The sequence below is a fragment of the Oncorhynchus mykiss genome, chromosome 7, assembly GCF_057628025.1.
Source record: "Oncorhynchus mykiss isolate SJ-2025 chromosome 7, ASM5762802v1, whole genome shotgun sequence".
Lineage (NCBI taxonomy): Eukaryota > Metazoa > Chordata > Actinopteri > Salmoniformes > Salmonidae > Oncorhynchus > Oncorhynchus mykiss.
This window is the reverse complement of record NC_143028.1, coordinates 75,635,449-75,707,537: the sequence shown is the minus strand read 5'-3', so window position 1 is coordinate 75,707,537 and position 72,089 is coordinate 75,635,449. Positions and strand designations below refer to the sequence as shown.

General features: G+C 42.6%; 2 protein-coding genes across 5 annotated transcripts in view; both read right to left on the bottom strand.

Annotated features, from left to right (window-relative positions):
- Nucleotides 1-20,976, bottom strand: part of cers5 (ceramide synthase 5) — a 52,523-nt gene extending 31,547 nt beyond the window's left edge. For 2 of the 3 annotated variants that reach the window (XR_016497448.1, XM_090241996.1), the window contains exon 1: nucleotides 20,431-20,976. Coding sequence is in view for 1 of the 3 variants with exons in the window: in XM_090241996.1 (XP_090098122.1) it covers nucleotides 20,431-20,603 (173 nt within the window). In the remaining 2 variants the exon portion in view is untranslated. The remainder of the gene's footprint in view (nucleotides 1-20,430) is intronic. The other variant, XM_090241997.1, reaches the window with a different exon arrangement.
- A 5,279-nt stretch (nucleotides 20,977-26,255) lies between these two features.
- On the bottom strand, nucleotides 26,256-60,044 carry LOC110528578 (SWI/SNF-related matrix-associated actin-dependent regulator of chromatin subfamily D member 1). 2 transcript variants are annotated; one of them, XR_016497447.1, is made up of 12 exons: nucleotides 59,542-60,042; nucleotides 48,306-48,472; nucleotides 47,911-48,076; nucleotides 47,211-47,333; nucleotides 46,972-47,088; nucleotides 46,681-46,782; nucleotides 44,903-45,064; nucleotides 44,140-44,237; nucleotides 42,298-42,433; nucleotides 35,456-35,664; nucleotides 31,861-31,962; nucleotides 26,256-27,990 (listed from the first exon to the last, which is right to left on the bottom strand). XR_016497447.1 is itself a non-coding variant. In XM_090241994.1 (12 exons), the coding sequence occupies exons 1-12, from the start codon at nucleotides 59,728-59,730 to the stop codon at nucleotides 27,937-27,939; spliced, it is 1,539 nt and encodes a 512-aa protein (XP_090098120.1). In that variant the 5' UTR covers nucleotides 59,731-60,044; the 3' UTR covers nucleotides 26,256-27,936. The 2 variants fall into 2 exon arrangements, 1 of the variants encoding a protein (XP_090098120.1); XM_090241994.1 differs by having other exon boundaries at nucleotides 35,542-35,664; nucleotides 59,542-60,044.
- Between the last annotated feature and the right edge of the window lie 12,045 nt (nucleotides 60,045-72,089).

Sequence of the window (72,089 nt, the reverse complement as noted above, 5' to 3'; positions counted from 1 at the left end):
TACCATCCTTACGGTGAAGCATGGTGGTGGCAGTATCATGCTGTGGGTATGTTTTTCAGCGGCAGGGACTGGGAGACTGGTTTCGGGAAGTCTCTGAATGTCCTTGAGTGGGCCAGCCAGTGTCCGTCTTGAACCCGATCGAACATCTCTGAAAATAGCTGTGCAGCGAAGCTCCCCCTTCCAACCTGACAAGAACTGGAAGAATGGGAGAAACTCTGCAAATACAGGTGTCAAGCTTGTAGCGTCATACCCAAGAAGACTTGAGGCTGTAATCGTTGCCAAAGGTACTTCAACAAAGTACTGAGTAAAGGGTCTGAATACTTATGTAAATGTGATATCAGGTTTTATTTTAGCAAACATTTCTAAAAACCTGTTTTTAATTTGTCATTATGGGGTATTGTGTGTAGATTGATGAGGGGAAAAAAACTATTTAATCAAATTTAGAATAAGGCTGTAAGGTAACAAAATGTTGAAAAAGTCAAGGGGTCTGAATACTTTCTGCACTGTATTCACAATACTGCATTCTGATTGGCTGGGCCTGGCTCCCAAGTGGGTAGGCCAATGTCCTCCCAGGCCCACCCATGGCTGCACCCCTGCCCAGTCATGTGAAATCCATAGATTAGGGCCTAATGAATTTATTTAAATTCTGCTTTCCTTATGTGAACTGTAACTCAGTCAAATTGTGAAATTGTTGCATTTTTTATTTATATTTTTGTTCAATATATATACACACAATGCAAACAATCACACTTACAGATGGACTCATTATAAACCTATCTATCAGTGAAGGAAGCCTTATCAGAATACACAATTTAAAAATCTTATAATTTCAATTCTCACACCGCTTTCATTCTCATTTCTATTCTTATATTCACACAATGCAATGTCTCCCAATGTCTCCCAATGTCTCCCAATGTCTCCCAATCTCTCCCAATGTATCCCAATGTCTCCCAATCTCTCCCAATCTCTCCCAATGTTTCCCAATGTATTCCAATGTCTCCCAATCTCTCCCAATGTCTCCCAATCTCTCCCAATGTCTCCCAATCTCTCCCAATGTCTCCCAATCTCTCCCAATGTCTCCCAATCTCTCCCAATGTCTCCCAATCTCTCCCAATGTATTCCAATGTCTTGTTTGATAAACATTTTTAAAAGATGTTATATCCATCATGTCAATATTTTGACAATATTTGTCCAACACCAGCCAAAAGACAAAGAGAGTAGAGATTAAATACACAGAAACTCATTAAAAAGAACAAGACTGTCACAACCCGATGGTCACTCTGACAGAGTACCAGAGTTCCTCTGTGGAGATGTGATAAACTTCCAGAAGGTCAACCATCTCTGCAGCACTCCACCAATCAGACCTTTATGGTAGAGTAGCCAGACGGAAGCCACTCAGTGAAAGGCACATGACTGCCTGCTTAGAGTTTGCCAAAAGGCACCTTAATGACACTCAGACCATGAGAAACAAGAATCTCTGTTCTGATGAAACCAAGACTGAACTCTTTGGCCTGAATCCCAAGCGTCACGTCTGGAGGAAACCAGGCACCGCTCATCACCTGGCCAATACCAGCCCAACGGTGAAGCATGGTGGTGGCAGTATCACGCTGTGGGTACGTTTGTCAGCGGCAGGAACTGGGAGACAAGTCAGGATTGAGGGAAAGATGAACGGACCAAAGTACAGAGAGATCATTGATGAAAACCTGCTCCATTTGTATTCTCACACTGCTTTCATTCTCATCTGTATTCTCATACTGCTTTCATTCTCATCTGTATTCTCATACTGCTTTCATTCTCATTTGTATTCTCACACTGCTTTCATTCTCATCTGTATTCTCATACTGCTTTCATTCTCATTTGTATTCTCACACTGCTTTCATTCTCATTTGTATTCTCATACTGCTTTCATTCTCATTTGTATTCTCACACTGCTTTCATTCTCATCTGTATTCTCATACTGCTTTCATTCTCATCTGTATTCTCACACTGCTTTCATTCTCATCTGTATTCTCACACTGCTTTCATTCTCATTTGTATTCTCATACTGCTTTCATTCTCATCTGTATTCTCATACTGCTTTCATTCTCATTTGTATTCTCACACTGCTTTCATTCTCATCTGTATTCTTATATTCACACAATGCAATGTCTCCCAATGTTTCCCAACGTCTCCCAATGTCTTACATGACTTGTTTGATAAAGATTTTTCAAAGATTTTATGTCCATCGATCAATATTTGTCCAACACCAGCCAAAGGACAAAAACAGTAGGACTGCCACAACAGGGCAAGAGGCCAGATTACTAAAGAGAGTAGAGATGAAATACATAGAATGTTTGGCACAGCATTTGTCTGTCAGTGAGAATGCTGCATACAGTAGAGTACAGAAGAGTGGAATGTAAAAGTGAAATATGATAACAAACTGTTAGTGTTCATTCAGTGTGTCCAAAGATAATAGTGAGCATAGGCCTAGAGCAGCCCGGTCACTAGAAATAGACGTTGATTTCGGGACGTTTGAAAAGGTAAAGGTAAAATAAACATTCATCCTTAATACGTCACATTTCGAAGGGAAACTATGAGATCTTGTTGTCTAGAGAGCGTTTAAAAAATAGTGACCACACCCTCGAAGTAAAAGTGATGCGTCTTCATAAACCATTGATTTGTTTGTAAGCTATTCCTTGTCCTTTGTCCTTATAGCTGGACTGTTTATAGTAGAAAATCATAACAAAGAAACAGACAGACTAAAAGGTCAGACAGACACAGTTGACAAAAACAGAAGCCTACAACATAAACAGAACAGACAGACAACACACAACCCCTTTGTCCCAGCCATTCCAGCATTGGTTAGCATACTGTGTAGGTAAACCAGAAGTTTACATAAAAAAGTTAGCCTAAGGCCTCCTGAGTGGCACAGTGGTCTAAGGCACTGCATTGCCACTAGAGATCCTGGTTCAAGTCCAGGCTCTGTCGCAGCCGGCCGCGACCGGGAGACCCATGGGGCGGTGCACAATTGGCCCAGCGCTCTCCGGATTAGGGGAGGGTTTGGCCGACAGGGATGTCCTTGTCCCATCGCTGTGGCGGGTCGGGCGCAGTGCACACTGACACGGTCGCCAGGAGTACGGTGTTTCCTCCGACACATTGGTGCGGTTGGCTTCCGGGTTAAGTGGGCATTGTGTCAAGAAGCGGTGCGACTTGGCTGGGTTGTGTTTCGGAGAACGCACAGCTCTCAACCTTTGCCTCTCCCGAGTCCATTCGGGAGTGGTGGGACAAGACTGTAACTACCAATTGGATACCAAGAAATTAGGGCGAAAAGGGGTAACAAATAAAATACAAAATAGAAAGGTTAGCCTAACTGTGGGTAAGCCAGAATCCCACAACAGAGGTTAACTGTGGGTAAGCCAGAATCCCACAACAGAGGTTAACTGTGGGTAAGCCAGAATCCCACAACAGAGGTTAACTGTGGGTAAGCCAGAATCCCACAACAGAGGTTAACTGTGGGTAAGCCAGAATCCCACAACAGAGGTTAACTGTGGGTAAGCCAGAATCCCACAACAGAGGTTAACTGTGGGTAAGCAAGAATCCCACAACAGAGGTTAACTGTGGGTAAGCCAGAATCTCACAGAGTAGAGCAAGCTGCCAAAACCTGGTAGAGAATTCCATTGTCGCAGTGGAGGGTGTTAGCCTGGACCCAGACCTGTAAATTCACAGTGACCAAGAAGTTGGCTAGACCACATACAGATCTGGGATCAGGCTAAAGGAAGGGATACTCTGCAGTGGAATACGACACTATTCTCCCATTGGGGCAGTCATTCTGCCAGCCAGAGTCCTGTGGTTAATTAGAATGTGAGAAAAATATCAGATCTTGTTTCTGAAACTACTCCGACCAGTTACTGAAGAAAGAAAAAGACAAGCCCCTATACTCTTCACCCTGTCCCTCCTCCTCTTCCTCCTGTCATTCCGGTTCACAAGTATTAAAAATATGAGCAAAAAGAATTTGTCCACCCCACACTGCACTGGGGTGAAAAAGAAGTCAGAGGGGAAAACACAGCCCCACGTCTCAGTGTTAAAACACAGCCCCACGTCTCAGTGTTAAAACACAGCCCCACGTCTCAGTGTTAAAACACAGCCCCACGTCTCAGTGTTAAAACACAGACCCACATCTCAGTGTTAAAACACAGCCCCACGCCTCAGTGTTAAAACACAGCCCCACGTCTCAGTGTTAAAACACAGCCCCACGTCTCAGTGTTAAAACACAGCCCCACGTCTCAGTGTTAAAACACAGCCCCACGTCTCAGTGTTAAAACACAGCCCCACGCCTCAGTGTTAAAACACAGCCCCACGCCTCAGTGTTAAAACACAGCCCCACGTCTCAGTGTTAAAACACAGCCCCACGTCTCAGTGTTAAAACACAGCCCCACGTCTCAGTGTTAAAACACAGCCCCACGCCTCAGTGTTAAAACACAGCCCCACGCCTCAGTGTTAAAACACAGCCCCACGTCTCAGTGTTAAAACACAGCCCCACGTCTCAGTGTTAAAACACAGCCCCACGCCTCAGTGTTAAAACACAGCCCCACGCCTCAGTGTTAAAACACAGCCCCACGTCTCAGTGTTAAAACACAGCCCCACGTCTCAGTGTTAAAACACAGCCCCACGCCTCAGTGTTAAAACACAGCCCCACGCCTCAGTGTTAAAACACAGCCCCACGTCTCAGTGTTAAAACACAGCCCCACGTCTCAGTGTTAAAACACAGCCCCACGTCTCAGTGTTAAAACACAGCCCCACGTCTCAGTGTTAAAACACAGCCCCACGCCTCAGTGTTAAAACACAGCCCCACGCCTCAGTGTTAAAACACAGCCCCACGTCTCAGTGTTAAAACACAGCGCCACGTCTCAGTGTTAAAACACAGCCCCACGTCTCAGTGTTAAAACACAGACCCACGTCTCAGTGTTAAAACACAGCCCCACGCCTCAGTGTTAAAACACAGCCCCACGTCTCAGTGTTAAAACACAGCCCCACGTCTCAGTGTTAAAACACAGCCCCACGTCTCAGTGTTAAAACACAGCCCCACGTCTCAGTGTTAAAACACAGCCCCACGCCTCAGTGTTAAAACACAGCCCCACGCCTCAGTGTTAAAACACAGCCCCACGTCTCAGTGTTAAAACACAGCCCCACGTCTCAGTGTTAAAACACAGCCCCACGCCTCAGTGTTAAAACACAGCCCCACGCCTCAGTGTTAAAACACAGCCCCACGCCTCAGTGTTAAAACACAGCCCCACGTCTCAGTGTTAAAACACAGCCCCACGCCTCAGTGTTAAAACACAGCCCCACGTCTCAGTGTTAAAACACAGCCCCACGCCTCAGTGTTAAAACACAGCCCCACGCCTCAGTGTTAAAACACAGCCCCACGCCTCAGTGTTAAAACACAGCCCCACGCCTCAGTGTTAAAACACAGCCCCACGTCTCAGTGTTAAAACACAGCCCCACGTCTCAGTGTTAAAACACAGCCCCACGCCTCAGTGTTAAAAGACAGCCCCACGCCTCAGTGTTAAAAGACAGCCCCACGTCTCAGTGTTAAAACACAGCCCCACGCCTCAGTGTTAAAACACAGCCCCACGTCTCAGTGTTAAAACACAGCCCCACGCCTCAGTGTTAAAACACAGCCCCACGCCTCAGTGTTAAAACACAGCCCCACGCCTCAGTGTTAAAACACAGCCCCACGCCTCAGTGTTAAAACACAGCCACACGCCTCAGTGTTAAAACACAAATATTAGTCCATGAGGGCAGGTACGATACCTACCATCCAGATCAGGGGTCACTAGGCACTATTCGGTGAGATGAAACGTTCAAAATGGCAACACATAGACATTTTATGAAAAGAGCTGGCATGATTCCCTAAACTAACCTGACAGACATCACCTGATCATATCTGTCCTACACTATACCTTTCTATCTGAACAATCTGTAACGTGGCAAGAACATGAACAGACCCAAGGGCTTTCCTGTTTCATCAAAATGTTCTTTATTAGTTTAGTGTTTACACCATAGGGTAAACTAGTTTCATTATCAGTGTTTACACCATAGGGTAAACTAGTTTCATTATCAGTGTTTACACCATAATGTAAACTAGTTTCATTATCAGTGTTTACACCATAATGTAAACTAGTTTCATTATCAGTGTTTACACCATAATGGAAACTAGTTTCATTATCAGTGTTTACACCATAATGTAAACTAGTTTCATTATCAGTGTTTACACCATAGGGTAAACTAGTTTCATTATCAGTGTTTACACCATAGGGTAAACTAGTTTCATTATCAGTGTTTACACCATAGGGTAAACTAATTTCATTATCAGTGTTTACACCATAGGGTAAACTAGTTTAGTTATCAGTGTTTACACCATAGGGTAAACTAGTTTCATTATCAGTGTTTACACCATAGGGTAAACTAGTTTCATTATCAGTGTTTACATCATAAGGTAAACTAGTTTCATTATCAGTGTTTACACCATAGGGTAAACTAGTTTCATTATCAGTGTTTACACCATAGGGTAAACTAGTTTCATTATCAGTGTTTACACCATAGGGTAAACTAGTTTCATTATCAGTGTTTACACCATAATGTAAACTAGTTTCATTATCAGTGTTTACACCATAATGTAAACTAGTTTCATTATCAGTGTTTACACCATAATGTAAACTAGTTTCATTATCAGTGTTTACACCATAGGGTAAACTAGTTTCATTATCAGTGTTTACACCATAGGGTAAACTAGTTTCATTATCAGTGTTTACACCATAATGTAAACTAGTTTCATTATCAGTGTTTACACCATAATGTAAACTAGTTTCATTATCAGTGTTTACACCATAATGTAAACTAGTTTCATTATCAGTGTTTACACCATAATGTAAACTAGTTTCATTATCAGTGTTTACACCATAGGGTAAACTAGTTTCATTATCAGTGTTTACATCATAAGGTAAACTAGTTTCATTATCAGTGTTTACACCATAGGGTAAACTAGTTTCATTATCAGTGTTTACACCATAATGTAAACTAGTTTCATTATCAGTGTTTACACCATAGGGTAAACTAGTTTCATTATCAGTGTTTACACCATAGGGTAAACTAGTTTCATTATCAGTGTTTACACCATAGGGTAAACTAATTTCATTATCAGTGTTTACACCATAGGGTAAACTAATTTCGTTATCAGTGTTTACACCATAGGGTAAACTAGTTTCATGATCAGTGTTTACACCATAGGGTAAACTAGTTTCATTATCAGTGTTTACATCATAAGGTAAACTAGTTTCATTATCAGTGTTTACACCATAGGGTAAACTAGTTTCATTATCAGTGTTTACACCATAGGGTAAACTAGTTTCATTATCAGTGTTTACACCATAATGTAAACTAGTTTCATTATCAGTGTTTACACCATAATGTAAACTAGTTTCATTATCAGTGTTTACACCATAATGTAAACTAGTTTAGTTATCAGTGTTTACACCATAGGGTAAACTAGTTTAATTAACAGTGTTTACACCATAGGGTAAACTAGTTTCATTATTAGTGTTTACACCATAGGGTAAACTAGTTTAATTATCAGTGTTTACACCATAATGTAAACTAGTTTCATTATCAGTGTTTACACCATAGGGTAAACTAGTTTAATTAACAGTGTTTACACCATAGGGTAAACTAGTTTCATTATCAGTGTTTACACCATAGGGTAAACTAGTTTAATTAACAGTGTTTACACCATAGGGTAAACTAGTTTCATTATCAGTGTTTACACCATAGGCCAGGCTATGGTTTCAAATCTCAGTTTGCTTTACAGTCTAGTGTTAAGTTTACGCCCTCTGTCCTTCATAAATCCCCTGTACGAATATAGCGTGAACAATGATTTGGACACAAAAGTTTAATGTAGCTTACATCCTTATGTATTATGTGCATTGAAGACTCAGGGATGATAGATTATTATAGAGATGTTAAAAATGTTAGTATGTAGCTTACTCTGACTGACGGAGCCATCAACAGAGATCTGTTATCTAGCTCGATGAATTTTGGCCTACTTCCTCCATCGTTGAGTGAAGAGTCAGACAGCAAACATTTAGGAGCTGACAGTGGGTGTTTTTTCTGTTTGCAGTCCTGTGAATCTGGTACCCAACAGCTTTATTAGATATTGCTTAGTGTAGACTTGGTCAACTTTATTTATGCAGGTTGTATATCCTTGATAGGCTACCTGTAATCTCGGTTGAAAAGTGGACAGTCTGAGGGTTACTCCTACTACAAATGGTCTTCTGAGGGTTACTCCTACTACAAATGGTCTTCTGAACAGGAAAGGATGATCAGACCAGAGGCACAGCCCCTTCTGCTGTTGTCTGTGCCCAACCATGTTTGTACCATGTTTTGTGATGCTACCATGTTGTGTTGCTACCATGTTGTTGTCATGTTGTGTTGCTACCATGCTGTGTTGTCATGTGTTGCTGCAATGCTATGTTGTCGTCTTAGGTCTCTCTTTATGTAGTGTTGTGTTGTCTCTCTTGTCGTGATGTGAGAACACTTTTTGCCAGTTCTGTTTGGTCCAGCGACGATGGGGTTGTGCCCATAGGCGACGTTGTTGCTGGTGATGTCTGGTGAGGACCTGCCTTACAACAGGCCTACAAGACCTCAGTCCAGCCTCTCTCAGCCTATTGCGGACAGTCTGAGCACTGAAGGAGGGATTGTGGGTTCCTGGTGTAACTTGGGCAGTTGTTGTTGCCATCCTGTACCTGCCCCGCAGGTGTGATGTTCAGATGTACCGATCCTGTTCAGGTGTTGTTACACGTGGTCTGCCACTGCGAGGACAATCAGCTGTCTGTCCTGTCTCCCTGTAGCGCTGTCTTAGGTGTCTTACAGTACGGACATTGCAATGTATTGCCCTGGCCACATCTGCAATCCTCATGCCTCCTTGCAGCATGTCTAAGGCACGTTCACGCAGATGAGCAGGGACCCTGGCCATCTTTCTTTTGGTGTTTTTCAGAGTCAGTAGAAAGGCCTCTTTAGTGTCCTAAGTTTTCATAACTGTGACCTTAATTGCCTACCGTCTGTAATAGAGGTCGACCGATTAATCGGAATGGCCGTTTAATTAGGGCCGATTTCAAGTTTTCATAACAATCGGAAATCTGTATTTTTGGGCGCCGATTTAAAAAATAAAATAAAAACTTTATTGAACTAGGCAAGTCAGTTAAGAACATATTCTTATTTTCAATGACGGCCTAGGAACGGTGGGTTAACTGCCTCGTTCAGGGGCAGAACGACAGATTTTCACCTTGTCAGCTCGGGGGATCCAATCTTGCAACCTTACAGTTAACTAGTCCGACGCAATAACGACCTGCCTCTCTCTCGTTGCACTCCACAAGGAGACTGCCTGTTACGTGAATGCAGTAAGCCAAGGTAAGTCGCTAGCTAGCATTAAACTTATCTTATAAAAAACAATCAATCATAATCATTAGTTAACTACACATGGTTGATGATATTACTAGATATTATCTAGCGTGTCCTGCGTTGCATATAATCTGACTGAGCATACAAGTATCTAAGTATCTGACTGAGCGGTGGTAGGCAGAAGCAGGTGCGTAAACATTCAAACAGCACTTTCGTGCGTTTTGCCAGCAGCTCTTCGTTGTGCGTCAAGCATTGCGCTATTTATGACTTCAAGCCTATCAACTCCTGAGATGAGGCTGGTGTAACCGAAGTGAAATGGCTAGCTAGTTAGCGAGCTAATAGCGTTTCAAACGTCACTCGCTCTGAGCCTTCTAGTAGTTGTTCCCCTTGCTCTTCATGGGTACTGCTGCTTCGATTGTGGCTGTTGTCATAGTGTTTCTGGTTCGAGCCCAGGGAGGAGCGAGGAGAGGTACGGAAGCTATACTGTTACACTGGCAATACTAAATACTGCCTATAAGAACATCCAATAGTCAAAGGTTAATGAAATACAAATGGTATAGAGGGAAATAGTCCTATAATTCCTATAATAACTATAACCTACCTTCTTACCTGGGAATATTGAAGACTCATGTTAAAAGGAACCACCAGCTTTCATATGTTCTCATGTTCTTTGTAAGGAACTGAAACGTTAGCTTTCTTACATAGCACATATTGCACTTTTACTTTCTTCTCCAACACTTTGTTTTTGCATTATTTAAACCAAATTGAACATGTTTCATTATTTACTTGAGCCTAAATTGATTTTATTGATGTATTATATTAAGTTAAAATAAGTGTTCATTCAGTACTGTTGTAATTGTCATTATTACAAATAAATAAATACAAATCGTCCGATTAATCGTTATCGGCATTTTTGGTCCTCCAATAATCAGTATCGGTGTTGAAAAATCATAATCGGTCGACCGCTAGTCTGTAAGCTGTTAGTGTCTTAACGACAGTTCCACAGGTGCATGTTCATTAATTGTTTATGGGTCATTGAACAAGCATGGGAAATAGTGAACAATGAAGATCTGTGAGGTTATTTGAATATTTACGAATGACCTTTGAAAGACAGGGTCCTAAAAAAGGGACATTTCTTTTTTTGCTGAGTTTATAAATATAGGACAAAACACACATCACGACAAGAGCCAACACAACACTACATAAAGAGATACCTAAGACAACAACATAGCAAGGCAGCAACACATGACAACACAGCATTGTAGCAACACAACATAACAACAACATGGTAGCAACACTACATGGTAACAGCACAAAACATGGTACAAACATCATTGGGCACAGACAACAGCACAAAGGGCAAGAAGGTAGAGACAACAATACATCACACAAAGCAGCCACAACTGTCAGTAAGAGTGTCCATGATTGAGTCTTTGAATGAAGAGATTGAGATACAACTGTCCAGTTTGAGTGTTTGTTGCAGCTCTTTCCAGTCGCTAGCTGCAGTGAACTGAAAAGAGGAGCGAACCAGAGATGTGTATGCTTTGGGGACCTTTAACAGAATGTGACTGGCAGAACGGGTGTTGTATGTGGAGGATGAAGGCTGCAGTAGATATCTCAGATAGGAGGGAGTATAATCCTTCTACAGATATAACCATCCTACAGATGTCATAGTTGGTACTCGTAACAGTCTATTCTCTTCTTGGCTGTGTTTATGTGCAAAGTGAATGTGGTGATTAGCTACCCAACACACGGCACCGGAGTGCCAATTCTGGGATTAAAAGGCTCCTGAACAGCTTCTACCCCCAATCCATTAGACTGCTGAACAGTTAATCAAATGGCTACTCTGACTATTTGCATTGACCCCTTTTTTACACTGCTGCTACTCACTGTTTATTATCTGTGCATAGTCAATTTACCCCTACCTACATGTACATATTACCTCGACTAACCTGCACACATTGAATCGGTACCGGTACCCCCTGTATATAGCCTCGTTATTTTATTGTGTTCATTTTTAAATAGATTTTTTATTCACTTTTTTTTAAACAATTCTGCATCGTTGGTTAAGGGCTTGTAAGTAAATATTTCATGGTAAGGTTGTATTCACAGCAAATAACATGTTTTTATTTGATTGATTGATTTATTCTCCTGAGAGGTGAGGAAGGATAGAGGTCACTTACATACAGAAACAAACCCTTTGCCCTTGACCTGCCCATCACCTTTGCACTGTGAAGATCTGGGGCGGTATCTAGCATCTGAGAGTAAATGTGATCTAGGATCAGGTCCCACCTGCCCATTTAATCAACCTGGACTCAGGGGTAGAGGTAACATAGTTCATGTAAATTTGGTCCCTATAATTTTTTAAATGTATCCATTATTTTACCAGGTAAATTGACTGAGAACACATTCTCATTTACAGCAATGACCTGGGGAATAGTTACAGGGCAGAGGAGGGGGATGAATGAGCCAATTGTAAACTGGGATTATTAGGTGACCGTGAATGGTTTGAGGGCCAGATTGGGAATTTAGCCAGGACACCGGGGTGTGCAGGGTGGTATGCTGCTGGCCTTAGTAAAATATGTTACATTTCATATGGTATGTATTCATTTGTGGATGCCAACATTAATTTTGTATGATATGTTACAAAATACAATTTGTATGATATGTCACAAATTGCAATTCATACAATATGTTACGATAACCTACTGTCTATTGTAACAAAACAGTTTCCCAGATTCACATTAACTATGTTACGTGTAGTCTATGAGACCAGACTGATACAATCTTCAAAATGTATGCCTATTTTAAAACATCATTCCTACTCTGAGACACTTTATGAAAAAGGGCACTAAAAGTATGACCAATGTGGTGAAATGCCCAAAATGTCCAGAGCCACTATGAAAAGCCTACAATTTAACTCTTCATCATCACAGGACTCTGTCTTTTGATTTCAACATAACTAAGCCCTAAAACTCTCAAAAGTGCAACCGTTTCCATGCTGTGTCATTTTCTATATTTTCTCAGTGACAAGGTTTCTGTTATAAATGTTTACTCTCTCCAGCAGTTTTATAGCTATAATTTACAGGCCTGATTTGAATTGCAGACAACCTGTGTATTGCGGGTGGGCTGTAGCCTTACTACAACTGAGGAATGATGTAATGTTAACTGTGTAATAACTGCCTAACAACACAGGCCATAGCCAGCCCTGAGAACTGTCAAGTTCTGGTGTACAGCCACTGAGTGTCTGCCAAAGCTACTACTTCAAAGAGTTGATGAACTTCCTTGATCTATTTCGATGGTGAGCATTGATTGATTTATTTATTTAACCTTTATTTGATCAGGGATTCATACTGAGAGCAAGATCTAAATGACAGAAAATACACACATCGATATAAATACAAAATGCAGAAAGAAAAACACGATTATATATTTTTTTTAAAACACATTCATCAGTAATAAGGTCCTCAGTCAGCTGTCTGAATTACACCTAGAGGCACCAGAACATCACATTCATCAGTAATAAGGTCCTCAATCAGCTGTCTGAATGACCCAAGAGGCACCAGAACATCACATTCATCAGTAATAAGGTCCTCAATCAGCTGTCTGAATGACCCTAGAGGCACCAGAACATCACATTCATCAGTAATACTACGGTCATCAACCAGCTGTCTGAATGACCCAAGAGGCACCAGAACATCACATTTCTATAGCTAACGAAAATATGGCAGCCATGTATGTTCTGAAAATAGTCTACAAATGCCCTTCATATCCATATGTATAATAATCGAATGCTAAATTGCAGGTTTTACAGAATATATTGTTTTCTGCATAGAGCGCCCCATCAGGTTATTGGCGTGCTCTTTTTTTAAACAATATTCTGATTTTGAATTGTTTATATTTTCTGGTTGTCTCTCCCGTTTTAAAGACTAAGGGATATGGACATTCTAAACAAAATGTCTTTCTGTCCATTTCTACACAGTACTGACACAATGCCTAGTGACAATGTCATCAATAATACATGAAGAATCAGTTGGAACAGAACAGGGGGTTTTTAGTTATTACAGCAGACCAGGAAGGAGGTACGTTTTATTACAACTGCCCAGGAAGGAGGTACGTTTTATTACAGCAGCCCAGGAAGGAGGTACGTTTTATTACAGCAGCCCAGGAAGGAGGTACGTTTTATTACAGCAGCCCAGGAAGGAGGTACGTTTTATTACGGCGGCCCAGGAAGGAGGTACTTTTATTACAGCAGCCCAGGAAGGAGGTATGTTTTATTACAACAGCCCAGGAAGGAGGTACGTTTTATTACAGCAGCCCAGGAAGGAGGTACTTTTATTACAGCAGCCCAGGAAGGAGGTACGTTTTATTACAGCAGCCCAGGAAGGAGGTACTTTTATTACAGCAGCCCAGGAAGGAGGTATGTTTTATTACAGCAGCCCAGGAAGGAGGTATGTTTTATTACGTTTTATTACAGCAGCCCAGGAAGGAGGTACGTTTTATTACAGAAGCCCAGGAAGGAGGTACGTTTTATTCCGTTTTATTACAGCAGCCCAGGAAGGAGGTACGTTTTATTACAGCAGCCCAGGAAGGAGGTACGTTTTATTACAGCAGCCCAGGAAGGAGGTACGTTTTATTACAGCAGCCCAGGAAGGAGGTACGTTTTATTACAGCAGCCCAGGAAGGAGGTCCGTTTTATTACAGCAGCCCAGGAAGGAGGTCCGTTTTATTACAACAGCCCAGGAAGGAGGTCCGTTTTATTACAGCAGCCCAGGAAGGAGGTATGTTTTATTACAGCAGCCCAGGAAGGAGGTTAGTTTTATTACAACAGCCCAGGAAGGAGGTTCGTTTTATTACAACAGCCCAGGAAGGAGGTTCGTTTTATTACAACAGCCCAGGAAGGAGGTTCGTTTTATTACAACAGCCCAGGAAGGAGGTTCATTTGACTGAGACATTTTCCTCTTCCTTTTCTTAGGATTCATTTCCAACAGAGATTAGTTAGATGCAATCATCCAAACAGCTCCTCATGTCTCCCTCCCTCCCTCCTCCGGCTGGTTCCAACATCTAAAGCATCCCAGCATCCTTCAGTCAGTTACATGTGTTCAGGGTGGTTCTGTAAACATCTGATGAACTCTTTGATGTGGTGTCCATGGGAATAGATTTGATTGACAGCATTGAACAAGGGGAACCTGGAGGAAGGATAGAGGGGATAACAGTTTTAGATCCACACTATAGGGCCTACCCGAACCCTAGGTTGAAGATACCCAGGTTATGGTTCCATGTGGAAGCTTTTTGAAAATGAACAGATTCACGGGACCACCTGTTGCTAAGTAGCGTAGCTAGTCCCATTATTTAGAACGCTTCCTCATTTATGCAAAGAGTTATGGGATATTAGAATCCTCTTGTCTTAACCTGTCATCTTCAACCTTGTCTGAACCGTACAGTCCTGGCTCATATATCGTCTTTCACATGGTTCTTTCAGGCACAGTTCCAGCAACTATGGCTTGGCTCGGTTCAGTAGTGTGAAAAGGTTATAAGATCGGTTTATACATGTCATTCAGATGTTCAATTAAGTACATGGTTACGAATGACTCATCAGCACCTCGCAACCCTTTCAATCTGCACACTCCACTCCCCATACCCCAGGAGTGGTGCCTGAGAGTCTAGGGGTACCATAATCCGGCCTCTCAAAATCTCTCTGACCTGTGGACCTATTTGCTTAGAGGCACGTTGTCAGGGGCCATGACACCTGACAGCTCTTCTCACTGTGCAGGTCAGTGTCTCCTCACTTGTGGACTTGTGGGATGGAGTGTTACTTGTGTGTTTACTATTTACTGTTGGTCGTAGTTACTAATAGTTCCTGGCCTATCTATCCTAGAAACATAACTCGTTCTCAGAAGATTCTGAAGTCAAACTCATCCACTATATATTCATATACTGTAACTGTAACTCACTTGTCCACAAGGCCCATAGGCGACGTTGTTGCTGGTGATGTCTGGTGAGGACCTGCCTTACAACAGGCCTACAAGACCTCAGTCCAGCCTCTCTCAGCCTATTGCGGACAGTCTGAGCACTGAAGGAGGGATTGTGGGTTCCTGGTGTAACTTGGGCAGTTGTTGTTGCCATCCTGTACCTGCCCCGCAGGTGTGATGTTCAGATGTACCGATCCTGTTCAGGTGTTGTTACACGTGGTCTGCCACTGCGAGGACAATCAGCTGTCTGTCCTGTCTCCCTGTAGCGCTGTCTTAGGTGTCTTACAGTACGGACATTGCAATGTATTGCCCTGGCCACATCTGCAATCCTCATGCCTCCTTGCAGCATGTCTAAGGCACGTTCACGCAGATGAGCAGGGACCCTGGCCATCTTTCTTTTGGTGTTTTTCAGAGTCAGTAGAAAGGCCTCTTTAGTGTCCTAAGTTTTCATAACTGTGACCTTAATTGCCTACCGTCTGTAATAGAGGTCGACCGATTAATCGGAATGGCCGTTTAATTAGGGCCGATTTCAAGTTTTCATAACAATCGGAAATCTGTATTTTTGGGCGCCGATTTAAAAAATAAAATAAAAACTTTATTGAACTAGGCAAGTCAGTTAAGAACATATTCTTATTTTCAATGACGGCCTAGGAACGGTGGGTTAACTGCCTCGTTCAGGGGCAGAACGACAGATTTTCACCTTGTCAGCTCGGGGGATCCAATCTTGCAACCTTACAGTTAACTAGTCCGACGCAATAACGACCTGCCTCTCTCTCGTTGCACTCCACAAGGAGACTGCCTGTTACGTGAATGCAGTAAGCCAAGGTAAGTCGCTAGCTAGCATTAAACTTATCTTATAAAAAACAATCAATCATAATCATTAGTTAACTACACATGGTTGATGATATTACTAGATATTATCTAGCGTGTCCTGCGTTGCATATAATCTGACTGAGCATACAAGTATCTAAGTATCTGACTGAGCGGTGGTAGGCAGAAGCAGGTGCGTAAACATTCAAACAGCACTTTCGTGCGTTTTGCCAGCAGCTCTTCGTTGTGCGTCAAGCATTGCGCTATTTATGACTTCAAGCCTATCAACTCCTGAGATGAGGCTGGTGTAACCGAAGTGAAATGGCTAGCTAGTTAGCGAGCTAATAGCGTTTCAAACGTCACTCGCTCTGAGCCTTCTAGTAGTTGTTCCCCTTGCTCTTCATGGGTACTGCTGCTTCGATTGTGGCTGTTGTCATAGTGTTTCTGGTTCGAGCCCAGGGAGGAGCGAGGAGAGGTACGGAAGCTATACTGTTACACTGGCAATACTAAATACTGCCTATAAGAACATCCAATAGTCAAAGGTTAATGAAATACAAATGGTATAGAGGGAAATAGTCCTATAATTCCTATAATAACTATAACCTACCTTCTTACCTGGGAATATTGAAGACTCATGTTAAAAGGAACCACCAGCTTTCATATGTTCTCATGTTCTTTGTAAGGAACTGAAACGTTAGCTTTCTTACATAGCACATATTGCACTTTTACTTTCTTCTCCAACACTTTGTTTTTGCATTATTTAAACCAAATTGAACATGTTTCATTATTTACTTGAGCCTAAATTGATTTTATTGATGTATTATATTAAGTTAAAATAAGTGTTCATTCAGTACTGTTGTAATTGTCATTATTACAAATAAATAAATACAAATCGTCCGATTAATCGTTATCGGCATTTTTGGTCCTCCAATAATCAGTATCGGTGTTGAAAAATCATAATCGGTCGACCGCTAGTCTGTAAGCTGTTAGTGTCTTAACGACAGTTCCACAGGTGCATGTTCATTAATTGTTTATGGGTCATTGAACAAGCATGGGAAATAGTGAACAATGAAGATCTGTGAGGTTATTTGAATATTTACGAATGACCTTTGAAAGACAGGGTCCTAAAAAAGGGACATTTCTTTTTTTGCTGAGTTTATAAATATAGGACAAAACACACATCACGACAAGAGCCAACACAACACTACATAAAGAGATACCTAAGACAACAACATAGCAAGGCAGCAACACATGACAACACAGCATTGTAGCAACACAACATAACAACAACATGGTAGCAACACTACATGGTAACAGCACAAAACATGGTACAAACATCATTGGGCACAGACAACAGCACAAAGGGCAAGAAGGTAGAGACAACAATACATCACACAAAGCAGCCACAACTGTCAGTAAGAGTGTCCATGATTGAGTCTTTGAATGAAGAGATTGAGATACAACTGTCCAGTTTGAGTGTTTGTTGCAGCTCTTTCCAGTCGCTAGCTGCAGTGAACTGAAAAGAGGAGCGAACCAGAGATGTGTATGCTTTGGGGACCTTTAACAGAATGTGACTGGCAGAACGGGTGTTGTATGTGGAGGATGAAGGCTGCAGTAGATATCTCAGATAGGAGGGAGTATAATCCTTCTACAGATATAACCATCCTACAGATGTCATAGTTGGTACTCGTAACAGTCTATTCTCTTCTTGGCTGTGTTTATGTGCAAAGTGAATGTGGTGATTAGCTACCCAACACACGGCACCGGAGTGCCAATTCTGGGATTAAAAGGCTCCTGAACAGCTTCTACCCCCAATCCATTAGACTGCTGAACAGTTAATCAAATGGCTACTCTGACTATTTGCATTGACCCCTTTTTTACACTGCTGCTACTCACTGTTTATTATCTGTGCATAGTCAATTTACCCCTACCTACATGTACATATTACCTCGACTAACCTGCACACATTGAATCGGTACCGGTACCCCCTGTATATAGCCTCGTTATTTTATTGTGTTCATTTTTAAATAGATTTTTTATTCACTTTTTTTTAAACAATTCTGCATCGTTGGTTAAGGGCTTGTAAGTAAATATTTCATGGTAAGGTTGTATTCACAGCAAATAACATGTTTTTATTTGATTGATTGATTTATTCTCCTGAGAGGTGAGGAAGGATAGAGGTCACTTACATACAGAAACAAACCCTTTGCCCTTGACCTGCCCATCACCTTTGCACTGTGAAGATCTGGGGCGGTATCTAGCATCTGAGAGTAAATGTGATCTAGGATCAGGTCCCACCTGCCCATTTAATCAACCTGGACTCAGGGGTAGAGGTAACATAGTTCATGTAAATTTGGTCCCTATAATTTTTTAAATGTATCCATTATTTTACCAGGTAAATTGACTGAGAACACATTCTCATTTACAGCAATGACCTGGGGAATAGTTACAGGGCAGAGGAGGGGGATGAATGAGCCAATTGTAAACTGGGATTATTAGGTGACCGTGAATGGTTTGAGGGCCAGATTGGGAATTTAGCCAGGACACCGGGGTGTGCAGGGTGGTATGCTGCTGGCCTTAGTAAAATATGTTACATTTCATATGGTATGTATTCATTTGTGGATGCCAACATTCATTTTGTATGATATGTTACAAAATACAATTTGTATGATATGTCACAAATTGCAATTCATACAATATGTTACGATAACCTACTGTCTATTGTAACAAAACAGTTTCCCAGATTCACATTAACTATGTTACGTGTAGTCTATGAGACCAGACTGATACAATCTTCAAAATGTATGCCTATTTTAAAACATCATTCCTACTCTGAGACACTTTATGAAAAAGGGCACTAAAAGTATGACCAATGTGGTGAAATGCCCAAAATGTCCAGAGCCACTATGAAAAGCCTACAATTTAACTCTTCATCATCACAGGACTCTGTCTTTTGATTTCAACATAACTAAGCCCTAAAACTCTCAAAAGTGCAACCGTTTCCATGCTGTGTCATTTTCTATATTTTCTCAGTGACAAGGTTTCTGTTATAAATGTTTACTCTCTCCAGCAGTTTTATAGCTATAATTTACAGGCCTGATTTGAATTGCAGACAACCTGTGTATTGCGGGTGGGCTGTAGCCTTACTACAACTGAGGAATGATGTAATGTTAACTGTGTAATAACTGCCTAACAACACAGGCCATAGCCAGCCCTGAGAACTGTCAAGTTCTGGTGTACAGCCACTGAGTGTCTGCCAAAGCTACTACTTCAAAGAGTTGATGAACTTCCTTGATCTATTTCGATGGTGAGCATTGATTGATTTATTTATTTAACCTTTATTTGATCAGGGATTCATACTGAGAGCAAGATCTAAATGACAGAAAATACACACATCGATATAAATACAAAATGCAGAAAGAAAAACACGATTATATATTTTTTTTAAAACACATTCATCAGTAATAAGGTCCTCAGTCAGCTGTCTGAATTACACCTAGAGGCACCAGAACATCACATTCATCAGTAATAAGGTCCTCAATCAGCTGTCTGAATGACCCTAGAGGCACCAGAACATCACATTCATCAGTAATACTACGGTCATCAACCAGCTGTCTGAATGACCCAAGAGGCACCAGAACATCACATTCATCAGTAATAAGGTCCTCAATCAGCTGTCTGAATTACCCCTAGAGGCACCAGAACATCACATTCATCAGTAATAAGGTCCTCAATCAGCTGTCTGAATGACCCTAGAGGCACCAGAACATCACATTCATCAGTAATAAGGTCCTCAATCAGCTGTCTGAATGACCCTAGAGGCACCAGAACATCACATTCATCAGTAATAAGGTCCTCAATCAGCTGTCTGAATGACCCTAGAGGCACCAATACATAAACTTTAATAACATTTTGAAGATTGTTCCATAAATAAGTTGGAAGAAACCTAGAATGAGTTGGCCTGCACCAGTGCTCTCACTAGGAAATGACAGGCAACCAGACAGACAACAGGTTAGCTTAGCTAGCTAGCTAGGGTGGGCAAACCTCCCAAATGACCTTAGGTTCTTAATCAATTCCAAGTACACTTCCTTTCAATTATTAAATATTCGAGTCGTATTTGTGGCTGCAAAGACTCTGGCATGGCCGGGCGAGTGTTATGTTCAAGAAAGAGTTGATGAATGTAATGATATGAGTTCAAAAAACAGACAGTACGTACCTCTCAAATAGTATTCTGACCGCAAAGATCCCCAAAGCCAGCGGTAAAGCAGAGAGCAAGTGACTGGCTTTAGGATACTCCACCCCGGGCGCTGGGTCTGCAAGGTCCGCCCAAGTCACATTATGTGGGAGCCAAAATCTCTCGTTCCAAAACCAGGCTGAAAGAGCAGCCATGGTCACCAAAAGTGGTTTCAATTAAATAAATATATCCGAAGGAAAAACTTGAGAAACGTTTCCACCGCCGTCCCTCCGTTTCGTGCCCCTGTGATGGAGTTCTTGGATTAAGGAAGTGAAATGGGCCACGGCCCCACCTCCCGCCCGCCCGCCCGCTATTCAGAGAGGTATCATTGATGGAATACTGTTACTTTGCCAGTCCGCAGCCACCTAGCTAGCTAGCGTTCTTTTCAAAATAAGAGATAATCAATAATAATCCGAGATTAAAATCGTGTGCCCAATAAAGGTGAATGTGTGATGTATGTAGAAAATGGTCCCCCAGACGTGACTTTAAAAGTTTGAACAAGAGAAGGTCACCACCAAGCGGCCATCCATAGTATTACATGGGAGACGTTCTGAAATGTCAGGGTTACCCCACATTTCAATTAAACGACAGCAAGAGACCCATACAGCGCCATCTCACACCACTTGTGAATTAATAGTCAGGGGAGCGTACCATGATCATCTAACGTAGTTATTCAATTAGCCCAAAAATAAATTCCCAACCATGTGGATTGACTTCAAATTAAATGTTTGCCGACAATTGTTCTCATCAGCAGCCTACGCTTTAGCCTAATGCACCATATCCGATTACCATATCCTAAGGACATTATCAACATACATATTTAACTTATTCATCGTCTGTTATCAACATTATATGGTTATAATAGGCATTTTATCTAAGAAAATTTCCGAACAAATTTGTAATTTTCATTCGCTATAGAAATACACGTAATCCTAAGAACGTAAATGCTGAGGATATGGCTTTTGCAAGCGCCAACATCCCTCTCCAAAAGAAATGACAATTCCCAAATGCACGTGCATTCATTAACATACGTAAAGAAGTCTGGTAAAAAAATATATATGTGAAAGCGTCTCCATAATAATGGAGGAATTCACTGACACACAAGACCAATATGTTCTTAATATTTTGTAGGAGAGCTAGGTGAAGAAGACGTTAAAAATTGTTCTGGCTGATACAGGCAGAGAACTATTCAACAGTGTTCCCGACAACCTACGCTTTGTGGAGATAGGAACATACTCCATATACTGCCGTCTTTACCCAGTTGGAGAAGTTGTTGGGGTTTTATTTCTATAGCTAACGAAAATATGGCAGCCATGTATGTTCTGAAAATAGTCTACAAATGCCCTTCATATCCATATGTATAATAATCGAATGCTAAATTGCAGGTTTTACAGAATATATTGTTTTCTGCATAGAGCGCCCCATCAGGTTATTGGCGTGCTCTTTTTTTAAACAATATTCTGATTTTGAATTGTTTATATTTTCTGGTTGTCTCTCCCGTTTTAAAGACTAAGGGATATGGACATTCTAAACAAAATGTCTTTCTGTCCATTTCTACACAGTACTGACACAATGCCTAGTGACAATGTCATCAATAATACATGAAGAATCAGTTGGAACAGAACAGGGGGTTTTTAGTTATTACAGCAGACCAGGAAGGAGGTACGTTTTATTACAACTGCCCAGGAAGGAGGTACGTTTTATTACAGCAGCCCAGGAAGGAGGTACGTTTTATTACAGCAGCCCAGGAAGGAGGTACGTTTTATTACAGCAGCCCAGGAAGGAGGTACGTTTTATTACGGCGGCCCAGGAAGGAGGTACTTTTATTACAGCAGCCCAGGAAGGAGGTATGTTTTATTACAACAGCCCAGGAAGGAGGTACGTTTTATTACAGCAGCCCAGGAAGGAGGTACTTTTATTACAGCAGCCCAGGAAGGAGGTACGTTTTATTACAGCAGCCCAGGAAGGAGGTACTTTTATTACAGCAGCCCAGGAAGGAGGTATGTTTTATTACAGCAGCCCAGGAAGGAGGTATGTTTTATTACGTTTTATTACAGCAGCCCAGGAAGGAGGTACGTTTTATTACAGAAGCCCAGGAAGGAGGTACGTTTTATTCCGTTTTATTACAGCAGCCCAGGAAGGAGGTACGTTTTATTACAGCAGCCCAGGAAGGAGGTACGTTTTATTACAGCAGCCCAGGAAGGAGGTACGTTTTATTACAGCAGCCCAGGAAGGAGGTACGTTTTATTACAGCAGCCCAGGAAGGAGGTCCGTTTTATTACAGCAGCCCAGGAAGGAGGTCCGTTTTATTACAACAGCCCAGGAAGGAGGTCCGTTTTATTACAGCAGCCCAGGAAGGAGGTATGTTTTATTACAGCAGCCCAGGAAGGAGGTTAGTTTTATTACAACAGCCCAGGAAGGAGGTTCGTTTTATTACAACAGCCCAGGAAGGAGGTTCGTTTTATTACAACAGCCCAGGAAGGAGGTTCGTTTTATTACAACAGCCCAGGAAGGAGGTTCATTTGACTGAGACATTTTCCTCTTCCTTTTCTTAGGATTCATTTCCAACAGAGATTAGTTAGATGCAATCATCCAAACAGCTCCTCATGTCTCCCTCCCTCCCTCCTCCGGCTGGTTCCAACATCTAAAGCATCCCAGCATCCTTCAGTCAGTTACATGTGTTCAGGGTGGTTCTGTAAACATCTGATGAACTCTTTGATGTGGTGTCCATGGGAATAGATTTGATTGACAGCATTGAACAAGGGGAACCTGGAGGAAGGATAGAGGGGATAACAGTTTTAGATCCACACTATAGGGCCTACCCGAACCCTAGGTTGAAGATACCCAGGTTATGGTTCCATGTGGAAGCTTTTTGAAAATGAACAGATTCACGGGACCACCTGTTGCTAAGTAGCGTAGCTAGTCCCATTATTTAGAACGCTTCCTCATTTATGCAAAGAGTTATGGGATATTAGAATCCTCTTGTCTTAACCTGTCATCTTCAACCTTGTCTGAACCGTACAGTCCTGGCTCATATATCGTCTTTCACATGGTTCTTTCAGGCACAGTTCCAGCAACTATGGCTTGGCTCGGTTCAGTAGTGTGAAAAGGTTATAAGATCGGTTTATACATGTCATTCAGATGTTCAATTAAGTACATGGTTACGAATGACTCATCAGCACCTCGCAACCCTTTCAATCTGCACACTCCACTCCCCATACCCCAGGAGTGGTGCCTGAGAGTCTAGGGGTACCATAATCCGGCCTCTCAAAATCTCTCTGACCTGTGGACCTATTTGCTTAGAGGCACGTTGTCAGGGGCCATGACACCTGACAGCTCTTCTCACTGTGCAGGTCAGTGTCTCCTCACTTGTGGACTTGTGGGATGGAGTGTTACTTGTGTGTTTACTATTTACTGTTGGTCGTAGTTACTAATAGTTCCTGGCCTATCTATCCTAGAAACATAACTCGTTCTCAGAAGATTCTGAAGTCAAACTCATCCACTATATATTCATATACTGTAACTGTAACTCACTTGTCCACAAGGCCCTTCTTCTTCAGAATGTGGTTGACTTCAGCTGCAGTGGCTGGACCCTGGAGCTTCTGACCATTCAACATCTCCTTCTCCAACTCCTCAATTGTCTACAAATTGTGTACATTAGTTTTTTTTATTGAGAAAAGACGAGAGCGAGAGAGCACCAAAGGGAGAGAGAGAGCAACAGAGCCAAGACCACACTACCGACAGAATGGCTCAATCAGAGGTATGGGTTACTGAGCAAAAGGAGCAGCCCCCCAGCTACACCCCTTCCAGCCCAGACACAGAGCTTCTACAGGACCAGATCGACCATTGCAGGTCCCAGCTGAAGACCTCTGTCCAGGTGCTGAGAGAGAGCCTTACCACAGCGCTTGAGGAGGTAAAGGCCACCATAAAGAGAGAGCTAGTGCAGGAAAAGGAAGAGATGGTAAAGGAGTTGTCTGTCATCAAGAGGGTGCTGCATCACAGAGAACAGACTGTAGAGACTCCTAGAGAGAAGCTGCAGCCCCTCACCACCCCTAACACCCACCCTGACCTATTGTTATAGTGTTCCATATTGTTATAGTGTTCTATATTGTTATAGTGTTCCATATAGTTATAGTATTCTATATTGTTAGTGTTCCATATTGTTATAGTGTTCTATATTGTTATAGTGTTCTATATTGTTATAGTGTTCTATATTGTTATAGTGTTCCATATTGTTATAGTGTTCCATATTGTTATAGTATTCTATATTGTTAGTGTTCCATATTGCTATAGTGTTCTATACTGTTATAGTGTTCTATACTGTTAAGAGTGTTCTATATTGTTATAGTGTTCTATATTGTTATCATGTTCTATATTGTTATCGTGTTCTATACTGTTATAGTGTTCTATATTGTTAGTGTTCTATATTGTTATCATGTTCTATACTGTTAGTGTTCTATACTGTTATAGTGTTCTATATTGTTATCATGTTCTATACTGTTAGTCTTCTGTACTGTTATAGTGTTCTATACTGTTATAGTGTTCTACATTGTTATAGTGTTCCATATTGTTAGTGTTCTATATTGTTAGTGTTCTATACTGCTATAGTGTTCTATACTGTTATAGTGTTCTATACTGCTATAGTGTTCTATACTGTTATAGTGTTCCATATTGTTAGTGTTCCATATTGTTATAGTGTACTATATTGTTAGTGTTCCATATTGTTAGTGTTCCATATTGTTATAGTGTTCTATACTGTTATAGTGTTCTATACTGCTATAGTGTTCTATACTGTTATAGTGTTCTATACTGCTATAGTGTTCTATACTGTTATAGTGTTCTATACTGTTATAGTGTTCTATACTGTTATAGTGTTCCATATTGTTAGTGTTCCATATTGTTATAGTGTTCTATATTGTTAGTGTTCCATATTGTTAGTGTTCCATATTGTTATAGTGTTCTATACTGGTATAGTGTAGTGTTCTATACTGTTATAGTGTTCCATATTGTTAGTGTTCCATATTGTTATAGTGTTCTATATTGTTAGTGTTCCATATTGTTAGTGTTCCATATTGTTATAGTGTTCTATACTGTTATAGTGTAGTGTTCTATACTGTTATAGTGTTCCTAACTTTGAAGTTGTTAACGTTCTTAGCTTAATCCTTTGAAAAATAGACACGTAAAAAGATTGTGCATCTTCAATATGTACCTATTGTTCCTCTTTAGTGCATTTAACCATATGCCACAATTAAAAGCCTTGGGTAGCGAGTTGATACAATTCCAAGTTTGGAAATGCCACACTTTCCTTATTTTATTTATTTTAAGAGGACTATCTGCAAACACATTAGCAATAGTTTGCCTTAGGAAGACATCTCAATAAATACAGGTACTCATCCTTTAACAGACTTCGCTGTTTGAACAAGTGAGGCTATGACCTAGTACGATTAGAATCATTTCAAGAGCAAAAGGTTCATTGAAGCAATACATATAGTTTGGCGACTTTAGGGGACCCAGAAAACCCATCCTTAACCTCTCACAAGAACAGCTGTCCAGAAAAAACTCCTGGCCCTATAAACATGATATGCTCACCTGTGGGCCAATGACCAGATCCGTCCCCTGGTTGTTATACCATCAAGTGCATCAACCCACTTCTCACAGCAATGAGTCAGGTGTGCGTGGTGTTCATAAGAATCCCAGAACAGTGATGCTGAACATTAGGCAGGTAACAACTTTCATGGAAAGACTGCCAGTTTGTGCATCAAATGGTAGAAAACCAGCTTTAAAATCATCCATTCATAACTGAGAAGTTATCATGAAGATATCCTTTATTATAGCATAGGATTAAAACATACAGGGAAAAATAAGTTTGGTCAATAAGAGAAAAATACAATTTTTAAGTCTGAAGATTTCAATCAGTCTTCAGTATCATCCTTTACAGGATTGGGGGCAATTCAGGATAATCAGAGGGTGGATGGAAAATACACTTTAATATTGAAGAAAAAAAATCCCCATTGAAAATAGATGTTGCTTAATTTCAATTCACTTGACTACTGAACTGATAATGAATTGAGTCCAACCATGAAACTTCATTCATCCTTGACATGTCATCATATCTAAAACAGCAATACAACAAGCGGAAGCTTTCGATCATACTATCAAAAAATATGAAATTTTTCAATATGTCACATCTACTAGTGAACCCAGCTCTATGCTTATCTTCCTCGGTGTTGATGGCGTCTGCACACTAACAAACTCTAAAGATGAAATCCCAGAAGAAGTCCTCTTAACCGAACAGTAGAACCTTGAAGGTTGTTCTCTCTTCCACACGGGGTCAACAAGCAACTTCAGCTTGCTGTTAGGTTATAGAGAACGTTCTGGATTAAACCATTGGTATCACTTGAAGGGGAACGTCTTGGGAAAACTAAATCGGGAGCATTAGACAACGAGTCAAAATGATGGTCTGCCCTTTAAAAACAGAAATTTTTTCCTTCACATCAAACAAGATTATTCTGCTCAGTATTTACAAAACTAGATCGACTTGAGGTTATTACTGCTAACACTACTTCCTTATGGTTTAACTTCTAACAATACAAGCTTTAATATAATTCATAGTTTCGAAACATAAAAAAAGATAATTAAACAAACAAAAATAAGCATCACAAAAATAGTTTCAAATTAAATGGCCCCTTAAATGAATAACTAAACCAACATACTGAATCTTCACAATACTGTGAAGCCCGGCTGCCATCACCATACTCTGAAGTGATCAGGGGAGAATTTTTGAGGTACACAATATTCTACAACAAGAATTCTAGAATAGTCTTGAACCACTAAGAAACGGACAGCCAGCACAGCAATAAAAGACCACTGAATACTCACAACCCTATCAATACCAAACAAACACTGAAAAATCAATTCCAGACCAAAGCCAGAATGGTAGTGTGTGTAGTCTATCACCTAATCAGTTATGAGTTAGTATGGACTCAGAGCAGGTTAGAGACAGTCAAAGTATTTAAAATGAACCCAATGCTCTTTCACAAATGGCCAAATGTTAAGACTTAAAACACTCAATATTAGTTATGGTGGAGTAGCATCAATCCTTAGTTAGGGGTCATTTCAACCTCACTTAGGCCTGAATATAGATTCAAGATTGGCGACTTGAGAGTTCAGCCCCAAAAGGGAATGCATTGAGGTAAGGCATAGAGAGAGACCATTGAGAAAAAATAAGTCAAAAGATCTTTTAGCGGGACAAATATGAAGAGAGAGGAAGTAAAAATCTAACATTGATATATAACCATAACAGCCTGCTAGGTGACTTTCAAAAAGATATCCTATAGTTACCACCAGCAGTAAAGCAGATAGTATATCAAAGATGTTTTTCCTCAAATCGGGGGTGTATTAATGAATGTCCCACACTTCCTTTCCTCCTCCCAGAGAGAATGGCCTCTTGTTCGTCTGTTGGCCTGTTTTTCTTTAACATCTTCATCTCTAAGTGTTTCTGATTCCCAGGGCTTGTTCCAGCTCCTGCCTCCTCTGCTGGACCTGAAATACAATTTTATTTTATATATATATATATATTTATAAAAAATAATATATATTTATTATTTATATATATATAAAAAATAATATATATATTTATTATTTATATATATATAAAAATAATATATATTTTATTATTTATATATATAAACAAATAATATATATAAACAAATAATATATATATATATATATATATATATATACATAAAAATGCAGATAAAGAAGGAAATTAATTTCATAAATGGAAATTCATTTTCAGAAGTGAAAGGAATACCAGGTAATATCAGGCAAAAATCAGTACCGTAATATAAATTACAACTGAAAACCTTGTTCAGAGAATGATTTGAAAGTATTTAGTAGGGCAGAAAAAACACTTGGTGACACAGAGATGACGACCCTCATGGAGAACGAACGGCAGGAGAGATGGCTTTACCTACCACGCATCGGGCCGACAGAAACAAACAACTCTCTGGTAAGAAGAAGGGCGGGGGGGTATGCCTTATGATTAACGACTCATGGTGTGATAATAACAACATACAGGAAGTTAAGTCCTTTTGTTCACCTGACCTAGAATTACTTACAATCAAATGCCGACCGCATTACCTACCAAGAGAATTCTCTGATTATAGTCACAGCCGTTTATATTCACCCCCCCAAGCAGATCCCTCAACGGCCCTGAAAGAACTTCACTGGACTCTATGTAAACTGGAAACCATACATTCTGAGCCTGCATTTATTTTAGTTGATGATTTTAACAAACATAATCTGAGAACAAGGCTTCCTAAATTCTATCAGCATATCGAATGCGCGACACGGGCTGGCAGCATTCTCAACCATTGCTACTAACTTCTGCGATGCATACAAAGCCCTCCCCCGCCCCCTTTCGGGAAATCTGACCATGACTCCATTTTGTTGCTCCCAGCCTATAGACAGAAACTATAACGGGAAACGCCCGTGCTCAGGTCTCTCCAACGCTGGTCTGACCAATCGGATTCCACGCTTCAAGATTGCTTCGATCACGTGGACTGGGATATGTTCCGGGTAGCCTCAAAAAACAACATTGATGTATACGTTGCCTTGGTGCCCTGACTTCCTAGTTAATTACAGTTACATGATTAATCAGTTTAATCGCGTACTAATAATTACAGAGAGTTATTTGATAAATAAGTCTTCAGTTTAATGATGCCAAAAACACGAGAGTGAGTAAAACATTTAAACGTGTTAACCCTGGCAAGGCTGCCGGCCCAGACAGCATCCCCAGCCGCGTCCCCAGAAAATGCGCAGACCAGCTGGCTTGTGTGTTCACGGACATATTCAATCAATCCCTATCCCAGTCTGCTGTTCCCACATGCTCCAAGATGGCCACCATTGTTCCTGTTCCCAAGAAACTAAGGTAACTGAACTAAATGACTATCGCCCCATAGCACTCACTTCTGTCATCATGAAGTGCTTTGAGAGACTAGTCAAGGATCATATCACCTCCACCCTACCTGAGACCCTAGACCCACTCCAATTTGCTTATCGGCCCTATAGGTCCACAGACGACGCAATCGACATCACACTGCACACTGCCCTGTCCCATCTGGACAAGAAGAATACCTATGTAAGAATGCTGTTCATTGACTACAGCTCAGCATTTAACACCATAGACCCTGGGTCTCGAGCCCGCCCTGTGCAACTGGGTCCAGGACTTCCTGACGGGCCGCCCCCAGGTGGTGAAGGTAGGAAACAACATCTCCACCCCGCTGATCCTCAACACTGGGGCCTCAGAAGGGTGCGTTCTCAGCCCTCTCCTGTACTCCCTGTTCACCCATGACTGCATGGCCATGCACGCCCTCAACTCAATCATCAAGTTTGCGGCCGACACAACAGTGGTAGGCTTGATTACCAACAACGACGAGACGGCCTACAGGGAGGAGGTGACGGCCCTCGGAGTGTGGTGTCAGGAAAATAACCTCTCACTCAACATCAACAAAACAAAGGAGATGATCGTGGACTTCAGGAAACAGCAGAGGGAGCATCCCCCCCATCCACGGGACAGTAGATGAGAAAGTTTTAAGTTCCTCGGAGTACACATCACGGACAAACTGAAATGGTCCACCCACACAGACGGCGTGGTGAGGAAGGCGCAACAGCGCCTCTTCAACGTCAGGAGGCTGAAGAAATTTGGCTTGTTACCAAAAACACTCAGAAACTTTATTAGATTAACAATCGAGAGCATCCTGTCGGGCTGTATTAACGCCTGGTACGACAGCTGCTCCGCCCATAACCGTAAGGCTCTCCAGAGGGTAGTGAGGTCTGCACAACGTCTGGGGCAAACTATCTGCCCTCCAGGACACCTACAGCATCCGATGTCACAGGAAGGACAAAAAGATCATCAAGGACAACAACCACTCGAGCCACTGCCTGTTCACCCCGCTATCATCCAGAAGGCGAGGTCAGTACAGGTGCATCAAAGCTGGGACCAAGAGACTGAAAAACAGCTTCTATCTCAAGGCCATCCGACTGTTAAACAGCCACCACTAACATAGAGAGGCTTCTGCCAACATACTGACTCAAATCTCTTGCCACTTTAATACATGTAATGAAGGTATCACTAGTCACTTTAAATAAACGCCACTTTAATAAATGTCTTAGATATCGTACTTTACTCATCTCATATGTACATACTGTATCCTATAACATCTTGCCTATGCCGCAAGGCCATTGCTCATCCATATATTTATATGTACATATTCATACCTTTACATTGTGTGCATAAGGTAGTGGTTGTGAACTTGTTAGATATTAGAAGCACAAGCATTTCACTACACTCATATTAACATCTGCTAACCATGTGTATTTGACCAATACAATTGGATTAGATTTGATTTACCTTAGCCACGGTGTACACACACACATCCACCACGGTATACACACATACCACGGTACACACACACACCACGGTACACACACACATCACGGTACACACACACACACACACACACCACGGTACACACACACACACACACACCACGGTACACACACACACACATCACGGTACACACACACACATCACGGTACACACACACACACACACACACACATCACGGTACACACACATCACGGTACACACACACACATCACGGTACACACACACACATCACGGTACACACACACACATCACGGTACACACACACACACATCACGGTACACACACACACACACACACACACATCACGGTACACACACACACATCACGGTACACACACATCACGGTACACACACATCACGGTACACGCACACACACACATCACGGTACACACACACACACACATCACGGTACACGCACACACACACATCACGGTACACGCACACACACACATCACGGTACACACACATCACGGTACACACACATCACGGTACACACACACACACACATCACGGTACACACACACACACACACACACACATCACGGTACACACACACACACATCACGGTACACACACACACACATCACGGTACACACACACACACATCACGGTACACACACACACACATCACGGTACACACACACACACACACACACATCACGGTACACACACACACACACACATCACGGTACACACACACATCACGGTACACACACATCACGGTACACACACACACATCACGGTACACACACACACATCACGGTACACACACATCACGGTACACACACACACATCACGGTACACACACACACACACATCACGGTACACACACACACACACATCACGGTACACGCACACACACATCACAGTACACGCACACACACATCATGGTACACGCACACACACACATTACGGTACACACACACCACGGTACAGAATGGTGAGAGGTGAGCATTTTACCTTGGAGTAGAAGTAACGACACACGGCCTCCTGGGCCCAGGGTTGGAAATAGAACTCTGCTCTCCTCTCCTCTTCTGGGTTCGCAACCACATCTGTCATAGTCTGTAAAAAATAATCATATACATAAGAAACGTAAAACTTCCTTCAATAAAGCCTATAATGTGTAGTTTGTTGTTCTACACACACACACCATGCATGTTATCTATATTTATTTTTTCACACAGATAAAAATCCTCAGGCCTATCAACCTTATCCCTGTGTCGTGGTTAAAGAGAGACCTCTGGGACCATCTCTGTTTTACGATAACACATCTTACTTCAGGACTACAAACTACAAGGTTACTGGGCACCAGGCAACCATGCGGAAGGCTGAATGTTCAGGTGGAGGAAGAAAACAACAGCTATGAACTTTGGACTGGACTCGGCTTCAATCACCCCTCGGTTGTCATTGACGGTCCAGTCAGTCTGGTGTTTGGTCCAAGAACCATCTGAACAAACACTACACAGTTAGCTTGTGCTAATTGCTAACCTACATCCACGGCAGCAAGCTAGCGCTAATGGCTAACCTACATCCACGGCAGCTAGCTAGCGCTAATGGCTAACCTACGTCCACGGCAGCTAGCTAGCGCTAATGGCTAACCTACGTCCACGGCAGCTAGCTAGCGCTAATGGCTAACCTACGTCCACGGCAGCTAGCTAGCGCCAATGGCTAACCTACGTCCACGGCAGCTAGCTAGCGCCAATGGCTAACCTACGTCCACGGCAGCTAGCTAGCGCCAATGGCTAACCTACGTCCATGACAACACATGGAGAGGGTCATGTTCAGTAAGACACACATCAAAATGTTTTGCAAAAGAAAACGGCAATGTGTATGTATTGGACAGAAGTTCAAGTAGCGTCTCCCAGTTTCACTTAATTTCAATGTATTTTCTTCTTAATGAACATGACCCAAATGCTTTGGGGGGTTATTATGTAAAGGGTAATGAGTAACTGAGCAGCACTAGAGAGCTGTGGTTTCCCCGTGCGTTTGTTTACCTTGCAGTAAATAAAATAAAATATTACTGCTCCCCTCATTTCTTTATCTGAAGTAGAATATTTCCTCCGCACCAGTTCTCTTAAGTTTAGTAGTTTACCTTGAGGTCCCTGTACTGTGATCGCAGCCAGTGATTGATGAAGCCCTGGGGTACCTCCCTGTTTCCACAGTTTTCTCCCTACTGAACTATGCCCCATAGTGGTGTTTCCCTGTTAGTTTACCCTACAGCCCCTGAACTGTGACTGCATCCAATTAAGTTAGTCCTAAATATTTCATCAACTAAAAGCATTGCATTTGGGACAAATCACTCACTCAACTAAACCTCAACTAAATACTGTGATGAATAATGTGGAAATTGAGCAAGTTTGCTTGGAGTAACCCTAGATTGTAAAACTCATGGTCAAATCATGTTGATACAACAGTAGATAAAATGGGGAGAAGTCTGTCCTTAATAAAGCACTGCTCTGTCTTGTTAACAACACTATCAACAAGGCAGGTCCTACAGGCCCTAGTTTCTACCTTCTTAACAACACTATCAACAAGGCAGGTCCTACAGGCCCTAGTTTCTACCTTCTTAACAACACTATCAACAAGGCAGGTCCTACAGGCCCTAGTTTCTACCTTCTTAACAACACTATCAACAAGGCAGGTCCTACAGGCCCTAGTTTCTACCTTCTTAACAACACTATCAACAAGGCAGGTCCTACAGGCCCTAGTTTCTACCTTCTTAACAGCACTATCAACAAGGCAGGTCCTACAGGCCCTAGTTTCTACCTTCTTAACAACACTATCAACAAGGCAGGTCCTACAGGCCCTAGTTTCTACCTTCTTAACAACACTATCAACAAGGCAGGTCCTACAGGCCCTAGTTTCTACCTTCTTAACAACACTATCAACAAGGCAGGTCCTACAGGCCCTAGTTTCTACCTTCTTAACAACACTATCAACAAGGCAGGTCCTACAGGTCCTAGTTTCTACCTTCTTAACAACACTATCAACAAGGCAGGTACTACAGGCCCTAGTTTCTACCTTCTTAACAACACTATCAACAAGGCAGGTCCTACAGGCCCTAGTTTTGTCGCACCTAGACGAATGTTCAGTAGTGTGGTCAGGTGCCACAAAGAGGGCCTTGGGAAAATTACAATTGTCTCAGAACAGGGCAGCATGTCTGGCCCTTAAATGTACACGGAGAGCTAACATTAATAATATGCATGTCAATCTCTCATGGCTCAAAGTAGAGGAGAGATTGACTTCATCACTACCTGTTTTTGGAAGAAGTGTTGACATGTTGAATGTACCGAGCTGTCTGTTTAAACTACTAGCGCACCCATTCATAACCCCACAAGACATTCCACCACAGGTCTCTTCACAATCCCCAAGTCCAGAGTAGACTATGGGAGGTGCACAGTACTACATAGAGCCATGACTACATGGAACTCTATTCCACAGTACTACATAGAGCCATGACTACATGGAACTCTATTCCACAGTACTACATAGAGCCATGACTACATGGAACTCTATTCCACAGTACTACATAGAGCCATGACTACATGGAACTCTATTCCACAGTACTACATAGAGCCATGACTACATGGAACTCTATCCCACAGTACTACATAGAGCCATGACTACATGGAACTCTATTCCACAGTACTACATAGAGCCATGACTACATGGAACTCTATTCCACAGTACTACATAGAGCCATGACTACATGGAACTCTATTCCACAGTACTACATAGAGCCATGACTACATGGAACTCTATTCCACAGTACTACATAGAGCCGTGACTACATGGAACTCTATTCCACAGTACTACATAGAGACGTGACTACATGGAACTCTATTCCACAGTACTACATAGAGCCATGACTACATGGAACTCTATTCCACAGTACTACATAGAGCCATGACTACATGGAACTCTATTCCACAGTACTACATAGAGCCATGACTACATGGAACTCTATTCCACAGTACTACATAGAGCCATGACTACATGGAACTCTATCCCACAGTACTACATAGAGCCATGACTACATGGAACTCTATTCCACAGTACTACATAGAGCCATGACTACATGGAACTCTATTCCACAGTACTACATAGAGCCATGACTACATGGAACTCTATTCCACAGTACTACATAGAGCCATGACTACATGCAACTCTATTCCACATCAGGTGCAAACAGTAAAATGAGATTTAAAAAAATACACCTTATGGAACAGGGCCCCTGTGAAGAGACACACGCACTATAACATATACACACATGTACACATGGATTTTGTGTTGAGGATGTGTGGTAGTAGAGTAGGGGCCTGAGGGCACACACTTAATGTGTTGTGAAATCTGTTATGTCATGTAATGTTTTAAATTGTATATAACTGCCTTAATGTTGCAGGACCCCCAGGAAGAGTAGCTGCTGCTAATGGGGATCCTTGTTAAATACAAATACAGCCAGTCATTGATAAAGCCCTGAAGTACTTCGCCGTTTCATTCCCTGTTTTCTCCCTACTGAACTACGACCCACATGAAGCACAAGAGCAGTGTTTGCCTTGAGATCCCTGCACCGTGACTGCAGCCAGAATGTTTTCTCTCTACAGAACAATGCTCCATAGTGGTGTTTCCCTGTGTGTTTACCTTGAGATCCCTGCACTGTGATTGCAGCCAGTCGTTGATGAAGCCCTGGGGGTCTCTGGCGAAGCTCAACATGAACTCTCTCTGGGTCTTCAGCTGGTTGATCGTCTCTATGGTCTCATGGATCTACAGGGGGAGAAGAGAGAGATGGAGGGTCAATCCTAGTTCAACATCTGAATAAACTATTGTCTAAATGATCTGATGGATCTGAAGAGGAAGAAACAGCAAGATGGATGTCCAAACCAAGATGGATGTCCAAACCAAGATGGATGTCCAAACCAAGATGGATGTCCAAACCAAGATGGATGTCCAAACCAAGATGGATGTCCAAACCAAGATGGATGTCCAAACCAAGATGGATGTCCAAACCAAGATGGATGTCCAAACCAAGATGGATGTCCAAACCAAGATGGATGTCCAAACCAAGATGGATGTCCAAACCAAGATGGATGAAGTAGAGTCACTTTTCTTTGTTATGTTTATTAGACCAGACAACAATGCAAATGGATCCATACTTAGAGTAGCCTAGTGGTTAGAGCGTTGGACTAGTAACCGGAAGGTTGCAAGTTCAAACCTCTGAGCTGACAAGGTACAAATCTGTCGTTCTGCCCCTGAACAGGCAGTTAGGCCGTCCTAGGCCGTCATTGAAAATAAGAATTTGTTCTTAACTGACTTGCCTAGTTAAATAAAGGTAATTAAAAAAAAAAAATTGAACCAGATTGAACCAGTCTGTTGGCTCTGTAGTAGGACATCACGTTAGCTCCTCCCATACTTCAGTAACATGAACCAGATTGAACCAGTCTATTGGCCCTGTAGTAGGACATCATGTTAGCTCCTCCCATACTTCAGTATAATGAACCAGATTGAACCAGTCTATTGGCCCTGTAGTAGGACATCATGTTAGCTCCTCCCATACTTCAGTATAATGAACCAGATTGAACCAGTCTATTGGCCCTGTAGTAGGACATCATGTTAGCTCCTCCCATACTTCAGTATAATGAACCAGATTGAACCAGTCTATTGGCCCTGTAGTGGGACATCACGTTAGCTCCTCCCATACTTCAGTAACATGAACCAGATTGAACCAGTCTATTGGCCCTGTAGTAGGACATCATGTTAGCTCCTCCCATACTTCAGTAACATGAACCAGATTGAACCAGTCTATTGGCCCTGTAGTAGGACATCATGTTAGCTCCTCCCATACTTCAGTAACATGAACCAGATTGAACCAGTCTAATGGCCCTGTAGTGGGACATCACGTTAGCTCCTCCCATACTTCAGTAACATGAACCAGATTGAACCAGTCTATTGGCCCTGTAGTAGGACATCACGTTAGCTCCTCCCATACTTCAGTAACATGAACCAGATTGAACCAGTCTATTGGCCCTGTAGTAGGACATCACGTTAGCTCCTCCCATACTTCAGTAACATGAACCAGATTGAACCAGTCTATTGGCCCTGTAGTAGGACATCATGTTAGCTCCTCCCATACTTCAGTAACATGAACCAGATTGAACCAGTCTATTGGCCCTGTAGTAGGACATCATGTTAGCTCCTCCCATACTTCAGTAACATGAACCAGATTGAACCAGTCTATTGGCCCTGTAGTAGGACATCATGTTAGCTCCTCCCATACTTCAGTAACATGAACCAGATTGAACCAGTCTATTGGCCCTGTAGTAGGACATCATGTTAGCTTCTCCCATACTTCAGTAACATGAACCAGATTCAACCAGTCTATTGGCCCTGTAGTATGACATCATGTTAGCTCCTCCCATACTTCAGTAACATGAACCAGATTGAACCAGTCTATTGGCCCTGTAGTAGGACATCATGTTAGCTCCTCCCATACTTCAGTAACATGAACCAGATTGAACCAGTCTATTGGCCCTGTAGTAGGACATCATGTTAGCTCCTCCCATACTTCAGTAACATGAACCAGATTGAACCAGTCTATTGGCCCTGTAGTAGGACATCATGTTAGCTCCTCCCATACTTCAGTATAATGAACCAGATTGAACCAGTCTATTGGCCCTGTAGTAGGACATCATGTTAGCTTCTCCCATACTTCAGTAACATGAACCAGATTGAACCAGTCTATTGGCCCTGTAGTAGGACATCATGTTAGCTCCTCCCATACTTCAGTAACATGAACCAGATTGAACCAGTCTATTGGCCCTGTAGTAGGACATCATGTTAGCTCCTCCCATACTTCAGTAACATGAACCAGATTGAACCAGTCTATTGGCCCTGTAGTGGGACATCACGTTAGCTCCTCCCATACTTCAGTAACATGAACCAGATTGAACCAGTCTATTGGCCCTGTAGTAGGACATCATGTTAGCTCCTCCCATACTTCAGTAACATGAACCAGATTGAACCAGTCTATTGGCCCTGTAGTAGGACATCATGTTAGCTCCTCCCATACTTCAGTAACATGAACCAGATTGAACCAGTCTATTGGCCCTGTAGTAGGACATCATGTTAGCTCCTCCCATACTTCAGTAACATGAACCAGATTGAACCAGTCTATTGGCCCTGTAGTAGGACATCATGTTAGCTCCTCCCATACTTCAGTAACATGAACCAGATTGAACCAGTCTATTGGCCCTGTAGTGGGACATCACGTTAGCTCCTCCCATACTTCAGTAACATGAACCAGATTGAACCAGTCTATTGGCCCTGTAGTGGGACATCACGTTAGCTCCTCCCATACTTCAGTAACATGAACCAGATTGAACCAGTCTATTGGCCCTGTAGTGGGACATCACGTTAGCTCCTCCCATACTTCAGTAACATGAACCAGATTGAACCAGTCTATTGGCCCTGTAGTGGGACATCACGTTAGCTCCTCCCATACTTCAGTAACATGAACCAGATTGAACCAGTCTATTGGCCCTGTAGTGGGACATCACGTTAGCTCCTCCCATACTTCAGTATAATGAACCAGATTGAACCAGTCTGTTGGCCCTGTAGTAGGACATCATGTTAGCTCCTCCCTCAGTAGAGAAGGTCTCATCTCTGTTGTGTTTAATTGGCCTTTGTCACAGCAGCTTGTCGAATAACAATTGGCCCAGAACAAGACAGCACAACTGGCCCTTAAATGTACACGGAGAGCTAACATTAATAATATGCATGTCAATCTCTCATGGCTCAAAGTAGAGGAGAGTGACTTTGTCACTACGTGTGTATTTGTGAGAAGTATTGACATGTTGAATGCACCATGCTGTCTGTTTTACACTACTGGATAGACTACTGTCTAATGGAGGTCTCTCTGACCTTAGTCTGCACTAGATACCTCAGCTCTGATCTCTCTGCAATCACAGGGACAAGACCTGCAGCCAATGCTACTGACAGGGTGTCTCTCTCAGAGGCTCTTTCCTGTGGGGTCGTCTTCTTTGTCTGTATTAACATTCTGAACTTGAAGTAGGCGTACTGCTGCTGGAGAGGAGGGAGGGTTGTCTATTTCTGGAGAGGAGGGAGGGCTGTCTATTTCTGGAGAGGAGGTAGGGCTGTCTATTTCTGGAGAGGAGGGAGGAGGACTGTCTATTTCTGGAGAGGAGGGAGGGCTGTCTATTTCTGGAGAGGAGGGAGGGCTGTCTATTTCTGGAGAGGAGGGAGGAGGGCTGTCTATTTCTGGAGAGGAGGGAGGGCTGTCTATTTCTGGAGAGGAGGGAGGGCTGTCTATTTCTGGAGAGGAGGGAGGGCTGTCTATTTCTGGAGAGGAGGGAGGAGGGCTGTCTATTTCTGGAGAGGAGGGAGGAGGACTGTCTATTTCTGGAGAGGAGGGAGGGCTGCCTATTTCTGGAGAGGAGGTAGGAGGGCTGTCTATTTCTGGAGAGGAGGGAGGAGGGCTGTCTATTTCTGGAGAGGAGGGAGGAGGGCTGTCTATTTCTGGAGAGGAGGGAGGAGGGCTGTCTATTTCTGGAGAGGAGGGAGGAGGACTGTCTATTTCTGGAGAGGAGGGAGGAGGGCTGTCTATTTCTGGAGAGGAGGGAGGGCTGTCTATTTCTGGAGAGGAGGGAGGGCTGTCTATTTCTGGAGAGGAGGTAGGGCTGTCTATTTCTGGAGAGGAGGTAGGAGGGCTGTCTATTTCTGGAGAGGAGGGAGGAGGGCTGTCTATTTCTGGAGAGGAGGGAGGAGGGCTGTCTATTTCTGGAGAGGAGGGAGGGCTGTCTATTTCTGGAGAGGAGGTAGGGCTGTCTATTTCTGGAGAGGAGGTAGGAGGGCTGTCTATTTCTGGAGAGGAGGTAGGAGGGCTGTCTATTTCTGGAGAGGAGGGAGGAGGACTGTCTATTTCTGGAGAGGAGGGAGGGCTGTCTATTTCTGGAGAGGAGGGAGGGCTGTCTATTTCTGGAGAGGAGGGAGGGCTGTCTATTTCTGGAGAGGAGGGAGGGCTGTCTATTTCTGGAGAGGAGGGAGGGCTGTCTATTTCTGGAGAGGAGGGAGGAGGGCTGTCTATTTCTGGAGAGGAGGGAGGAGGGCTGTCTATTTCTGGAGAGGAGGTAGGGCTGTCTATTTCTGGAGAGGAGGTAGGGCTGTCTATTTCTGGAGAGGAGGGAGGAGGACTGTCTATTTCTGGAGAGGAGGGAGGGCTGTCTATTTCTGGAGAGGAGGTAGGGCTGTCTATTTCTGGAGAGGAGGGCTGTCTATTTCTGGAGAGGAGGTAGGGCTGTCTATTTCTGGAGAGGAGGGAGGAGGACTGTCTATTTCTGGAGAGGAGGGAGGAGGACTGTCTATTTCTGGAGAGGAGGGAGGGCTGCCTATTTCTGGAGAGGAGGTAGGAGGGCTGTCTATTTCTGGAGAGGAGGGAGGAGGGCTGTCTATTTCTGGAGAGGAGGGAGGAGGGCTGTCTATTTCTGGAGAGGAGGGAGGAGGGCTGTCTATTTCTGGAGAGGAGGGAGGAGGACTGTCTATTTCTGGAGAGGAGGGAGGAGGGCTGTCTATTTCTGGAGAGGAGGGAGGGCTGTCTATTTCTGGAGAGGAGGTAGGGCTGTCTATTTCTGGAGAGGAGGTAGGAGGGCTGTCTATTTCTGGAGAGGAGGGAGGAGGGCTGTCTATTTCTGGAGAGGAGGGAGGAGGGCTGTCTATTTCTGGAGAGGAGGGAGGGCTGTCTATTTCTGGAGAGGAGGTAGGGCTGTCTATTTCTGGAGAGGAGGTAGGAGGGCTGTCTATTTCTGGAGAGGAGGTAGGAGGGCTGTCTATTTCTGGAGAGGAGGGAGGAGGACTGTCTATTTCTGGAGAGGAGGGAGGGCTGTCTATTTCTGGAGAGGAGGGAGGGCTGTCTATTTCTGGAGAGGAGGGAGGGCTGTCTATTTCTGGAGAGGAGGGAGGGCTGTCTATTTCTGGAGAGGAGGGAGGAGGGCTGTCTATTTCTGGAGAGGAGGGAGGAGGGCTGTCTATTTCTGGAGAGGAGGTAGGGCTGTCTATTTCTGGAGAGGAGGTAGGGCTGTCTATTTCTGGAGAGGAGGGAGGAGGACTGTCTATTTCTGGAGAGGAGGGAGGGCTGTCTATTTCTGGAGAGGAGGTAGGGCTGTCTATTTCTGGAGAGGAGGGCTGTCTATTTCTGGAGAGGAGGTAGGGCTGTCTATTTCTGGAGAGGAGGGAGGAGGACTGTCTATTTCTGGAGAGGAGGGAGGAGGACTGTCTATTTCTGGAGAGGAGGGAGGAGGGCTGTCTATTTCTGGAGAGGAGGGAGGAGGGCTGTCTTTCTGGAGAGGAGGTAGGAGGGCTGTCTTTCTGGAGAGGAGGTAGGAGGGCTGTCTATTTCTGGAGAGGAGGTAGGAGGGCTGTCTTTCTGGAGAGGAGGTAGGAGGGCTGTCTTTCTGGAGAGGAGGTAGGAGGGCTGTCTATTTCTGGAGAGGAGGTAGGAGGGCTGTCTTTCTGGAGAGGAGGTAGGAGGGCTGTCTTTCTGGAGAGGAGGTAGGAGGGCTGTCTATTTCTGGAGAGGAGGTAGGAGGGCTGTCTATTTCTGGAGAGGAGGTAGGAGGGCTGTCTATTTCTGGAGAGGAGGTAGGAGGGCTGTCTATTTCTGGAGAGGAGGTAGGAGGGCTGTCTTTCTGGAGAGGAGGTAGGAGGGCTGTCTTTCTGGAGAGGAGGTAGGAGGGCTGTCTTTCTGGAGAGGAGGTAGGAGGGCTGTCTTTCTGGAGAGGAGGTAGGAGGGCTGTCTATTTCTGGAGAAGAGGTAGGAGGGCTGTCTATTTCTGGAGAGGAGGTAGGAGGGCTGTCTTTCTGGAGAGGAGGTAGGAGGGCTGTCTTTCTGGAGAGGAGGACTGTCTTTCTGGAGAAGAAGTAGGAGGACTGTCTTTCTATAGAAGAGGTAGGTGGGCTGTCTTTCTAGAGAAGAGGTAGGTGGGCTGTCTATTTCTCTTTTTATATCTGGTTCAGTGAGTTTCTCTGTAGTCGGTCCCTGCCCTCCCTGCCTGCTCCCGGCCCCTGCCTGCTCCCGGCCCCTGCCTGCTCCCGGCCCCTGCCTGCTCCCGGTCCCTGCCTGCTCACGGTCCCTGCCTGCTCACAGTCCCTGCCTGCTCACAGTCCCTGCCTGCTCACAGTCCCTGCCTGCTCACAGTCCCTGCCTGCTCACAGTCCCTGCCTGCTCACAGTCCCTGCCTGCTCACAGTCCTACTCCCATAGGAGACAAAAGGTGTGTGGAAAACATCTGTTCGCAGCCTCACCATAAGATGTTGTAGGCTTGATTCCATCCCTTGAAAATTAATGGACCCATGTAAAGTTCAACTATAGCATGGGCTCCATACATACCTTGTTGTCCAGGCCAGCTATCTCCTGCTGGCTGGCGGTGGATAGGAGGAAGGAGTTCATCTGGGTCTTTAGAGTGTCGTCCACCTCCACATCGATGTCATAGCAGGCTGTCTTCTTCTGGTCATTGGGATCCACACTGTAGACACACAGAGAGGAGTTAGATCACGCAGAGTCTATCTTACACTATGGGTTCGTTCCAGATGGTAATTTCTTGCAGTCACGCTGCACATCTCAGGAGAGTTCTATATCATATTAACGTGGTTCCTGAGACATTTGAACACTTCTGTAGGCATTGTGAGATCTGATCATCTGAGCATTGTCTTACAAAAAAGGCCAGGAGTTCTTCCGGAACAACTCTCGACCTAAGTGATGACATAGTGAGGTGTTGACCCTAGAGGCCAGGAGGACATAGTGAGGTGTTGACCCTAGAGGCCAGGAGGACATAGTGAGGTGTGGACCCTAGAGGCCAGGAGGACATAGTGAGGTGTGGACCCTAGAGGCCAGGAGGACATAGTGAGGTGTGGACCCTAGAGGCCAGGAGGACATAGTGAGGTGTGGACCCTAGAGGCCAGGAGGACATAGTGAGGTGTGGACCCTAGAGGCCAGGAGGACATAGTGAGGTGTGGACCCTAGAGGCCAGGAGGACATAGTGAGGTGTGGACCCTAGAGGCCAGGAGGACATAGTGAGGTGTGGACCCTAGAGGCCAGGAGGACATAGTGAGGTGTGGACCCTAGAGGCCAGGAGGACATAGTGAGGTGTGGACCCTAGAGGCCAGGAGGACATAGTGAGGTGTGGACCCTAGAGGCCAGGAGGACATAGTGAGGTGTTGTTGCTGGATGTAAGGGTTAGTCCTACCTGATGACATGGTTAGTAAAGACGATTAGGGTTAGTCCTACCTGGTGACATGGTTAGTAAAGACGATTAGGGTTCGTCCTACCTGGTGACATGGTTAATAAAGACGATTAGGGTTCGTCCTACCTGATGACATGGTTAGTAAAGACGATTAGGGTTAGTCCTACCTGGTGACACGGTTAGTAAAGACGATTAGGGTTCGTCCTACCTGATGACATAGTTAGTAAAGACGATTAGGGTTCGTCCTACCTGGTGACATGGTTAGTAAAGACGATTAGGGTTCGTCCTACCTGGTGACATGGTTAATAAAGACGATTAGGGTTCGTCCTACACTGATGACATGGTTAGTAAAGACGATTAGGGTTCGTCCTACCTGGTGACATGGTTAGTAAAGACGATTAGGGTTCGTCCTACCTGGTGACATGGTTAATAAAGACGATTAGGGTTCGTCCTACACTGATGACTTGGTTAGTAAAGACGATTAGGGTTCGTCCTACCTGGTGACATGGTTAGTAAAGACGATTAGGGTTCGTCCTACCTGATGACATGGTTAGTAAAGACGATTAGGGTTCGTCCTACCTGGTGACATGGTTAATAAAGACGATTAGGGTTCGTCCTACCTGATGACATGGTTAATAAAGACGATTAGGGTTCGTCCTACCTGGTGACATGGTTAATAAAGACGATTAGGGTTCGTCCTACCTGATGACATGGTTAGTAAAGACGATTAGGGTTCGTCCTACCTGGTGACATGGTTAGTAAAGACGATTAGGGTTCGTCCTACCTGGTGACATGGTTAGTAAAGACGATTAGGGTTCGCCCTACCTGGTGACATGGTTAGTAAAGACGATTAGGGTTCGTCCTACCTGATGACATGGTTAGTAAAGACGATTAGGGTTCGTCCTACCTGATGACATGGTTAGTAAAGACGATTAGGGTTCGTCCTACCTGATGACATGGTTAGTAAAGACGATTAGGGTTCGTCCTACCTGATGACATGGTTAATGATGATAGGTTCTGGAGGCATCAGGAGAGCATGTAGGCGTTGTGGGATCTCAGAGAACTTCATACGCTGAGTCTCAAAGATCTAGAACAACATAGATAAAAACAACTTTATTCATTTAACTCAAGAACTGGACATGCAAGGATTTCAATATTGTGCTTTTTACGTTTCGGCTATGGACAGTTAATAAAGATCATATGTCAGAGGTCTGTGGTGTGTTTGGGCTAAGGACAACATAACAGACCCATTTACCCATAATCATAAAGATGATGAAATGGCAAAATCCCGTTACTAACATACGGTCCATCAGGTTATATAACAAATCCTCAACATTACAGATACCAACGTGGAGAAAAGAGAAAAGTTATATTTTCCCCAAGAAAGGCTTATATCTTCCAACCAGCTGTGAACAAAGAGGAGACATGCTGCAAGTACTTGTCAGTTGATGAACCCTGACCTGCTGCAGGCACTTTTCACAGTTGATGAACTCTGACCTGCAGCAAGTACTTGTCAGTTGATGAACCCTGACCTGCTGCAGGCACTTTTCACAGTTGATGAACTCTGACCTGCTGCAGGCACTTGTCACAGTTGATGAACTCTGACCTGCTGCAGGTACTTGTCACAGTTGATGAACTCTGACCTGCTGCAGGTACTTGTCACAGTTGATGAACTCTGACCTGCTGCAGGTACTTGTCAGTTGATGAACCCTGACCTGCTGCAGGTACTTGTCACAGTTGATGAACTCTGACCTGCTGCAGGTACTTGTCACAGTTGATGAACTCTCTCTCGTGGGGGTCCTGCAGCTTGTGGGTCTTAACATATTGCCAGAGTGCCTGAATGATGACCGGCCTGGTCTGGGTGTGGATCCCCAACATACGGGCCAGGCGAGGGTCCAGCTTGAACTGAGGGGGCTGGGGAGAGAGAAGTGAAATTAGCAGTGGCATTACACCATCAAACTGAAGATGCAAATGACAAGCATGTATTTGGGAGAGATGTTGAGAAAGGCCTAGCGGTCAAAAACGCCTGGATCACATAGGTCGTTATCAATAAAACGTCACAATAAAGAGAACACAGAACTACAAATATAACATTGTGTACTATACCCGACAAGTAGTTAAGGACAATGTTCCAACCTTGTTCGGCTTTGCCTGTCAAGCAGCATAAGGACACATATGCCCATGTTGGCTAGTCTACTGTTGGCAAGTGATGTTTTTTTTTTTTTATCCTACCAACATAGCTAGCTCACAACATTATCCCCTTTTCAACGTTGTTTTTAAGAGCGTTTAATCACGATTGCTGCTGACAGACATGATAGGCTACGTTGATTGACGGACCACGTAAAATTGGCTAGCTAGTTAGCGAACAACAGATCAGGTCAATAATGCTAGTGGACAAGCTAACAACAGATCAGGTCAATAATGATAGTGGAGAAGCTAACAATAGATCAGGTCAATAATGCTAGTGGACAAGCTAACAATAGATCAGGTCAATAATGATAGTGGAGAAGCTAACAACAGATCAGGTCAATAATGCTAGTGGACAAGCTAACAACAGATCAGGTCAGTAATGCTAGTGGACAAGCTAACAACAGATCAGGTCAGTAATGCTAGTGGACAAGCGAACAACAGATCAGGTCAGTAATGCTAGTGGACAAGCTAACAACAGATCAGGTCAATAATGCTAGTGGACAAGCTAACAACAGATCAGGTCAGTAATGCTAGTGGACAAGCTAACAACAGATCAGGTCAATAATGCTAGTGGACAAGCTAACAACAGATCAGGTCAATAATGTTAGTCGACAAGCTAACTTTCAGGGAATAAACTAGATTTCTTGCCATCTATAGTGGTGATGACTGGCGTTTACCAGGACGAGTTGTGAATAAAAATAGGCTAGTTGCCGATGTCAAGCTCTTTCCAAAAAGCCTAGCTATCTAACATGCCAAACAGTTTGGCTACCCTAACGTATCTGAAATTACATGATCATCACATGCTTTACTGATCATGAAAAGCATGCCAGTTACTATCCGCATATTTCTGATGATAGAGCTAAACAGTTACTATCTGTATAACAGAGCTAAACAATTACTAGCTGTATATCTCTGATGATAGAGCTAAACAGTTACTATCTGCATATCTCTGATGATTGAGCTAAACAGTTACTAGCTGTATATCTCTGATGATATACAGCTATTCCTGTTTAGCTCTATCAGAGCTAAACAGTTACTAGCTGAATATCTCTGATGATAGAGCTAAACAGTTACTAGCTGAATATCTCTGATGATAGAGCTAAACAGTTACTAGCTGAATATCTCTGATGATAGAGCTAAACAGTTACTAGCTGAATACCTCTGATGATAGAGCTAAACAGTTACTATCTGAATACCTCTGATGATAGAGATAAATGTGAGCAATTGTTTTGCATGGAATAATTGGACATTTGTAGTTCTGACTACAATTTTCAACAACTGCTGATATTACAACCAAATAGTTTTAAACTTTAGCAGGTTGTGACTGGCGGTGTGTTTACCTGGTAGTCCAGCATGAGCAGGACAGTGCAGCGTACGCCCACATCCCCTGGCCTCTTCACCTGGAACCCGTCTGTCTCCTGAGTGGTCGCAGTCCTGTGCCACTATAACAATAGAAAATAAACTGTATTTGTCTTTTTAGTTTCTTTACAACAGAATATCATTAGAGTTTACTATGGAGAAAATGGTTGAGAAGAGTGGCGGTGGAAATGTGCTAATATTGATCACCTATTCATGAAAACAGATCTAAATCATGCATTTTTATATCCGAACATTAAACAACATCTTCTTACCTCGACCAAGTGATTGTCAGGCCCATAGAGGTCCTTGTCCAACTCGATGACCAGAGATTTGAAGAAGGAAGAGAACTTTCTCTTCTGCTTGGTGGCTTCATACTTGGACACAGCAGTCTGAGAAAGAAAACCATTTTCAGACATTTCACCAAGTTATAAACACACACAAGACACTATCTGTCAACACACAGACACACACCCCCAACACACACAAACATATGGCTACTAATTAGTCTTACATCTTCAAGCAGACGCCCTTCGACACGCAGCTCCCATGATGCAACAGTGCCCTCTCCGTCTTCTGCGTCGGGCTTGGCAGGGTTGAAGGTGTTGGATATGAAGATACGAAGCTTTCGCTTTTGCTGAAACACAAGAAGCCCAGTCATGTTGAATTTCACTTTCAAAATGTGTATTACCTTCAGAGCAAAACATGGGACGTGATGACCAGGGAAAACTCCAAGCCCCATTTTATAGGCTACAACTCAGGCCCCGAGCTTTCCTGGTCTGGCCACCTTGTCGGTCAGGAAAAGATCCTGGGCCTGAATTGTAGCCTATAAAATTATCCCTGTCCATCTAATGTTATTCATTAGGATCTAAAAAGGCAATGATCCTAGATCAGCACTGTACTATACTTTACTCTCTGTTTATTATCTATGCATAGACACTTTAACTCTACCTACATGTGCATATTACCTCGACTAACCGGTGCCCCTGCACATTGAGTCTCTACCAGTACCTTGCTGTTTATAACCTTGCTATTGTTATTTTACTGTTGCACTTTAATTATTTTTTACTTGACACTTATTTTTCATAAAAACGCATCGTCGGTTAAGGGCTACACCGGTTGTAATCGGCGCATGTGACAAATACAATTTGATTTGAAAAGCTTTATCTATACAGGCCTTGGCCCAAGTGAGGACATAACTCCATATTTGTTACCTTAATGGGTCTCTTGAGTGCCTCCTGGATGTCCAGACGTTTCCTCATGATGGTCTGATCCAGCTTCCTCTCAAACGCCAGCAGGTCCATGTAGGCCTGAGACTCTGGCACCAGCTCCCGGATCCTCTGAGGTAAAATCTTATCCGCCATTTTCTTCTTCTTGGTACTGCAATTGAACAAAACAATACAGTGGGAGTTTATTAGGATCGAAAAGGCCTGTACGCACTATATACACAAATAAAGATACAGTCGACTCTGAATGAGGACAAATAATCAAAGTAAACTAATAATAATTTTGATGTCCCTCATCTCCTGGTAGCAATGTAAAATATTACTGTTGAAGTAAATCCATTCAAGCCTAAAATTACAAATACCGATGGCTAGTCAGATCTTACTGTTGGTTGCGCTGTTGCTGGACCTGCTGAGGGGCAGGCCTCTTACGGGAGGGATCCATGACGCCAGGCATCCCTGGTCGGGACACGGGGCTGGAGCCATAGCCTGGAGGCCCCATGGGCGGACCCTGGGGTGTCATACGGCTGGAGGGTGGCATCCCACCTGGTCTCTGGAGGGGGGAGAGAAGAGACAGGGAGGGAGGGGTTAGAGTCTGGAGGAGGGAGAGAAGAGACGGAGGGAGGGGTTAGAGTCTAGAGGAGAGAAGAAATAGGGAGGGGTTAGAGTCTGGAGGAGAGAATAAATAGGGAGGGGTTAGAGTCTGGAGGAGAGAAGAAATAGGGAGGGGTTAGAGTCTGGAGGAGAGAAGAAATAGGGAGGGGTTAGAGTCTGGAGGAGAGAAGAAATAGGGAGGGGTTAGAGTCTGGAGAAGAGAAGAAATAGGGAGGGGTTAGAGTCTGGAGGAGAGAAGAAATAGGGAGGCGTTAGAGTCTAGAGGAGAGAAGAAATAGGGAGGGGTTAGAGTCTAGAGGAGAGAAGAAATAGGGAGGGGTTAGAGTCTAGAGGAGAGAAGAAATAGGGAGGGGTTAGAGTCTGGAGGAGAGAAGAAATAGGGAGGGGTTAGAGTCTGGAGGAGAGAAGAAATAGGGAGGGGTTAGAGTCTGGAGGAGAGAAGAAATAGGGAGCGGTTAGAGTCTGGAGGAGAGAAGAAATAGGGAGGGGTTAGAGTTTGGAGAGGAAAAGATGGATGGTGTTTGATAGGAGAAAAGAGTAGAAAAGGATAAAAGAGATGTAGAAGAGGAGGAGAAAAGGGAGAACTAAAGAGGTTGTGGTTGTTTGTGGGAGAGAAAAAGAAGGAAGAGGAGGAGCGAAGGTGCTACTGATGGTTGAGATTTGAGGAACAATTTATTTTATTTTATAATGTTCTATCATCTACTGGTATATTCATCTTTGCAGGTGTTACTTCTGCCTTAGACTAAACATTCTCCTTTTGATGCAGTCTACCGAATGTGTTCAACAACAGATAGTGTTTTCCATTTGCGTTTTCAGCCGGCTACTTTTAATTTAAAAAGTTTAAATTCGCTGGTCCGTCAAGCCCTTTCCCGCTAGAATGAACGATATGCATCTTATAGCAATCTATTGATAGGATAGTCACCTGTCAGTCACAAAGCGAGCATCAGGTCAGGTCACGTTAAGGGAGAAATAAAAGTTTATGGCCTGTATCACTTTGTCTAATGCAGCTGTATTCATCCTCTGGGAAGAATAAACTTGGTTTAAGCTTTCATGGTGTCTGTTGAGTTTTTACTTTTGGGGGAGCCCCCCAAAAAGAGGAAGAGGGTATTTTCTCCGTACATCCACAGATGAGCCAGTCACACTTCATATGTAGGCTATGGGATGGTAGCTAGCTAGGTGCACAGACGCAATGCACACAACACTAAATACTTCCTCCAAGCGAGCTAACAACTGTAGCTAGTATTGATTTGCTAGTTTCCATGAAACAGCTGCCTGTGTTAGCTGCCGGGTAAGCACAATGTCCTTAGTGAGCTAGCTAAACATTTGGCTATGGGCTGGCACTGGCAGTATGGGATAATGGAGTGAATTAAATTGTTTCTTCGTCATCTTGCTAGGTGGTTATCGAGCTGTGGCCATCTGGCTAGTAACAAGGGATTTCTATAACAATAGCAACATCATTGCAGACAGCTTGGAATCTAGACCATAAGCAATACGCACAGGATATGCATTACCAAACAACGCTGCTGCCACCTTCTGGTTTGGAGTATTTTAACACGGCTGAGTGGCTGACGACTTCCAAGGTCTTTGCTGTGTGAACACAAGATATTGACTGTCGACGCTGTTTAGAGGTACTGTCGGTAGGCAAAAGTTTGAAAATCCTACCGGTGCGTCTGAGTTTTGAGCCTAATTCTTTTTCTGGCACATACGTTGAATTTAATTGTGCGTGTTTCGCATGGCCAGCCTTTTATTGACAACTGAACAGCAAGGGTTAACTAGTTTATAAAAAGGTGTTGAACTGACAACGTTGGTCTTCTATATGCCTTTGACGTTCATAATTATGCAATGTGATTATATGTCCGTCGGGACAACTGAACCAATGGATTTCTTTGGTTTCCTTTCCTCAGGATGCTTTCTCGGGGCTTGCCAGACAGTGACGCTAAAGTGAGTGACTCATCAGTCAGTGGCTGCATTTAGAGACTCATTCTGGTCCAAATATGATAATTAGGACATTCACAAAAATCCAGACATTAAAAAAAGAATTCAACAATATTTAAAAAAGGTATTGAATCAACTAAATGTATTGAACTTAGTAGGGAATCAACTAAATGTACTGGACATTTATAAAAATGTGTCCAAGTTTATGATAAAGACATGAACAGAATGCATCAGTGATGTGTATTTCCTGCCACTTTCTGAAGAGGCAACAAGAATGCCCCTTTGTGTGTGCGGCGCATGTCTACCACTTTATGTAGCCGTTAGCGGTGATGCTAATGCTAACTGAACTGCTTTCCCCAAAAACATTCTCAAATAAATGTTAAATACAAAGTAGCCTACAATTACCTGCCAGAATGATAAGATTATTTTTATCAATCCAGTGTGTATTTGTTTTGCAAACTCTATGATTACGTGTGCTACAAAACCACTGCTAAACAACAGCCTCTTGCTAGGTGTCCACTGGAATTAAAGGGTAACTTTTGCTAGTTGTCCACTGGAATTAAAGGGTAACTTTTGCTAGTTGTCCACTGGAATTAAAGGGTATATTTTGGGGTAGCCTAGTGGTTAGAGCATTGGGCCAGTAACCGAAAGGTTGCTGGATTGAATCCCCGAGCAGACAAGGTAAAAATCTGTCGCTCTGCCCCTGAACAAGACAGTTATAACCCACTGATCCCTGGTAGGCCATCATTGTAAATAATAATTTGTTCTTATCTGACTTGCCTACTCAAATAAAAGGTTAAATAATACATTTTTATATACACCAACAAAATAAATCAACATCTCAGATTTTTCAGACCTGAAAAGTGGTGTTCTCCTGGTGTGGTTTTAAGCATTTCTGTGGACTTACATCACAAATGTTTTTCTGTTTAAAAAAAACAACTTGATTTTGAGAGCAAAAATATGAAACCTGGAAAAACAAAACCTTTAAATGTATTTTTAAGATAATGTGTTGGTTTTAATAAAAACACATAATTTGTGGTAATTGATATCTTGCAGTAAAATTGTATATGCAACTTCACAATCTCAACAGAAGACAAGTTAATTGTTAAAAAAAAAGGTTTCTAAAAATACACTGAATTCATACATTTTCAGTTATTTAAATTGTAAAGTATTGTCTTTCTTCACAATACCACAACAAATTATTACAATCTGGGAGGTAAACTCCATAAAGTATTCAATAATTTCACTGTGTATTTAAGATAGAATCAAGGCATTAGAATGTGCCAGATGCCACCAAAATAGAGCTTCTTCGGCCGGGGAGCGCCTGGCTGGCTACTTATTCTATTTGGCTGGCTACTTATTCTATTTGGCTGGCTACTTATTCTATTTGGCTGGCTACTTATTCTATTTGGCTGGCTACTTATTCTATTTGGCTGGCTACTTATTCTATTTGGCTGGCTACTCTACTCACTTGAGGAAAACACTGCAGATAAGTTCTGTTCCGTACCATACCAGTCAGGGTCAAGGATGTGGCTTGGTGAGGATGGTAGTGGAAGGAATCGTACAAACAAGGTGATTCTCAGGATAGAGGCAGTTTCAAATGGCATGAAAACTCTATTAAATTCCTCATCATTATTTATGAATAACTAAAAGACTCATGAAAAGGATATGCATTCAATAAACATTTGTTGAGCATACAGGAAACATTGTTGAGCATTCAAGAAACATTGTTGAGCATACAGGAAACATTGTTGAGCAATCAAGAAACATTGTTGAGCACACAGGAAACATTGTTGAGCAGCAACAAGTGAAAAAAAATCCATGTGTTAAAATACAGGTAGAAATGCTCTGATATTTAATGTAGATCAGAACTAAATTGAACAATCATTCAAGGACAATATAACAAACAACACTAGCCAACAAAATACTGATTGAATTACAACAACCTTATATTGAATCAGGCCACCTTATTTTACATTCACAATAAAATACATAATAGTCATCTTAAAATGATGTAAAGTTTGCAAAGCCTTAAATAGGAAACAAAATGTATATTTTCACTAACCAATAAAATATATTTCAGGTATAAGGCTATAGGTGAAATAACCTGGAAATGCTACAGCAAAAAATCCCAATAAAAAACGATAGCAACAAAAATCATCCACAACACACAACCAAATCACTCACCAATCCATGTGCTAGGAACTCAAACAGGCGACTTCGTGTTTCTGAATGCATGAGTACTTATATAGAGAAGGTAGCTCGTAGGCAGAGGAGAGGATAGATGAGACGCCCTCAGAACAGACCGTTACAGCTTCAGTCAGAGGCACACCTCTCTTTCCCTCTCCTCTCTGCAGCCTTGGAGGGAGGGCTGTCTGATCTGTTCTGCTCACATCAACGCTGATGCACACACTCTCTCTCCTTTGCCTCTCCTCTCTACAGATTGGAGGGGGGCTGTGCTGTGTGCCTTGCTCATCAACGATGAAGCCCTCTGCCCTAGTGATGGCCAGTATATACAATAAAAAAATCCATATCGTGATAAATTGACCCATTTTTCCAATAACGACAAATCCCCAATAAATTAACAAATTATTTTTGGGTGTGCTGGCTGGGTGATATGGACAAAAAGTCATATTGTGATAAATGTAACCCATTTCGCTCGACAACAACAAATACAACAATAATAAAATGTTTAATGTACAGTTAGTTAGTTACTTTCCATTATCAACAAGGCTCTAGACAAAAAAAAATCCCAGTGCCAAGTAAAACAACTGAGAGGATATAGTCTATGATTAAAGTAAGCTAGCTCATTCAACATATCCAGGAAATGCATAATTGATATTTTGATGTGCAACCTGTCAAAACAGGATCCAGAATTAGGCTAACATTTATTTATTTTATTTTCAGAGAACTTGCCAACCTCTTTGTTATATTATTCACCAAATGAGGAAGTGAGAACTCAAAACTAGATTGCGAACTCTAAATATGATATTGCTGCTCAATAGATTAATCAAATTAGCCTACACATGGCTATCAGTAAAATGTTGGCCAATGTCCTACAAAGAAACGTTCCAGCGCTAGGCATAGGCTACTTGATGAAGGCCTACTCACTGCAAACGGAGCGCTCCGCTGGCACATCAAAACCACACTAACTACAGCCTACTGCGGGTGTAAAGTGACTCCATTAATACTATTACAGCGTGAGAAATATATACCAGTGGAGGCTCTGAGGAGGAGGAGGAAGAGGAAGGAGAGGAAGGAGAGGAAGTAGAGGAAGGGGAAGAAGGGGAGGAAGGAGAGGAAGGCGAGGAAGGCGAGGACCGTCCTCAGTAAATTTCATTAAAAAATTTTTAAAAATTGTAAAACATAAAAAAGTGATCTTTTTAAGAAAAAAAACTATACTAAATATAGTCACGTGTAGTATAATCAATTATTTGGTGACTTTTTCCCCCCCCAGTGAAGGTCTACAGTAGCCTCAGCACTCTGTAGGGTAGCGCCATGGTATAGCAGGAGGAAAGCTATTTTGCCAATAATTGGTAAAAAGATCAGAATTGGTCTGCCTGTGTAAATGTAGCCTTATAAGATCAGGTAGTTTCTCCCCGTTTCAGTCGGTTTGGAATCTAATTACCATGACCCTGCACCCTACCTTCAGCCATCTATTTATTTCTTACTTTTCATCCACATTGGAGAATGTACTCTCACATTTGTCGCCATAGTGATTTCAGTGAGTCATGTAGATAGACAAGGTTCTAAAGCAGAGGTTTGTGAATCTGTACACTAATAGATGGAGTTGCTGGAGAACTCACCACCGAAGCGTGCCTCAAACGTCATATGAAAATATTTTCTCTTTATTGCCATTTCATCTGCAAACCCTTCGCCCGGTCATCGAGAGAGCAGAAGGACATTGCAGTTTACATGGCAAGGGGAAAAAAAATCAAGGTGGACGTATCTTTTCAGTAATAAACAGACGCTACTGTGTGCGAGTGGAATGAAGAATTCAACAGCCATTAAAATTCTCAAGGAATCGATTTTACACGTCTGTGCAACCTTGGTTTTCTACAACTGGCAGAGTGACTAGGAAGAACGCCACTGCTGCCGGTGAGTTGAAGTAGGATTTTGTGATCCATGGCAGTGACATGAGACAAAAGTAGACAGATCTTTATTTCACTGAGAAATTCTTTTCGGGGGAATAACTGCATATGTGGGTATGGATGTGGGTACATAGACCCCGAGCCACTGCGGCCTCTCATGAGTTTTGTGCCCCCCCCACCCCCATCAAAAGTTGCCCATCGCTAGGTTAGCTTATACCAAACGCCGCCAGAGATGTTTCAACTAACCTGCAGTAGAATGGTGCTGCAACGGATAGAAGCCATTTTACAGCCTCCGGATCAATTCTGCTATTTTGTGAGTTTTTTTGTTGTTTTGTTGCTCTGATATTAACTATGGTTATCCCAATGGTTTCTTATGACCCAAAAGAGCTTCTGGACATCAGAACAGTGATCACTAACTAACACAAAGATTTCTACTTCAACGAGTCAGAGGCTCAGAACATACGGCTTCACCCTGGACCAGGACTAATATGCCGGAGACTTGGGAGAGAACGAGACCGTGCAAGGTCGACGTGCGGGCACCCTGACGAAACTAAAATCGGCGAATACATAAACCGCCTCTACCCTCTGTTCTTTTGGAGAATGTACAATCACTGGAGAAGAAACTAGACAAGCTCTGTTCGAGACTATACTATCAAAATGGGACCTGAAGAACTGTAATATCCTGTTTGTCAGAGTCGTGGCTGAACAAAGACATGGATAATATACTGGTTTCTCTATGCGTCGCCAGGACAGAGCAGCAGCGTCTGGTAAGCTCAAGGGGGAGGAGTGTTAACAACCGCTGGTACGTAATCTCTAATATTAAGGAAGTCTCTAGGTTGTGCTCTGAGTTAGAATACCTAATGACGATGATAATGAAAACAGAGAAAACTCTGAAAGATATTAAATCCAAATGTACGGCTCGCGTGTCACACAATGTGACCAAAACAAAGATCTACACACATGCAAGAGGCATTTCTCACTTGATACAAAATATAGATTTAATATATTTCAGCTTTATATAGAATCACCTGCAACTGGACACGGGCATTTATAAGATACCCGTTTTGTATAAACCAACGTTACCCTGTAACGCCCAGTAATAGAAGCATAGTTGATGAAAGGTATGTGGACACCTACTCGTCGAACATCTCATTCCAAAACCATGGGCCTTAATATGGAGTCGCCCCCCCTGCTTCTACAACAGCCTCCACTCTTCTGGGAAGGCTTTCCACTAGATGATGGAACATCTTGTGGAAATGCCATTGTGGAATTACCATTAGCACTGATGTTGGGCGATTAGGCTCGCAGTCGCCGTTACAATTCATCTCAAAGTTGTTCGATGGAGTTGAGGTTAGGGCTCTGTGCAGGCCAGTCAAGTTCTTCCACACCGATCTCGACAAACCATTTACAGTGGGGCAAAAAAGTATTTAGTCAGCCACCAATTGTGCAAGTTCTCCCACTTAAAAAGATGAGAGGCCTGTAATTTTCATCATACGTACACTTCAACTATGACAGACAAAATGAGAAAAAAAAAAATCCAGAAAATCACATTGTAGGATTTTTAATGAATTTATTTGCAAATTATGGTGGAAAATAAGTATTTGGTCAATAACAAAAGTTTCGCAATACTTTGTCATATACCCTTTGTTGGCAATGACAGAGGTCAAATGTTTTCTGTAAGTCTTCACAAGTTTTTCACACACTGTTGCTGGTATTTTGGCCCATTCCTCCATGCAGATCTCCTCTAGAGCAGTGATGTTTTGGGGCTGTTGCTGGGCAACACGGACTTTCAACTCCCTCCAAAGATTTTCTATGGGGTTGAGATCTGGAGACTGGCTAGGCCACTCCAGGACCTTGAAATGCTTCTTACGAAGCCACTCCTTCGTTGCCCGGGCGGTGTGTTTGGGATCATTGTCATGCCGAAAGACCCAGCCACGTTTCATCTTCAATGCCCTTGCTGATGGAAGGAGGTTTTCATTCAAAATCTCACGATACATGGCCCCATTCATTCTTTCCTTTACACAGATCAGTCGTCCTGGTCCCTTTGCAGAAAAACCGCCCCAAATCATGATGTTTCCACCCCCATGCTTCACAGTAGGTATGGTGTTCTTTGGATGCAACTCAGCATTCTTTGGCCTCCAAACACAACGAGTTGAGTTTTTACCAAAAAGTTATATTTTGGTTTAATCTGACATTCTCCCAATCTTCTTCTGGATCATCCAAATGCTCTCTAGCAAACTTCAGACGGGCCTGGACATGTACTGGCTTAAGCAGGGGGACACGTCTGGCACTGCAGGATTTGAGTCCCTGGTGGCGTAGTGTGTTACTAATGGTAGGCTTTGTTACTTTGGTCCCAGCTCTCTGCAGGTCATTCACTAGGTCCCCCCGTGTGGTTATGGGATTTCTGCTCACCGTTCTTGTGATGATTTTGACCCCACGGGGTGAGATCTTGCGTGGAGCCCCAGATCGATGGAAATTATCAGTGGTCTTGTATGTCTTCCATTTCCTAATAATTGCTCCCACAGTTGATTTCTTCAAACAAAGCTGCTTACCTATTGCAGATTCAGTCTTCCCAGCCTGGTGCAGGTCTACAATTTTGTTTCTGGTGTCCTTTGACAGCTCTTTGGTCTTGGCCATAGTGGAGTTTGGAGTGTGACTGTTTGAGGTTGTGGACAGGTGTCTTTGATACTGATAACAAGTTCAAACAGGTGCCATTAATACAGGTAACGAGTGGAGGACAGAGGAGCCTCTTAAAGAAGAAGTTACAGGTCTGGGAGAGCCAGAAATCTTGCTTGTTTGTAGGTGACCAAATACTTATTTTCCACCATAATTTGCAAATAAAGATTAGTTGGCTAGTCATAGGAATGTAGGCTTGAGAGACTATTAATGAGATCTGTGTCCATTTTCTATAGCCTAATGCCTGCAACAAGAAGTTAGTCATTATTAGTGAATGAGCATCGTGCATGGTTCTAGTTAAACTTGTAACAGAAAAGGACATTTTCATAGACAAACTAGAAAGCCAGATCAGTGATTATTGCAAAGAGCAGGTAAAACTATTTTTTTATAAAATAATTAAATGATTAGTGGGTCTTATGGTTGTGGAAGGCTTACATTTAGCCTAGGTATAACTTCACAAACACTGAATTCATAGATTATTGCTGACTGTTTGGAATGCTGTGTATTTTACTTTTAAACTGTACAACAACGCATATTTAGAGAAAACATGTTCCCCAATGCTGGAAGGAGGGCCTGAGTAAAAAAGTTTGGGAACCCCTGATGACTACAGTAGAGACAAAGATTTAAACTAAACCCAGATAGACCACAGCCTGCCGTTTCCAACGGGAACAAATGAGTCATAGTGGGCAGAACTAGCAAGGAGGTGGGCAGGACCATGCACGAGCTAGTGAGATCCTATTGGCACATTCTAGCATACATCTACATAGTTCCGTTAGGGAACACCTCCTATGTGAAGTGTGCGTGTGCTATATATAACTCAATAAGCCTTTGCACTCCTAAACAACGCACTTTTTAAAAACTTTTGCAAAGGGTAAAGTCTACTAAACATAGTCCACTCTGTTCATAACATATTTTAGTTTTGGGAATAGAAAACTGTATTGTGATCAAATGTTTCATCGATGGGAAAATTTGCAGAATGTTGGCCAAAATCCATCTCGTTCCATCTTCTCCGACTGCTGGACAGTGGCCTTCCTCTCACTACCATATTTGGTAGTGAGCATAAACTCCAAGTGGATGCTTCACATTTATACATCTCATCTGTGGTAGTGATGCACACACCACCTTTCATTCAATCATCTGCAGATGTTGCCAGAATATACAGACCCTACTGTTACGCTTGTTTACACTGAGCTGCACTGGGGTCAGAACGCAATCAGAGTTACATTAAGACACAGTGGTGAGCGGCTAAAGATATGGGTTCAAAAACTTCCCTCAATGCTCAACTGGCTAAAGTTGGCTAGCTTGCTAGTAACTTCCAGTCACGATTGAAAGAACACCTCACTGATCATTTTACTTGCCCTACAAGAGCTGGTTAGGCTGTTTTCATGTAATCTAGTTAGTAACTGTGTTGCTGGCAACCATTTAAGTTGTTCTTCTGCTGACGTTTACTGACACCATTAAATTCAACAGGTTTTCGAATTCAAATAAAAAATAGAATTTTATTTGTCAAATGCGCTGAATACAACAGGTAGACCTTACGGTGAAATGCTTACTTACAAGCCCTTAATCAAAAACACAGTTAAGAAAAATAAGTTAAGAAAATATTTAGTAAATGAATGAACATTGAAAAAAAGTAACACAATACAATATTGACTAATATATATATATACGCAAAATCGTTATTGGGGTACAGGTACTGAGTCAATGTGCTGGGGTACAGGTTAGACGAGGTAATATGGTAGGGTTATTCATCAGTTATTCTGTGCTCTGGCACACTCAGACAAGAGTGCCCTGAAATCAGAGTAGACAGCCAGAGTGAATTTACTAAACACATTCCTAATGTAACCATGACTGCGTCCTGACCCCAGTGCAACTTTGTGTAAACGGAAGTAACGGTAAGTTCCGTCTGTATCTTCTGGCAACGGCGGATTTAAAACCAGACAAATCAAATCAAAATTTGACTAAGTTAGCTACCCAGATAACTTTTAGTTAACACACGCCAAACTACTAGTAAATGGGACAGTTAGTAAGACAGTTAACGAGCTAATGTATTAGTTTTAACCGCCACTTGGGAACAGACTTAGCTCATAGCTACAGTAGCTAACTAACTAGTTGTGCATCAACATAACATTGTGAATAGCCACAAAAAATAAATCAAGGACGACAATCAGTAATCAGGGGCCTTTACGAGTAACGTCACGGTATCCCGTCGTTAACTACATATCATTAGTACAAGTATAGGTTAACTACCGCTTTGAAAACGGCTTTGTTCTAGCTAACGTTTAGCCGCTGAATCGTGGCTCACCGGGTATCCAGGCCCAGGCATCGGAGATCGGTAAAGGTGGTTCTGTGCGCCCGATGAGGGTCCCATCCTTCCACCAGGAGTTCCAGGTCCCATGCCTGGTCCTCCACCTTGCACCTGGGGTCCAGGTCCCATTCCCCCGCCACCACCTCCTCCCGTTGGAGCCGATTGAAAACTACCTCTGGCCGCCATCTCCTCTGGATGTCTCCGCCACCGGATAGTGGAACGGAACTATCGCGACTCGCGAGAGTAGTCAAGTTGATGTAGCGGAGCGTTTCTTTTCTTACAACAGCGACCTCTGCTGTTTAATTTCCATACAACCAGCCTTTATTGAGGTTGAACATGTTATAGTCTCAGCATCCTATGAAAGCAGTTTCAAAATAAAAACAACCAAATAAATGCATGTAAATCTTTCTGTATGGAGACGTCTCTGGAGTCAGGAGTTTTACAATTAGCACAGGTTATAGTGGGCAAACCAGGCGTTGACCTGGGATTTTTTAACCTTCAAACAGGTTAAAATGTTAATATTCATGTATTTACAGTATGTCAACCAGAGTTGTGGAGTCGAGACAAGATTGTAATTGGATATCACGAAAAAGGAGGTAAAATAATGCCTGGGCTTGGAGCACCGAGACGGATGATTTGAAATGATCTGGCCAGGTTTTGTAATGTTTTGTCTCTCATTTTGTGGCAAAGTCTACGTGGTTTACGCTACACGCAGCCACGCACAATCTGATTGGACCAGAAAACTGTCAATCAACACAGGTCGGGTGAGCTAGCGAAGAGATCGATGATTTGCTTTTCAGCCATACGATCAGGTGGAGCGCAAAACGTCAAATTATGGAGAGAGGATTGCCATAATACGTCTCTCTAAACTCCCGCCAGTGGAAAGGGCTTTTTTTTTCTCTTGTTGAAATGTCTGCAGTTTAAATGCATGTGGTAAATCTATATTCCATCTAATACCACAGTAATTGCTAGAGTTTCATAATTCCATTCCCGTACCGTTTATTGTAACACGTAGACATTTCTGTTTGAAGTTTTATAGGCCTACAATACAGTTTAATTTTATAGCCATGTCTCTCTCATTTTTGCTGTGCATAATAGGAGCGCTCGCGGGCGCACAGAACCAGCTTTGGAGTCAGAATAACGTTGAATGATTGTTCCATGTCTGGAACAATTAATAATCATGCAGTCTGATTATTGTGGAAATAGCATTTTACATTGTAGAACCAGATTATTGCCAAGTGTATGGTCCTGGGAGCAAAGATCTTATTTTATGTTTGAGCTCCTTTTAGACAGATTCGATTTCTCAGATAGGACAGGAGGCTATTTCTTTTGAGATTTTGCGCATATATATTTGGTAAATCTACTTGTATATTTTGTACGATGTGGCGCTTTCACCATTGGATCACCAAGAGCTGTACATACATCTACATTCCAAGCACGTCAACCTGCCTTGCCTTCAGCTCATTTGATGCTGACTTCCTATTTTACCTTTATTTAACAAGGCAAGCCAGTTAAGAACAAATTCTTATTTACAATGATGGCCTAGGAAAAGTGCTGCCTTGGTCAGGGTTAGAACAACAGATGTTTGTTTACCTTGTCTGCTCGGTGATTCAATGTAGCAACCTTTCGGTTACTGGACCAATGCTCTAACCACTAGGCTACCTGCCGCCCCGATTACATAGGCTAAAAAAAATATGTTGTAGACAAAATAACCAAAAGAGCTGTCTGGTATCCTCAATGAATAGACAAAGATTTGTAGTTGAACAAGTCGTTGCATGTATAGATATTTTTTTTTTAACTTGACTTGAGACTTGACTTAAAAACATGTGACTCTAATTGATTTGATTTTAGAATGCACGACTTGGACTTTACTCCAGTCTTGACCCGTTCTACTTGGGACTCGACTTGAGACTTGTTTGTGACTCGAATAATAGTGACTTGGTCCCATCTCTGATGTTTACTGTACTAAGAGGGTAAACAATAGCCTGTTTAAAGTGTAAATAAATAATAGAAGAAAGGGACGGAAAAAAACACTCACTGAAATATTAGTTTTGTTCGGTCCTCGGCTGCCAAAAAATAAGACATTAGACATTAAAAGTTAAAGAATATTTCAGGGAGTGTGGACATTTTCCTTTCATCTAGTAAATACAGTGTAAAATATCAACACAACATGTAAAGTGTTGGTCCCATGTTTCATGAGCTGAAATAAAATATCCCAGATGTTCCATATGCACAAAAGCTTATTTCTCTCAAATGTCGTGCACAAATGTGTCTTCATCCCTGTTAGTGAGCATTTCTCCTTTGCCAAGATACTCCAACCACCTGACAGGTGTGGCATATCAAGAAGCTGATTAAACAGCATGATCATTACACAGGTACACCTTGTGCTGGGGAAAATAAAAGGCCACTTTAAAATGTGCAGTTTTGTCACACAACACAATGCCACAGATGTCTCATGTTTTGAAGGAGCGTTTACTAATGGCAGGAATGTCCACTAGAGCTGTTGCCAGATAATTTAATCATAGTTTCTCTACCATAAGCCGCCTACAACGTTGTTTTAGATCATTTCTCGGTACACCCAACAGGCTTCACAACCGTAGACCACGTGTAACCACACCAGCCCAGGACCTCCACATCCGGCTTCTGGATCGTCTGAGACCAGCCACCCGCGCATCTGATGAAACTGTGGGTTCGCAAAACTGAAGGTCTGCACAAACTGTCAGAAATTGTCTCAGTGAAGCTGATCTGCGTGCTCGTCGTCCTCACCAGGGTCTTGATCTGACTGCAGTTCGGCGTCGTAACCGACTTCAGTGGGCAAATGCTCACCTTCGATGGCCACTGGCACGCTGGAGAAGTGTGCTCTTCATGGATGACTCTGGTTTCAACTGTACCGGGCAGATGGCAGACAGTGTGTATAGCGTCATGTGGTCGAGCGGTTTGCTAATGTCAACGGTGGTGGGGTTATGGTATGGGCAGGCATAAGCTACGGACAACAAACACTATTGTATTTTATTGATGTAAATTTGGAATGCAGAGATATCGTGATGAGATCCCGAGGCTCATTGTCGCCATTCATCCACTGCCATCACCTAATGGTTCAGCATGATAATACACAGCCTCATGTTGCAAGGATCTGTACACAATTCCTGGAAGCTGAAAATGTCCCAGCCTGCAAAATCACCAGACATTTCACCCACTGAGCATGTTTGGGAAGCTCTGGATCATGTGTACAACAGGGTGTCCCAGTTCCTGCCAGTACCCAGCAACTTCACATAGCCATTGAAGAGGAGTGGGACAACATTCCACAATCAACAGCCTGATGAACTCTAGAGGAAGGAGATGTGACACACTGCATGGTGGTCACACCAGATACCGACTGGTTCTGATCCATGCCCCTACTTATTGTTTTGTGTTTTTACTCACCTTTTTCAGTCTTGTCTCATCACTGCAACTCCCCAACGGGCTCGGGAGAGACAAGGGTGGAGTCATGCATCCATCCATCGAAACATGACCCGCCTAACCGTGCTCCTTAAAACACCAATGTGTCGGAAGAAACACAGTCGCTAGAGCGCAATGAGCCAAGTGAGGCTCCCCCGACCAAGCCCTCCCATAACCTGGACCAATTGTGCACCGTCCTATGGGACTCTCGGCCCAGCCCGGGAATGAACCCAGGTCTGTAGTAACGCTTCTAGCACTGCGATGGAGAGCCTTGGAACGCTGCGCCCCCCCCCCCCCCCCCCCCCATTACCTTTTAAAGGTGTCTGTGACCAACAGATGAATATCTGTATTCCCAGTCATGTGAAATCCAGTAGACTGATGTCCTTATATGAACTGTAACTCAGTAAAATCTTTGAAATGATTGCATCTTTCTTTTCTTTTTACTACAACCATTTGAGCTGAGTATGCCCATTGATTTGTCTATAAACTGTAAACGTACACACACACATTTGACAGACATCTCATTTACTGGAGTCTTTTTATGTACATGTTTTATTTAACCTTTATTTAACTAGGCAAGTCAGTTAAGAACAAATTCTTAATTTACAATGACGGCCTACCAAAATGCCACCTGCGGGGACGGGAGCTGGGATTAAAAATAAACAATTAAATAAAAATATAGGACAAAACACACATCACGACAAGCGAGACAGCACAACACTACATAAAGAGAGACCCAAGACAACAACATAGCATAGCATCAACACATGAAAACACAACATGGTAGCAACACAACATGGCAGCAGCACAACCTGGTAGCAGCACAAAACATGGTACAAAACGTTTTGGGCACAGACAACAGCACAAAGGGCAAGAAGGTACAGGCAACAACACATTACACGAAGCAGCCACAACTGCCAGCAGATGCTCTTATCCAGAGCTGGTCCTTTGTGGGAATCGAACCCACAGCAATGACATTACAACTAGGCCACAGGGGAGCCTCTTCAGCCCCACAGCTGTATCATCATGTATTCAGTTACAGACTTATCTCGTAAGGTAATTCAGAATCATTGACGTGTTCTTTGGATAGAACAACATGCTGATCAGCCTGCATGGCTTCCTGCCATCAGTTTTATTAGAAAATCAATAATGGAAGACTTTAAATCAAAATAATCTTTCTTATGATGTCATGTTGATTCACTCACATTAATTGTGATGAAATCTGGGAGCGAGAGAGTGTGAGAGAGAAAGGTAGAGAGTGAGAGAGAAAAAGGGAGAGAGAGAGAGAGAGAGAGAAAGAAATAAAGAAAGAGAGAGTATTAGGGAGAAGAGAATTGTTTATTAACAGTCAGTTTAGCTTCCTCACTCAGCTCGCTTGGTCACCTGTACTGTACGTACTTTAATTAATCCAATAAATTGACAGGGAGGGAGCGAGAGAGAGGGAGAGAGAGAGAAAAAGGGAGAGAGAGAGAGGATTGGGGAGTCGGTGTTGTTTATTAGTTTTTCTCAATTGCTAAAACACTAAAACCCATTGGCTGAACAAAGTTCTCAGTTGCCTGGACTCATTTAGCCAATTATGCAGTCTATTGTCAATACCTTGAACCATTTCACATTGTAAAACACAATTTGCAGATCTCACTTAGACTTTTCAGGAAAACTCTCATTCTCATTCTCAAAACACATTCTGCACTCTAATGCACATGTCATCCATACTGGTAAACACAAGTGGCAACAATCAAATACAAATAGAGAACATATTTCATTGATTGAACACAACCACTCAAAATTGATTTAACCTGTTTCAAATGATGCGACACAACCAATATAAGCCAGTTCAGAGAGCAAACAGGTTGTTGAAGGTGGGAAGGAGAAAGTCTGAGAATGGATAGAAGAAACAATGTGAGAGGACGAGGACGAGTGCGTATGAGAGGTGGGCAACGAGGAGGAAGAGGAGGAGGAGGGCAAGAAAGAGGAGGACGGAGAGGAAGAGGAAGAGTGGAAATATCTGATGAAATTCGAGCAACAGTTACAGACCATGTTGTTGTCCATGGACTGACATTGAGGGTAGCAGGACTTAGAGTGCAACCCAATTTGAGACGATTTTCTGTGTCACATTCAGAGAAGAGAACAGGTACAGTATACTACTGTATTTTTGTAATTGCACATTTACTGTACTACACTATATGCAGCTGTTTCAACAGACATTTGTAAAGTTAATCACTGTAAGTATTGTACTGCATGAATATGTTTTGTAACTGCACAACTACTTTTTGTAGAATTGCAAGGCTGCCACATGCAGGTGGAAGGACAGCTGTATTCACTCGGGAGCAAGAGGCCGTTATAGTTGGCCTGGTCCTTCAAGATAATGCAATACGACTCAGAGAAATCCAGGAACGAGTGATACAAGACAAAACATACTTCCAGGGAATCGACAGTGTGAGCATTTTCACAATTGACCGTGTCATCCATCGTAACAGGATGCGAATGAAACAAGTATACCGAGTACCTTTTGAGCGCAACTCACCAAGGGTGAAAGAACTGCGAGCTCAGTATGTGCAAGTAAGTGTACATTCAGAAACATTTACTGTAATCCAGATTGTCTACAGTACTAACACATACTATGTGAATGATATTACTCTTCAGTACATACAATGTATGTGAATCAGAAGCCTAATTGTACTCTACAGTATAGCACTGTCTCTGTACGACTTACAAAATCCTACATACAGTATATTGTATTTCTACACAGACAATATTTGACTTGGAATCCTTGGACAGACCCCATGAGTTCATCTTTGTCGATGAAGCAGGCTTCAATCTAACAAAGAGGTGAAGGAGAGGCCGAAACATTATTGGACAGCGGGCCATTGTTGAAGTCCCTGGTCAACGAGGTGGCAATGTCACAATCTGTGCTTCTATCAGGACCATGGTGTTCTCCATCAACATGTTACACTCGGGCCATATAACACCCAGCACCTTCTAAGATTTATTGCCAATCTAAGATATATTTTATTTGAGCAGCAGGTTCAAGAGCAGCAGGGTCAAGAGCTAAATGAGAATCCCATTCCCACCTATGTGATAGTGTGGGACAATGTCAGTTTCCACCGAGCTGCTCAGGTAAGGGAATGGTTGAACATCAATGGGCAGATTATGAACTTGTACCTCCCTCCATACTCGCCTTTCCTGAATCTGATTGAGGAGTTTTTCTCCTCTTGGAGATGGAAAGTGTATGATAGACAACCCTACAACAGAGTAAATCTGCTGCAAGCCATGGATTTAGCCTGTATATAGGTGAGGAATCATGTCAGGGCTGGATACGGCACTCAGGAGGGACAATATTGCTTGTGATGTCGACGAAGTGCTCTGGCCTGACCCAGCCCAAGACAAGAAGAAGCACATTGATCACATGTTTACTCCTTTGATTTTTGTCCCTTTTAGTATTGTATACTGTAGTACAGTGCATTGTAGGCTGTATACTGTACATTGGACTAATTGTATGGCCCTGAAAATTGTGCTTTCCATTTATTAACAGTACTGACTGCTCAATAGATTTTGATTGGTTGCAGGTTCATATCAACAAAGAACAAGAATTACAGTATCACAGAGACAAAGGACACGTTTGTGAGATGCAGGGTACAGTACTGAAAAAATAGGGGTACAAGGAGGAGGAAGAACAAAAAACAAAATTGCAAAGAGCAAAGCAGAGTAGTAATTTCTGATCAATTTTGAGCTACTATGATAGAACATGTTTTCGTTCATCAAAAGACAATGATGGAAAAATATGAATATTTTTTCAAATTAAAAATGTACTTCTCCCTGAAAATTGTATGTTTTGAACAATGTGTTTTCTATTTTTTGGTGTATTGTTTACTGACTGCTTGACAGTGTATATCAAATCAGTTTATGATTTGAGAGCAGTGTTTGATTTTGAACACAGGTGAAACTGTTTGAGGCGAATGTTTCATTTTGCGAGAGGAGTCAGAGGTTATGTAAATAGTGCTTGAAGATGAGGTTTTGTGTTTAATGTTTTCAGGAAATGGAGCAAGGGTTCAGAAATAGTGTTTTAGCAATTAAGAAAAACTGTAACAAACAGTTAGGCCAGCTCTCTCTCGCAGTGGCCCAGCTACAACGTGACTCAATGCTGAAATGCTTGCAGTGGCCCAGCTACAACATGACTCAATGCTGAAATGCTTGCAGTGGCCCAGCTACAACATGACTCAATGCTGAAATGCTTGCAGTGGCTGAAATAAAATCATGGTTGCACACATTTAATTTCTTCTCAATTTGACCTTCCACAAAAACAACAGGATTTATTGGTTTGCTTACCACGCAGGAAGTATAATTGATAAATTCACTGTACGTACGCAGAGGGAGAAAGAGGGAGAGAGACAGAGAGAGAGAAAGAAAGAGTGATGGAAAAGAAATCAGCCTGTGACAATTATTTGAATAATTCAATGGATGTTTTGTGCACAAAGGTGATGACTCTATGGAAATTGTCTTCCTGGGCCAGGCGTCAGTTAAACTGCAGTACCGATGCAAAACTGTAGGAGCAGTCAAAACCGTGCTTCTATACCGGAACCCTGGCCCCTTGGTCCAGACAGGTCCTAAGTCTATAACTCACTATAGTGTAATGGCCCGGCATTAATCAACACAACACACCCTTTTACAGACTCGCTTTGATGATGTCATTAATGATGTCATTAAACTCCTGGCTGTTAGCAGGCTTACAGTCCTAACAAATCTATACCTTTTACACTGTGACAAATGTGTGTCGTCAAATTGGGGCTGGGGTTTTTGGGCTGGGAGTGTGTGTCTGTGTGTGAGATAGAGACAGCAGAGAGAGAGATAGAGACAGCAGAGAGAGAGAGCGAGAGATGGCGACAGCGAGAGAGAGAGACAGCAGAGAGAGAGAGAGATGGAAACAGCGAGAGAGAGAGACAGCGAGAGAGAGAGACAGAGAGAGAGATAGAGACAGCAGAGAGAGAGAGACAGCAGAGAGAGATTGAGAGAGAGAGAGAGAGAGAGAGAAAGAGTGAGAGAGACCATGCATGTGTGTGTCTAAGGCTGTTTGTGAGCTAGTAAATACAGCCATCTGCCTCTAGACTCTGTACCGGTTGTGTTTGACAGAGTGGTTTCATTGACTTCACGGTCCTTTTTTCATGTGGTAACATTTAAACAGTAAACAGAAATAATTTGTAATCTTTTTAGACACATACTGTACCAATGAGCCATGTAGTTACTGAGTGTTCAATGGAACACATCTTATAGGATACTGCAGTCGGTAGAATCTTATGATTTAGGCCTCAACAGCCTAATTTGCTGGCTCGTCATTAAAATGTTTACGACATGCAAGGGACAATCTTCACTGTGTAAAAACACTGTTGATGAAGCCTCCTTAATGAATGTGTGGGTGTGTGTGCACGTGCATGGGTGTGTGTGTGTGTGAATGTCCCAAATGGCACCCTCTTCCCTATATAGTGCAGAACCCTGGTCAAAAGTAGTGCGCTATTTAGTAAATAGGGTGCCATTCAAGGATGAGTCTCAACTGTAATGACTAATCCTCTTAACGAAACAGTTACGCAAAGTAGAGCCTCGAGGAGCACTAGAGCACTAACGCCGCCTTATCTAAGACAAACGTCTGGCCTACTAATTGCACTGTGAGATCAGACATGATATTAATACCTAAGCGCTGCTGCCTGGAAAACTCTGACTCAATGTTCTGACATGCTAGTTGGCTGTTAGCAGGAAGCGAACGTAATTGGGAGAAGTTGGAATGTTATTTTACTGTCTTTGAAATCTCTCACTTGTGAGGCAGAAAAGGGATAGTATGTGTTACGAAACCAATAGCTAGCCTGCTAGTATTGTTTCACTTGCTAAGTTTAGGGGACTTAGACCTAGCTAACTCGTCTGTAACCTGATTTGATGGTGCATTTCAAAACTATTTGGAGCACAGTTGAAAAGTTAACGCGCTGGCTAATTAGAAAAATACAAGCCGTTCTTTTCAATGGGTGCGATATAAGAGAGGTGTGGTGAAAAAGTGTGAGAAGAAGAGGGTCAAATGCGTGTTCTCACGGCCAATGTGTGAGAGTTAGCAGCTCTGCAGATTGCTGTCATCTTCACGCTCTCCTGTTTAAACTCATCTAGCTGACCCTGGGAGAACTACAAACTGTTCTTCATGTCCTAGACCCCTCTGGTCAGGTCGTCTATTAATTTATTAGTTGACTACACCAGTATTTGGACAACACCTGAAGCTATTTTTTTTATGTTGTAACAACTGCTTGTAGAACTACAGTGCCTTGCGAAAGTATTCGGCCCCCTTGAACTTTGCGACCTTTTGCCACATTTCAGACTTCAAACATAAAGATATAAAACTGTATTTTTTTGTGAAGAATCAACAACAAGTGGGACACAATCATGAAGTGGAACGACATTTATTGGATATTTCAAACTTTTTTAACAAATCAAAAACTGAAAAATCGTCCCAGTCTCAGGTCTCAAATTTTTTCCCATTCCTCCTTCCAAAACAGCTCGAGCTCAGTGAGGTTGGATGGAGAGCATTTGTGAACAGCAGTTTTCAGTTCTTTCCACAGATTCTCGATTGGATTCAGGTCTGGACTTTGACTTGGCCATTCTAACACCTGGATATGTTTATTTTTGAATCATTCCATTGTAGATTTTGCTTTATGTTTTGGATCATTGTCTTGTTGGAAGACAAATCTCCGTCCCAGTCTCAGGTCTTTTGCAGACTCCATCAGGTTTTCTTCCAGAATGGTCCTGTATTTGGCTCCATCCATCTTCCCATCAATTTTAACCATCTTCCCTGTCCCTGCTGAAGAAAAGCAGGCCCAAACCATGATGCTGCCACCACCATGTTTGACAGTGGGGATGGTGTGTTCAGCTGTGTTGCTTTTACGCCAAACATAACGTTTTACAAAAAGTTCAATTTTGGTTTCATCTGACCAGAGCACCTTCTTCCACATGTTTGGTGTGTCTCCCAGGTGGCTTGTGGCAAACTTTAAACGACACTTTTTATGGATATCTTTAAGAAATGGCTTTCTTCTTGCCACTCTTCCATAAAGGCCAGATTTGTGCAATATACAACTGATTGTTGTCCTATGGACAGAGTCTCCCACCTCAGCTGTAGATCTCTGCTGTTCATCCAGAGTGATCATGGGCCTCTTTGCTGCATCTCTGATTAGTCTTCTCCTTGTATGAGCTGAAAGTTTAGAGGGACGGCCAAGTCTTGGTAGATTTGCAGTGGTCTGATACTCCTTCCATTTCAATATTATCGCTTGCACAGTGCTCCTTGGGATGTTTAAAGCTTGGGAAATCTTTTTGTATCCAAATCCGGCTTCACAACAGTATCTCGGACCTGCCTGGTGTGTTCCTTGTTCTTCATGATGCTCTCTGCGCTTTTAACGGACCTCTGAGACTATCACAGTGCAGGTGCATTTATACGGAGACTTGATTACACACAGGTGGATTGTATTTATCATCATTAGTCATTTAGGTCAACATTGGATCATTCAGAGATCCTCACTGAACTTCTGGAGAGAGTTTGCTGCACTGAAAGTAAAGGGGCTGAATAATTTTGCACGCCCAATTTTTCAGTTTTTGATTTGTTAAAAAAGTTTGAAATATCCAATAAATGTTGTTCCACTTCATGATTGTGTCCCACTTGTTGTTGATTCTTCACAAAAAAATACAGTTTTATATCTTTATGTTTGAAGCCTGAAATGTGGCAAAAGGTCGCAAAGTTCAAGGGGGCCGAATACTTTCGCAAGGCACTGTAGATATATTTGTGATAGAGACACCACTGTCCTCCCATCTGCTTTCTTCTTTGTCAACACGATAAGAACGTAGGTTACGCTGTTACTCTGCAGTTCCAGACAGGGAAGATGGAAACAGCAATTAACAGAAGGGATCTACTGAGCGGAACCCCTGTCATTGCCCTGTCTTGCAATAGCACTGTGAACTGTGGCACATTGAAGCATATGATTGGTCTAGTTATGTAAGGGATCAAGGGGATTGGATGCATGTTTTAAAAGAAACGCCACTCAAGATTAGAGTGTAGCTGAATTCAGACAGAGAATGTTCTCCACTGATTTTATAAAGCTGTATAAAGAGCAGCACAGTTGTTTTATGTACAATGTTGTCAACAAAATTAGGTTGCAGTTACTCCCGTCCCTATCATTGCAGATTGCAGCCTTTTGACAGTATGTACTCAATCCATTTAATCCACACTTGGATTAGACCCCTTGTTTGTTGATTGGCCTTTAGGTTGTGACAACGAAACGGCCTCAGACAGACTTACATTATCATTTAGCAGGGAAGCTTGGTAGGGTGACCTTATTTGTTACAATGAAAATAATTTTGTCAAACAAATTGTTCAATTGAAAGTGTAAGTTTGATTCTAGAGGGGGGGAAATTAATAGAACAATTATTTGGTTAGTGTGTAGGGGCAGATTTATGTCCCTCGTCTTCAGGATATTTTATTTATCTATTTACTGGATTTAGTCTGATGAGTGGAACAATTCTAATTCTTAACAATGGGCTAAACTATAGGGTAACTAGTGTACTTGTCAGAAACAACACTACTGTTATTCCCTACAGTTATTTTAGTATTCCACCTTTCTTCCCAGTTCTGACAGTCTAATCAAATCAAATCAAATCACATTTAATTACAGTTTTTATTAACCTTTATTTCACTAGGCAAGTAATCCCATATTTGAAATCTGATGTGTCTACTTGTGTCTTTGAAATGTAATGATATGAGGCTACGTATTAGTACAGCCATTCACGGACAGTTTTGAATAAATCAGACATATAAGCATTGGATGTTAAATGCTCCAGGAATCAAATTTAATGTATTGACCTTTTAGTATTGTGCACATGCTAGGCAGAGATGATACGGGGACTCACAGCTTATAAACACATTCTTTTTTTGTTGTCTTTGTTGTGTTAGATGATGCCATGGATCTTCAACCAGTAGGCAGGCATAAGTAGTAAGTAAGTAGCCTTGCACAAGCCATGACTTGTGTGAGCCAAAACGGCTCATAGGGCAGGAGCTTATCTCCTTTTTCTGTAGTGTAAGGCAGCCTGGTGTA

What these genes read in the sequence shown, in the direction of transcription:
- LOC110528578 (XM_090241994.1), bottom strand. Translation starts at nt 59,730, where the DNA reads ATGGCGGCCAGAGGTAGTTTTCAATCGGCTCCAACGGGAGGAGGTGGT. An exon ending in CACTCAAGAGACCCATTAAG is followed by an intron (nt 47,334 to 47,910) that starts GTAACAAATATG and finishes CTTGTGTTTCAG; the next exon opens with CAAAAGCGAAAGCTTCGTAT. An exon ending in GTCGTTACTTCTACTCCAAG is followed by an intron (nt 27,991 to 31,860) that starts GTAAAATGCTCA and finishes ATTGTATTTCAG; the next exon opens with GTCCAGCAGAGGAGGCAGGA.